The following is a 69166-nucleotide window of genomic DNA, read 5'->3' as shown; positions in this document are numbered from 1 at the left end:
TCGCCATGCCGCCGCTCTCCGGTTGTTGTGGAGGGCGATGAAATCGACGTGGGCGCGATAACTGGGGTTGAGGCTGGTGAGCGGAGTGGTGGCGGAGGAGGAATTCCCGGCGGCGTTTTGACCGGAGGAGAATGCTAGTTTCAGGAGATAATGGACTGATGGAAGAGTTACTAGGGGGAGATAAGGTGAAGATGATGAATATTAGTACGTCTGGGTGTCGAAGAAGCAGCATAGTTTCGCCGGAAATTGCAGATTTTGGCGAAGCACGACCTCTGTCTCTTTATGTCACTCAACGAATCCGACTTCGACTCTTGGGATACGAACTCGTGACGGCAAATTGGAGTGATAGGAGCGATAGTTGCGGTGAAAGAGAGCAATTGCAACGGTGGAAGAAAGTGGTGGCGGTGGTGGTGAAAGATAGAAGAGGGAAAGGAAAGAAAGAAGTATCGAGGGAGGAGAGAAAATGAAAAAGCGGCTGGACAATAAATATAATATTTCTAGGATTAAATAAATTAGAAACGGTAAAATTGAGTTATAATAAGCGGTTTTAAATATAAGTCCTTGTGACAAATATAAGTACTTGTGACAAAACTTATTAGAACTAAATGATTGTTTTATATCATTTATCAAAATTCATTCCAAAAATGCCCATCCACTCACAAATTCGAAAATTAAGTCAGATTATAAATATTCTATGATGTACTATAGTATTATTTAACATTTTTAATTTGCATATAACATTTTTGTTATTTTATTTTTTTTACGTAGAATACGTCTATCCATTTTTTTCATTAAAAATCTATTTTTTTTCTACATAATATTGAAAATTATGATTTTCTTTTTTAATTTTTTTTCGGCTGTAGTCATTTGCAGACACCCATAGAAACTGTAGTAATTCGTAGTCATCCACAGACATCTTGAAACTCTTAATCCTCTTTTGAAATAAATTCTCCTTTGAACCATAGCCGCTAGCCGTCAGACACTCATAGACAGCCATAGATATCTATAGACATCAAAATCGAAAAAACTTAGATTCGCCCCCACCAAACCCTAAATCCGCCCCACCAACCCTAGATCCGCCCCAACACCGACACCGCATAGCCCCTGCAAACCTCCGTCGCACAACCCTTGCAGTCGCCGCCTCCACCACAACCCCATCCACCGCCGCACAGCCCCTGCCATCGTGCCTCCACCACCGCTGCTGGTGGTTCCTCTCCTGCCACCGCCGACGACGACCTTCGATTCGTGCTTCTACCGGAGAAAAAGAGAGATCTAGAGAGATGGGAGAAAGGGAGATAAAGAGAAAAAAACGATAGAGAGAGAGAGATGGGGAGGGAAGAGAGAACGTGAGAGAGGAGATGGAGAGGGAAAGAGAACGTGAGAGAGAAAAAAATAAAAAGAAGAAAAATAAATCTGAATTAAAAAAAAACGTAAATATATAAGTTATATAACTTAGGGTATACGGGGAAACTATGAATAATTAAAAAAATTAGGGATGTGACTCATATATTATTTCAAACTGAAATTTAATTAAAAAATTTGATTTGAACTTATCATTTAATTCAAATTAAGTTCCGTTTCAAGTGGAAGTATATCAAACTCATAATATCATATGAGGGTGGTATGTAATAATGCAATAATTAACTGCGTGAATGTGTTTTGAGGGTTTCTTCCTAATTAATCCTTTAATATAAACTAAACATTGACCACTAGTACATATGATAATAGCATCTTTAGTTCAAACCCTCGTCAGAGAGAAAAGCATCTTTCTTCTCCGGAGCGATGCTAAAAGCACCGGCGTTACTTTCTTCTCGTTATTCCTTCACCACCTCATTTCTCTATTCACGCTCGTCGACGCGCCGCCACTTCCGCCGTCATTTTGAGCCGCCGCTCTCACCAGGTGTCGCTTTACCCAGAGCCTCCTCCTCCTTCACTCACAACTCAGATCAGGCAAGTTAATCTTCTCATCAAATCCAATCCTAGTAAATTATTTCGTAATTAGGTTAAGAGATTGGATAATTGTGATTTAATTTTGTTTTTAATTTACTTGAAAAAAAAAACTGAAGGCTGAAATGGAGTCGGAGAGTTATGCGTTTGGACCTTACAAAATCAACCCAAGTGAAGTGTTCTACTCTACTCAACTTTCCTATGCTTTGGTCAATTTGCGCCCTCTTCTTCCTGGTATGCATTTCCCACTTTTTCTATTTTTTATTTTTAATTCTTAATTTTTTTTTATCATGATCACGCTATCATAATCTATTTATGGGAGAATGCCAGCTCGATGTGATGTGTTTAACTATTTTGGAAGCCTAATTTTATGATTATTATGGAATTTAGTTGCTTGATATATTTTACGGGATTTCGGTGAATGGTTTAGTGATCCATGTTGCAAATGTTCGTAACGAAAAAAATATCTATGTTTGTTACATCCTGTGTGTTTTAAAATTAAGAATGATAAAATCGATTTATTCTCATGTAATCGTATACCTGCCAGAAACTGCGTGAACGGAAAGAAGAGTTCGTCTCTTTTTCACGACTCTGCAAAATTTACTATGCCAACTATCATGCTTCATAAAATTAAGATAGGCTCTAGATGGTGATAAATTGACAGCATTTCATCTATGAATAACGCATTTTATCGACATTTATGAGTAAAACAATTATGACCGTCCGCTAGGTTATTCAGTGTAATGTCTTGAGCAATATAGTTCTGCATTGTATATGGAACGATAATGCATATGGTTTCACCATAAATTCAACTGCACTAGAAACAAAGAAAAACACTTTTAAGACATAGTGATCGAACACTGCATCTCAGTTGCAGACATTGTAAAAATGGTCAGCTGAGAATTTTAAAGCATAATCACACTTTGTTCTGTTGCAAATAGAAGAGAGGTTGCACAAACAGAACGGACTTTGTTGCTGATTTTAATATTACGTGTACCTTCTTTATCGTCATTAGTGGTTTGCTAATATCATTCGGAAGATTCCTTATCAGGGAAAGAGACATAGTGTATCCAGTGGGTGTCGATGATTGCGGAAGTTCATTATGTTTCTGAAAACGATCCGTTTAGTTATAACGAGGAGGATGAAATAATCTGTCAAGAGCTTGATTTGACTGAGTCACAAGGTATATTCTAATTTATTCTTTACATTGTTATATCAAGCTCAAGAGTATCACAAACATGCAAACAATTTTATTTAATTTTTTTAAAATTATTATTACAGATGCAAAACATGACATTTTTCAAGTGGATGCTTGGAATAAAGCCGATTTCAACTACGTAAAGGAAATTCTAGAACTTTCCGGATTCAGCAGGGACGAGATTCTAGGGAAATGGTACTCCGCGGAGCACCCCGTGGACCCTATGGTGTACGACGAAGTGGAAGGTTACGAAGAAGGCGGTGGAATGAACTTCGATCATCTTCTACTGTTCGATTTAATCAACGAGGTGTTTTTGGATATTTACGAGGGGTCATTTTGCTATTGGCCGAGGCCGTTGACTAGTAGGTCCCGCATGCACCGGATGGCGAAGGGGTATCGTGTGCTGGAGGAGGTTTGGGGGGAGATACGGCGGTTGATGAGTTTGAGGGCAGAGATCGATCAGGCGATAGATGATGCGGTGAGTCGGGATTTAATGGATGGGCGTGACGGTTGGATGAATCTGCAGTTGGATGGTGAGTGTGTGGGGCTTGAGTTGGAGGATTTGATATTTGATGATCTTATTGAAGAGGTTATTTGGAGTTGAGTTCTTAATTATAACTTTGTATTAATTAGTAATTACTACAAGGACAATTGTTTTAGTTGCAGCATGATATATACTAGGAAAGTAGTGCGTTGGATTTTTGACAGTTTCTGATAAATCTTATCTATGTAGTGTACAGATTAAAGTATGTACTTAATCACAATTAGCCACTTGGTTAATCAGAGTGTGTAGTTGAAGTGGAGAGGCAAAAGCCTTGCAAGAATGAGTTGCAGTTGCAGATGTAGTACTTGCCTTTTAGTATGTAACAATGTTTTGTTCATCTAATATTTTGCCACATCTTAAAGAAGAAAGATAAAAATACCGGGGTTGAAAGCATAATTTCAGTTTGCAAACTAGAGGTCGAATAATAAACATGTATACAAATCTAGCTGATTATAATATTATGTTTCTTTATTATCATTAGTGGTTTTCTAATATTATTCCGTAATCTTCTGCTTGGTTTCGAAGATATTCATTTGCTTGAAACGTTTTGTGTATACTGTGGTGGATACTATGCATTGAGAAATCAGTGCCACATGGGGATTTCATCGAGTCCTTGAAGAAGCCTTCAAAATGGATATGACATGGTGAAGGCGAAGGTGAAGGCAACTGCACCCTGGCCTAAACTAGGTACTCGTTCCCCTTACTCAATATTGATATTCTATTCCACGCATAAAGATTTTGCTTCTGTCTATTCGAAATCTATCAGTACTCGTTTCGATATAAATTTAGCATTTGATTGTCTCAGATTTATCTTGTCAGGATTTAAGATTAGACTCGTCCTGCTAAACTTAATATAAAATTAAATTAAAAGTACTGACTCTAGTACTCTAGTGAATTCAGAAGCTTTTCTGCTATCTATTAATCGAGCCTGATTTCGATAGAGCATTATTTGACCAGCCTCTTTGTCATGTTCATTGTTTTTTAGCTTTCTAATCCAGCCTGCACAGGTTGCCTGGTCTTATACTCGAATTTTGTACACTTTCACTGTAATCAGTTTTAAGAGCGGGGTAAATAGAAAATATTTGAAGCTCAGAACTATCGTCACAAAACTGAGGAAAACATTCATATTTTGCAGATTTTATAGAAGAATTACTCATTAGGGTGAATGTCTAGCCATCTATCATTACGAATGAATAAAGATAATATCCCTTTTAATTAAATATTTGACCTATATAAGAAATTATTTAAATCATTGAATAGGATTTAGTGAAGTTTGCAATAGCATTAAGATAAAATCTTTATTTCCTTATGATTTTCAATGACATAACAAGGTAAGTAATTACTGAATTTTATCTACAGATTTTGCATATTAATTTTTCTAATATAAAATCATAAGGTAGATGATAAATTTAATTTGGTCAAATCTATATAAAATCCTTCACATTACAGGCAAGAAAAATGAGCCCAAAATCCGAACGTCAAGGCCCTTTTCAAACTTCAAGCCAGGTGTCTGCTCATTTTTGAATTTTTTTGAACTGGTTATTGCTGTAACCATTTAGGAAAATTCTCCATATATGTCATCATATTACAATGCATTAAATATGACCTCATCTTATTTTTAATTTCTTCCACATTCTTATCTGTCAAAATTCCATCCCATTAAATCAAAGCAGATTTTTTTTCTTTCGTCTTTGTTGTCTAGATTTTCTTTGCTACTTTCTTTTTGCCATTTTTTCAGTGACTTTTGACTAGGTTAAGAGAGCCAAGTTATAACCTAAAAGCAATCACTTCTTATTTTATTTTATCTTTCTAGAGGAGCAGTAGCCGAATCTTACCATCGCAGACTTGTCCTGGAAAGTTTTGGTAATTATTTAGGCCATAAAATCATTCCTGATAAATTTGATTTTTTTTTTTTATTTCTGATTCTTGTTTATTTTTATTTTTTGAATGTATTTCTGAAATGTTTTGTCTTTGTTTATCTTGGAAGGGTTTATGATGTGGTGATGGAATATTTGTTTCATGCATTTTTTTTGGTATACGAACAAATCTTTATGTCTAAATACTTCCACCATTTTTCAATTCACCTTTGGAGGTTTTTATGTACATTAAAACACGACCTCATCTTATTTCAAATCTTTTCTACATTCTTATCTGTCAATCCCCTCCATTAAATGAAAGGAGATTTTTATTATATAATCTTGGTTGTCTAGATTTTTCTTCTGACTTCCTTTTTGCCATTTATTCAGTGACTAGGTTCAGAGAGCAGTGGCCAGAATCTTCCCATCGCAGACCTGTCCTTCAAAGTTTTGGTAATTATTTAGGCCTTCAAATCTGTTTCTGATAATTTTGATTTTTTTGGGTCAGATTCTCATTCATTTTCAATTGAAAACCTTACCTTAAAATTGAGTCTATTTTTTCTTTCTTTTTGTTCCCTTGATTTTATATATATTAGACATGAAATCTTTGTTTGTTTTTTTTTTTTATTTTTTTTATTTTTTTTTTTTTATTTTGGAATGGATTTGTTAAAAGTTTGTATCTTTGTTTATGTGTAAAGGGTTTATGATGTTGTGACGGAGTGGTTGCTCCATGTATTTATTTGGTAAAACCAAAGATCTGAACTAGAGTTTTTTTTATTTGTATATATATGCATGAAGGTTTATGATGTTGTAAAGGATTTGAGAACACTGGATGTTTCTGACAGTAGCGAAAACTTTAATTTCTTTTCTTTTTATCATTTTCATACACATTAGATTCATACAGGTTGCTGGTTATTAGTTTAAGCCTTAAGGTTAACACATTAGATTAAACAGTGAATATCACCAGATGTTTGATATTGCTGCAAAATTTGATACGGCACATTAGCTCTGATTTCACGTGTGTGTACCGTATTAAACGGGGGTTTTATATTTAATAATTCACGATGATTTTGGATTAATCAGAACGGATCTTTCTGTAACAAGCTGGTGGCTTCAATTAAAGCCTTAATACTTTTGATAAGAATAGGATGGTTCACACTTATATCATTCTGCATCATTTCTTCTTAGAAATATATATATATATATATATATATATATATATATATATATATATATATATATATATATATATATATATATATATATATATATATATATATATATATATATATCAATGCTTTTTCTTGTATCATTTATTTGGTTGTATACGTTTACAGCTTGTATCCATGGCTGGTTCAAAGAGAGGTAAACAACCCAAGGGCAAAGGAAAACATAAATCACATAGTTCTGATACAATCGACACGAAGCCTGAATCAAGTATAAGTAATGCAGTGAGCACAAGTACATCCGGATATGACGAAAAAGAACTAGAGGGATTTCTTTATATCAAGCTTGAAACATTATATGCTAAAGCCAGAGGTTCGTTACTCAAAACCGGATATAGTCTGGCAGAAATAGAAAAGGCAATCTTGAGTGCTGGGTTTATCCATGGCGAAATGGATCCTCTCAGTAACATTGTGACAAACTCGATTGCTTTCATCGAAAAAAGGATTGAGTTGAAAAGACAAGCTTTCAAAGACATGGATGAATTATATAAATCAATGTTCGAAGCTCTGGTCGATTCTGTCGTACAGACTCGCCCAGACATACGAAGGTATGATGCCATGTGGCATCTTTTAGTAACGACGTGGGATCCTGTTCCACCTACCACCGAGATTTCTGATAGCATTCCGGCTCATGGGTCTTATGAAAAGGTGGGAATTATGAAAAGAATCAATTATACGCCTTTGCAAGAATCTTATTTGGCATTTAATGTCCTTAGCCTGAGAGATGATATGCAGAGGAAAGCTGGGGATCCAGTTATTACGCAAGATGCTATTACAAGTGATATTGTGTGTGCTGACTTTCTCGCACCCACAACAGGCTGTTATTATGAGACATATCTCGACCAATGTCTGGACAGCAATTCCGATGAACCGAAAAATGCTCTGATAGTAGATCTGGTAAAAAGTACCAGAGACTTGGAAGAAAAAACGAAGGAGCAGAAAGAATGGGCTCAGAGGAAAGTGGTAGATACAGCGAGAAGGTTAAGTAAAAATTTCATGGAACTGAATCTTTTGAGGGAGGCGTGTTCGGAAAAGGATAAGATGAAAGATGAAAAACTGCATGCTGAAAAAGAACACATGTTGAAGCTCACAGCGATGGAACAGTATTTCCGCAAAGTGAATTTTGAAGCAAACTTCGTCACTGATACTGTAAGAAGGCTGGAGACCCAAAATGCCCAGATAAGAGCGGACGCTGAAGCTGTTAAGTTGAATGGATCCGAAACCGAGAGGGAATTGAAAGAAAGCCTTAAGCGGGAAAAGAAATGGAAGAAAAAGCTTTCGGATGCTGGAAAGCAGATTAGCAATTTCCGATCGCAGCGCAACGAAGAAAAGCAGAAGGGGATGCAGATGAAACTGGAGTTGCTTCAAGCTAACGAAGAAGCCAAGGAAGCTGAGGTAAATTATTCATTCCATTGAATTATATCTACTAATTATCTATGTAAATTCTGATTGTCTGGTAATTCTTTTACATCTCTGAATTAACGTAGTGATAAACATTTTTATCTTGCTCTCTTTTGCGTTTCCATTCCTTCCCTAGTTTTGCATATTTTTTTCTGACAAAAAGATAATAGTCCTTGATGCTGTATGATATTTGTTTTTGTTCCTTTTTGACGTCATTATAACCGTATGGATAAAAAAATTGATTTGAGAATATTTTAAAATTCAAATTCCATTTGCCATAAGCCTTTGCATGACAATTGTTTTCAAATAAGCCTTTGTGTAGTGGTGGGTAGATATTTTAAAAGTTCAGATCATAAGATTTGTTCAAATTCTTTTTGGTTATTCATATTAAAGCGTATTATCGCTGGACGAAACACATATTTGTGTTAAGAATCACCCAGTGAGTGAATTATGTTCGAACACTGAAAACATAATCCTTTTCAATCGGCTTGGTTGTGATAATATATATATATATATATATATATATATATATATATATATATATATATATATATATATATATATATATATATATATATATATATATATATGTATGAAGATTACCCTCAACAAGAAAAATGTAATTCCATTTGATTTATCATCAATAAAAGCTTTGTCGTAGTCAAGTAAAGGAGTACGAACGTTACTTATGGATTCACATTTAACATATTTGGGAAATTTTGCTAATTAATCATTTGTAAAACATCTTTATTGGAAATTTATAATAATTTTATTATGAAAAAAGGAGGACTTGTCCCGTAGAGAGTAACTAAAAAGTAATTGAACTCCTTAACTAGAAAGACTTGATGCTGATATGTTTTATGCACTATTGGTCTTATCTTTATTTTAAATAGTTTTTCAAAACTTTTAAGCAGAGCAGGAGCATATAAAGTATGAAATTTTCGTGTGTTCGTACAAACTTGGCATGTATTAGACACTCAAATCTAAATTAGATTATTCTTGGCATATTTCTACACAATTCTTAAACTCGATAAAAAAAATCCAGCGCAGTTAGGAAACAACGTCGTACTAAGAGAAAAAGTACTGTTTATATGGTGCCTATTAGATTTTTTTTTTGTGCCAGTGCAGATACGAAACGACGTCGTTTTAAGAGTGAGTTCTACTGTTTATATTGTTTTGTCCTCTTTTCTTCGTTGGTATTATATATAGATATGACATTATTGCTCAATGAATGCATACTATGTTTGGGGGAAGTCGGAAATTCTTTTTTGATTTCTTCTTAATAATTAAACTTGTACTGAAAAGGTGTGCGTGTATGATTAATCTGATTCTGTAGAGAGTATATATATTACATGCAAGTGAAAATGCAGACAAACACCGGCTTCTTGATTTAAGTGGGCCCCACAGTTGCTGCTTCTTAGATATGTTTCTTGCCAGCACACTTAGGAAACGACTTCGTATTAATAGAAAGAGTACTCCTTATATCGTGCCTTTTTAGAATTTTTTTTTCTGCCAGTGCAGTTCCAAAACGACGTCGTATTAATAGAAAGAGTACTGCTTATATCGTGCCTTTTAGATTTTTTTTTTCTGCCAGTGCAGTTCCAAAACGACGTCGTATTAAAAGAAACGACGTCGTATTAAAAGAGAGTACTACTGCTTATATTGTTATGTCCTCCTTCCTTTTCTGGTGTTAGATGTAGATACGACATTAATGTTCAACACATTAAAGTGAACATGTGTTAAATTTTTTTGCATGTATGATAGAATTGATTATGTAGTTTTTGTACGATGGTGGAACTATTTATATATACAAAATCATATTTAGAGTAAGAGTAGTGCTTATCTTGTGCATCTTTGGTATCATTTTTTTTCTCTTTGCCAGAGCGATTATAAAAACAGTGTCGTATTACGAGAGAGTAATATATGACATTAATTCTCCATGGTTGGATTGAATTGATTAGGTAGTTAGTACTATGATGGAACTATTTACATAAATGACATTGTATTTACTATTAAGAGTAAGAGTAGTGCTTATATTGCGCAGTTATGAAAACAGTGTCGTGCTAAGAGAGTAAATATATAAATACGAAAAATGATCCATGAATTTATAGTATCTTTGGGAGAAGTCTGAATTTCCTTTTTGATTTCTACTTGCAGGTGAGACAGAGGCAAGAAATTAAGGCAATAGAGGACATGGTTGCCCTTGCCGCCGAAGAAGCTAGGACGTTCGAGATTGGAAAAGCCAATGCGAGAACGAAGTTGTTACGACTGCAACAAAAAGTAGAGATAGACAGTCAGATAGACATGGACAATTGTCGAAGACTTGAAGACGAGCTGTCGCGTCTCCGCTTATGTCAGCAAATGGCAGAAGTACAACTGACGGAGAATGCAAGTTCTTCAGAATCGAGCGCTCCAATGGAATATTTCTCTGCAAGAAGAATTGGGCGCAGGTTTTGCATGATGTGCTTGCAGAATGATGTGTCAGTGGTTTTATTACCGTGCGCACATCAAGTGCTCTGTTTTCCTTGCTTCGAAAGGAACTGCAGTGCAGTGGGAGCGAGCTGCCCGTATTGCAATGTTCGGATCGAACAGAGCATTAGACCGTTTGGTCCTAGCTGAAGGCGAACTTGTGTAGAATAATTCATGCTAACTTTTAGATTTTTATTTGGTTGGTTGGTTTGAAAATTGTAAAAGTTTTTACTTCAACTCTGAATTTTGAGTTATGTATTGATTGTGTTGATTAATCTGAAAATGAAAGCTTGATAATTGATTCTTGGGAAAGAGTGCAGTGTATTGTTTTTTCTTTTGGATTTTGTAGTGTGTGTGTGTGTGTGTTTTACAGGGCGTGTGCATGTATGATGTATGTGCTTTTTGTGTGTGGAATTTGAGTGCATGTGTTGGTTGATGTTTTAGATGTGCAATTTGTGCGCATGGTTTTTTGTGTGTGCATTATGTGTGCCGTGTGCCGTGTGCGTGTTTTCTTGTGCATAGTGCCACTGTGTTTTTTTAGGTGTGTATATTTCTTGTGTGTATTGTGTTTATCAAGATAGTATAAGCGAAATTTTCTATGTAATTAACTAGAAGAATAAAATCAAGGTGGGGTCGAGATATATTTTAAAAATTAGGTTAAATGATTTATATAAATAATTTTTGTTTGAAATAAAAATTAGGGACCTTTGATATAACCCCTCAATACTATTTTGCACCATTCGAGAAAAATCCACTTCAAATTTCAGTCAACCATTTTACCATTTACGTCCCTCCACCTTACACACTATCTCCATGACCCATCAGCCGTGTCTTTCTCTCTTTTTTTTATTTATTTATTATTATTTTATTATTATTATTAATTTATTATTATTACTTATTTTTTTATTTTTGTTAATTGTTTAAAAAAAGTTATTTTTTTTTATTTTGTTTTTTAACTTTTTTTCTTAATCAGGTATGTTAATCGACTATGAAACATATTAAATCGACTATGATGACCTATAGTCAATAATGGAACTGACTACTAAAAATAACAAATCCCAACTACAAAAATGCAAACTTAACTATATTTTAAAAAACAAACAATCCACAAACATTATAATTGATTTATACAATTGGAATCAATAAACAAAAAACCCCAAAAAAAAGTAAAAAATTAGAGTCAGTGAAACATATTAATCGACTATGATGTGAAGCATAGTCGATTAAGAATATGCTACAAAAAATAACAAATTACAACTGCGAAAAAATGCAAAATCAATTATATATTGCAAAAACATAAAATATACAAACATTATAAATGATTTATACAATTGGAATTAGAAAACAAAAAAATAAAAAAAAATAAAAAATTTGGAGTCGATCAACCTTAATCGACTGTCAGAGCGTAGTCGATTAGCTTAATCGACTATGAATATGTACATAGTCGATTAAGGTTTCAGCCTGCGCGAAATTCTCTACACGCGGCGTCCTCTGCCCGATCCTCCAAAAAACCCTAAATCTGCCTCTCCATCGCCATCACACCGCCGCCACAACACACTTTCACCACCTTACTTTGATATTATGACGGTTTTTTTATTACAAATAAATAAATAAAATCACAACTCGCACCACCAACCAAAGCAAAACCACCACTCATCAAAATCCGATTTCGGTGACAAATCGACAATTTTACCTCTTTTCGCTGCCGATGTAGCAATCCTATCATTCGAATTCAGAATCACTACCAAAATCATTTATAATGTTTGATGGGTGCTTCCTCTTCTTTAAGTCTCCATCTTCTGGCGGCATCGGTAGAGAAGATTGCCGGAAAAAACAGAGAAAATAAAAAGAAGAAAACAGAGAAGAGAGAAAATAGAGAAGAAGAGAAGAGTACGCAGAGAAAAAAAGGAACGAGAAAACGACGGAATAAGTTTAAAAATAATATTAGGGTTTTGAAAAAATATAATAGATAATTAAAGGTAATTTTAGAATTATGAAAATATCACATAGGTGTAATATTGACTAAGTGGATTTTCTTTAAGGGGTAATGACAAATAGACCCATGACAAGGACACTTAATTAAAAGAGGGACATCCAACTATTTTGTCTTTCAAATAAATCCAGCACATTCAAACTTATTTGTAAATAAGGAAAATCCTTCTATATATACCAAAATTACCCCCAATCCATTGAAACCCAATTTAACTCAAATTTCATGATTTACACCCCAATTTAGCCCAATTTCACCAGTTAACTAATTTTAACCATAATTTCAATTTTTACCCCAATTTTAAGCCTAATTCTCATTAATTCCACCCATTATGCTCTAACTTCCTGAATATTACACATTGTACTCGGATTTAAACAAATATATCACATTAACCCCCCAATTTTTTTTTTTCAGAAAATATTTTTTTTTCTGAAATTTTTTTTTCCAGCCAGATTCCGGCGTTGACTTTTTTTTTTTTTTTATAATTTTGTTTTTCTTAATTTTTTTTTATTAATATTACTGTCTTGGCTGCTAAATTACTGTCTCCGGCAGTTATTTAACTGCCGGAGACAGTAATTTAGCTGTTAATTGACTTTTTTTTTTCGTCAAAATATTTTAGTTAATATTACTGTATTCGTTGCTAAATTACTGTCTCCAGCAGTTATTTAACTGTTGGAGACAGTGATTTAACTGTTAATTGACTTTTTTTTCTTAAAAAAAATATTTTTAATTAATATTACTGTATTCGTTTGCTAAATTACTGTCTCCAGTAGTTATTTAACTGTCAGAGACAGTAATTTAACTGTTAATTGACTTTTTTTTCATTTTTTTTCTTAAAAAAAAATATTTTAATTAATAGTACTACCTTAGATGCTAAATTATTGTCTTCAACAGTAATTTAATTGTCTTAGACAATAATATTAATAATATTACTGTTCGGAAAAATAATATTCATAATATTACTGTTCGGAAAAATAATATTCATAATATTACTGTCCCAAACAGTAATATTACTGTCCGAGACAGTAATTTAGTAGCTAAAACAGTAATATTAATTAAAATATTTTTTTCTTGTAAGAAAAAAAATTCAAAAAAGAAAAAAAAAAGTCAACAATGGTTGACCGACCGGCTGAAAAAAATTTCAGGAAAAAAAAAGTTTTCTAAAAAAAAAAAAAAAGGTCAACGCCGGAATCTGGCCGGAAAAAAAGTATTTCAGAAAAAAAATTATTTTCTGAAAAAAAAAGTTTTGTGGGTTAATGTGATATATTTGTTTAAATACGGGGTCAATGTGTAATATTAAGGAAGTTAGAGCATAATGGGTGGAATTGATAAGAATTATATTATTGAGGGTATTTTGGACTAAAGACATGGAGATGGGCTTAATTGAAAGACTGTTTTTTTTGTGGACTAAAATGCATTTAAGTCCCATGTGATGAGCATTTTTGCCATTCGCCCATTCTTTAATTATTTGTGGGAGGGAATGTTTCCTTAACTATAGTTCCTAGATAGGGGTTCTCTAATTTTCCATATAAATTATGTGTCTCTCGATCCTAAAAATATAATAAAAATTTGGGATAATTAGCAAGACCCCCTCATCTAGGTAAATGAGTTAAGAAACCCCCTCCTCCCAAAAATAATTAGAGAAAATCCCCTTACCTAATTTTCTACCCAAATATTATTTAATAATTCCCAAACCATCCTTATTACCCCTAATATCCAACCGTTACAGACCCAGCCCCGACCTCCAGCCCCTGCCGCCGCGCCGCTGACGAAGCAGCCTCCCCCGCCGCCGCCGATCATAAACTCGCCGCCGCCGATGTCGTCCTCCGACGACGAGAGCCACGATACAAATTTCCACACTCCACAAGACTCGTCTCTGACCAACAGGTTTGCTACCGGCGACGATTTTGGGTGGAGGATTGCGATGGGTCTGCTACCGGCGGCGTATGTGTGCGTGGATGGTGATGGTAATGATGGTTGTGGAGGCGGTTTTGAGTGGAGGATTGCGATGAGTCTGTTGGTGGCGGCGGTTTTGGGTGGAGGATTGCGATGGGTCTGCTGGCGGTGGCGGTTTTGGGTGGAAGTTTGCGATGGGTCTGTTAGCGGTGGCGTATGTGTGTGTGGTAGTGATGGTTATGGCGGCGTTTTTTGGTGGATTGTGGAGGAAGACGGCGCAGAAAAAAAAATTCGCGCAGGCAGTGCCCTTAATCGACTACGTGGTTTAATCGACTATGTTCAATAGTCGATTAAGGCTTAATCGACCATGTTCAGTAGTCGATTAAGGTTAACCAACTCTAGTTGTTAATTTTTTTTTTTTTGATTTTTGTTTATTGATTTCAATGTATAAATCAATTACAATGTTTGTATATTTTTTAAATATAATTAATTTTGTATTTTTTTTTGTAATTGTGATTTGTTATTTTTAATAGTTAAATTTTTAATCAACTATTCATTAATAAATTTGATAGAGAAAAAAAATTAAAAAAAAAAAAAAATTAAAAACAAAATTAGAAAAAAAAAAGTTAAAAAATAAAGAATTTCCTTAATCGACTATGAAGCACAGTCGATTTAAGACTAATCGACTATGCTTCATAGTCGATTAAAAAAACGGAAAAAAAAACGCGGAGCGCGTGACCTAGTGATGAGGTGGTGGGCGGGGGTAAAACTGGAAAATATAATAGCTGAAATTGAATTTGGGCTTTTCTCAAATGGTCTAAAATATTTTGGGCCTATTCCCATTAAAAAAGTAATGGGGGTTATGTCAAAGAGCCCCTAAAAATTTATATATGTTTAGGATAAAAAAGAAAGATTTGATTTTAATTAATATGATTACTAGTCATTAATAATTTGTTTTTACTTTTAATATTTTTTTTATTTCCAAATATATATATATAAAAAATACTATATATAACTTTTTTATTGAATTGTTCAAATCTATTTATATTTTTGAGTAAGAGATGAATTCAAATACTCCCTCTTTTCCACAATATTCGTCTCTTTAAGAATATTTTTTGTTCCATATTATTTGTCGCATTACAATTCCAATGTTATATTAATTACATATTTTTAAATTATACCCTTATTAATTCTCCAACACTCTTTCTGCATTAATTAGTAAACAAGGGTAATTTGGTCTATCTATATCTATTTCCAAAAATCAAAACATATTTATTGCGATTCTTAAGACTCGTTCCAAGGTGAAAAAAACAATACATATTTAGGAATAGAGGGAGTACTATTTAATATAGGGTCTATTAGTGAGACCCTCTTCATTATTATTTTTAATAATACACCAATGTTGTTATTTCCATTTGAGAGACATCTTACCTTCTTATAATCCCATTTTATCCTTACATTATTCCATTTTTCTATTCCTCTTATCCACTACATATATATATCCTTCTATTTTTTAATTTTTTAATAAGTTTATTTTTTGATAAATTCATTTTTTTAATAAATTCGTCCTTTTCTTTTTAGCAGATTTATCACATCATAAACACCTACAAATTATAATAATCAACTACAAATTACAACAATCAACAAAAAATTCCAACACGACTACAAGCTACAATTTATCGAAAATAACTACAAAATCATCAAAAACAAACTACAGTACATTGAATCAACTACAATATTATCTAAACCTACTATGGAAAATATTGAAATAAACTACAAATCATTGGAACTAGATCGCTCATTTTCCGCCGCTGGAAACACCTAAATGGAATATACGTAAAATCAGCAAAAATCCCACGGCGTTTCAAATACAACGATGAGCCGCCGGAGTGGCTCCTCCACCGCGACTCCCCAATTCGACAACTTCCTCCTCCAATCACTAGTGTCATGCCTCGAACTCCGCCTCTGAAATCTCCTCCCCATGCCGCCGCTCTCCGGTTGGTGAACGGGGTGGCGGCGAAGGAGGAATTCACGACGGCATTTTAACAGGAGGAGAATGCTAGTTTCAGGAGATAAGGGACTGAGGGGAGGGTTAATAGCAAAATGCATGAAAATAATTGGACCCGATAAATGTGTTTTGACACGCTTCTATTCATTGCAACACGACTTTAGTTCAAACTTCAAAAATATACACCCAACTAACGACGACTTTAGTTCAAACCCTCGTGAGAGAGAGAGAGAGAGAAAAAGCATCTTTCTTCTCCGGCACTGATGCTAAAATCACCGGCGTTACTTTCTTCTCGTTATTCTTTCACCACCTCATTTCTCTATTCGACGCGCCGCCACTTCCGCCGTCATTTCGCGCCGCCGCTCTCACCACCCAGAGCCTCCTCCTCCTTCACTCACAACTCAGATCAGGCAAGTTAATCTTCTCATCAAATCCAATTCTAGTAAATTATTTCGTAATTAGGTTGAGAGATTGGATAATTGTGATTTAATTTTGTTTTTAATTACTTGAAAAAAATAAAAATTGAAGGCTGAAATGGAGTCGGAGAGTTATGCATTTGGACCTTACAAAATCAACCCCAGTGAAGTGTTCTACTCTACTCAACTTTCCTATGCTTTGGTCAATTTGCGCCCTCTTCTTCCTGGTATGCATTTCCCACTTTTTCTATTTTTAATTTTGAATTCTTAATTTTTTTTATCATGATCACGGTATCGTAATCTATTTGTTGGAGAATACCAGCTCGATGTGATGTTTTAACTATTTTGGAAGCCTAATTTTATGATTATTATGAAAAATTAGTTGCTTGATATATTTTACGGGATGTCGGTGAGTGGTTTAGCGATCCAAGTTGCAAATGTTCGTAACGAAAAAAATCTATGTTCGTTACATCCTGTATGTTTTAAAATTAAGAATGATAAAATCGATTTATTCTCGTGTAATAGTATACCTGCCGGAAACTGCCTGAACGAAAGGAAGAAGAGTTTGTCTCCTTTTTCACGACTCTGCAAAATTTACTATGCCAACTATCATGCTTCATAAAATTAAGATGGCTCTAGATGGTGATAAATTGACAGCATTTCATCTATGAATAACGCATTTTATCGACATTTATGAGTGAAACGATTATGATCGTCCACTTGGTTATTTTGTGTAATGTCTTGAGCAATATAATTCTGCATTGTATATCTGAGATGTCAGCTGAGCCTGTAACTTGTGATATAATGTACAAGGGTTTGACGAAAATGTGAAAAGAACGATACAAAGAGAGAACATCATTATTTGCTTTTATTTTTTCCGGAAAAAAAAGGGAAAGAATTGCAGTTTGTCATTTACATTTGTAATCCTTGCTGTTTTACTGATCGACTGATCGTAGTTTCTGTTTGCTTTTCATTACAGGTCATATCCTTTTATCTCGCAATATTTAAACAGCTTTTAGTGTCACAAGTGTGACATGATAGATTAAATTGATATTTGGTTGGTTGGGATTTTCAACATTCACATTTCTTTATTTGATTGACTTAACACTACACACATGTGCTTGTTTGTCCAAGACGTGATGTAAAGCGTTTCATTGATCTTACAACTGATGAGACTAGTGACCTATGGCTTACGGCTCAGAAAATCGGGCGCCAGCTGGAGACCTATCATAAGGCATCTTCACTCACATTTGCAATCCAAGTAAGAAGAAGAATGACATACGAAAGCAATCATTACGTTTTGATCTTGTTCTTTCTCTGCCGTCATAAGAGTAAATTTGAGAATGAATGTTGGTCGTTTTTCAATTTATATGGACAAATACAATTTTAGATGCCTCTTTTTTGTCTGGAGATACTCCTTTCTTGGAAGATTAAACATTGCTCATCACGTAAACTTTTAGAACAGAAGCAACTGGCTCTTTTCTTTGCTTTTGTCAAATTTTGTGAATAGGGTCTTCAAGAAATCTTGCTCGTCTTTTACAACTATTACTGTCAGCCATTTATACATAGAAATAACTAGCGAAATCGTAAGTTTGAATGTTATGACATAGAAATTACTGGAGATCACGATTTTGTAGCGTCTGATTGCATGAACATATCACATAGAACTTTGTTGATAACAAAGCTTCCGTTTTACTTCCAAAAGTTGCTCTCTTCTTGAACTATCATTGCAACTGCTGTATCTGCACGATCTAGCTGTAAGAAATCTGATGATGTTTATACTATTATACTTGAGAAACTTGATCAACTATTTTTTCATATAGTTTCAATGCATCATCCTGTAAGGATTCTATGACTACTATTGAAATGTGTTCCCTAAGAGTAAAGCTACTTGGCTGCATGTGTTATAAGAACTGGAAATGTTTTCAACTTCTCTTCGAAAATGAGTTGTACTCAGGATTTGTCCTTTTTCTTCCATCTTAGCTAATCAAAATCCACCTTATGTTCTAGCTTTGTGGAATTTTCTTTTCTTTTCTTTAATCCTCGCATGTAATGGACAAATTATCATTGTGCTCAGAGAAAAAAGAAAGGAAGAAAGCAGTTTTGATAGAACTAGCGAAAGGAAGAAACGTAACTAGATTATGCATTTGTTGAGTTGTTAGCAGGGTGTTTAATTAGTAATTGATGTTTGAAATCCTATTTGAACAATAACAGCATTTCTTCTTCCTCTAGTTGTTGAAGCTGTTAATTAACTATATTTCATTATTTTTTTTCTCAAGTCATAATGTCTGGAAATCTCGTTTTTTTTTTTTTCGCTTTAGGATGGTCCGCAGGCTGGACAGACTGTTCCGCATGTTCATATTCACATACTCCCACGCAAAGGTGGTGATTTTGAGAAAAATGACGAGATTTATGATGCTGTAAGACAATAAATTACAATAATATTGCTTATCGATTTTTTCGAATTTTTTTTCTTTTTTTGTTGCTAATTTTTTGCACAGATTGATGTGAAGGAGAAGGAATTGCAGCAGAAGCTTGACTTGGACAAAGAGAGAAACGACAGAAGCGGAGAAGAGATGGCTGAAGAGGCAGACCAATACAGAAAGCTTTTCGTGTAGAAAACTATTATCGAATTTGTGGTACTGCATTTTGCTTTTGAATTACTAAATCATGTTCTTGATTTGTTACTGAACCAAGATCCATTTTATGGATCAATGGCGCAATTCTTCGTTTTTCGTATTCAAAATAGAAATTACTCCTTGATATTAGATCGGAGAACGATGATGGAAGCTCACAATATTATGTTCGGATATTAGATGACCTTTGTGTGCAACAACAACAACATGTGTCTTTTCTTTCCTTTCAACCATAACCTTGAAATTGCAGCAGCAAATGTATAACCCCAAGTAATAATATAGAGTATAACTTCAGCCAAATATATAGATCTTCAATACAAAAAACTCCGTTAGAATCTTGACCAAAAATTATATCCGAATATACGTAAGAAACTCCATCGAAGAAAAACACAGGAGCTTTTTTTCTTGTTAATTTTTCAAAAATATATAAAAACGCCTCGGGAATTAATCCGACAACCATCAACGATCATGCAAAAGATCCTCCGGATCAAGCTGCACGCCAATCCTCCTCCTAATAGAGGCAACAGATTCGACAGGCGACTTAAACTTGTTCTGCAGGTCAAGAAACCTCTGAATATCGAAATTACGGCTCTTGATAATCTTCCTCTGCCTCGATAAGAACAGCCTCTTGAGCAGATCTTGATAACTCGGGTCCCGAGAAGTAATCAAGAAGTAAGCGTAGCCAATGACAATGCCAGCTGTGGTAGTGAAGAAAGCAATCGGCTCCATCACATCCCACGAGAATTCCCAGAACGTGAGTCGGAAGAATAGTCCTACCTGGACAACAGCTAGACCTAATCCCATCCACAGTATTCGACGCACTTGCGCGTGGGCCAACCGATCGATTTCTTCCTTCTTCTCCTTCAGCTTCTTGAACTCTTCCTTGCATGGATCGTCTTCTCGTAGTAGGGTTAGTGGAACCGCACTTCTCACCAAATCGACCACCTGAAAGAAAAATAGTCGATTTAATTCGAGGGTTGTTAATTGTTATTATTATATCTTCAATCTTGAAAAACTAGTTATTGTAATAGTGTGTTCTAATTATCGAGTATCGAAGATCGACTATTAGTAATAAATCACATTGACGAAGGGGAGAACAAATATAATATCGTATTCATCACAATTTGGCTAATGCATTTTCTCCACGATTGTCGATTCATCGGATCTGGCTATATAGTTATAACGGAGGATCGGATCGGATCGGAGATCTAAGTGTATATCGATTATCGAGGCCCGAACAAATTCGTTTATTTCACCGTAATTTATAAGTTTCTCAAGATCTAAGGGAGAGGGTTCTTCACAGTACAAACTAAAGTGATTGTGTAAAAGTACTTAATCCTAAAAAAAGCACTTTTGTATGTGTGAAAAAAGAAGAATCAGCATAAATCGGAGAAAAGGGGGAGAAAACCCATGTAAGAAGAACCTTATCAGGGTTGAGGTAGACTTTGTCTCGGAAGAGCAAAACGACGCCGGCTTCATCAAGAACCCTGGCGAACGCCGCCGCCTCGCCGTCGGACTTTGCAACGCCGATGGCCTCGCAGGCTTTCAGGAGCTCGCCGTACGGAATCACTTCCTTCCCATCCATTCCCAGCTTCTCCTTCAGCGCCTCCACGTTCACCAGCCTCATCAGCCTCTTCGCCTCCGCGTACGTCATCGCATTCTCATCTTCGCCGGCGGCGGCGGCGGAGCTGCAGTAGTGGTGGAACTGGAACTGGAACGGCGGGCCACGAAAAAACCCGGAGCCGTGGCCGCCGGACCGGGATATGGGTCCGGGTCCGGGTCGGGCGGCGGACTTGAACGCTTGTTTGAGCAGATTGACGGCCGGATTCCTCCACATATTATTCAGGCAACAATTTTTTCTTGAAAAAACAAAAGAATATAAAAATATATTATAATTCTCTTTCCTTTTTTGTTTCTGAGTTTCTAAAACTTTCTCTTCCAAAGAATTAAGCGTTGTGGTGTTGTAATAACGGTTGTGGAAATAATGTTTTTGAAAAAATTAAATAACGTTGAATTTCAGTAGTTGAAAAAGGAAAGAGGGTAGGTGTGGGCCCCACTCGCTACCAGTGGGGGTGGTGCACACGGTCTGCAAGCGGCTGTGCAGTACGCGCATCGTGTCACCACTCTCTACTCGCTAGGGTTTTGATTTTTTTTTTTTTTTTTATAAGTTGATATTTTCTATTTTAAATTAATAGAATCCAATTATTTATTATAAATATTAAATGTGAAATATTTATTTGTATATGGTAGTTTTGATTATTACATTTGCATCCTATTTTATATAATCTCTTTGTAAAATTTTCAACTACTTTATGGGCTATTTGGCAGGAAATTTGATGTTACACCTGATTATTTACACTGGGTGGATTTGAACCATAAATCTACACATACATGATACATCCATGTGTATGTGTACTTAGTATGTAGTTATTTATTCAATTCGACCGTTTAAATCTGCCCGGTATAAATAATCAGATGTATCATCTAACTGCCCGGTGTTGGCACATTGCAAAGGTTTTCGGATATTCATTATGATTTTTTTTATTTTGCTCATAATTAGTTACAACATTAGTTTTTTTCGCTTCTCTAAAAATAAGAAGTTGTAAGCCATAATTCGAGAAACACCCTTTAAACAAATATTCAATTTAAAAGCACTTATGTGACTAACTAAAAAATACATTTGACATTTTCACCCTTATTATTTATATCCGAATTCCAATTGATTGGCAAAATTTAGACATTTCACCAAACTAAGCTAAAAATCAAAATTTATTTGCCAACGCAATAACTAATAAATTAGATAATTAACATTGACTTTTTGTTGAAGAATATTCTAAGTAAGTTGCACAAACTAGATAAATCACGATCTAAATGCAATAACTCGCAAATTATACAGGAAGTATGAATCGCACATTTAAGGGTCGTTGAAAAGATAATTCATTAATTTTTCCATTATGCATTCTCGATTTTAAAAGTTCCATAGGGCTGTTGGTTAGGTAGTAAATAATAGGGTTTTAATTCATATTTTTAGACACTAAACTTTTAAATAAAATAGGATTTCTTTTTTTTTTTTTTTTTTAAGGGGCTCTTTGAGAAAACCCCCTCACTACTTTTTTTAATTGAGGGAGGCCCAAAATATTTTAGTCCGTTTGAGAAAAGTCCACACCCATTTCCAGCCATTATGTTTTCCAGCTTTACCCCCGCCCGCCACCTCATCCGCGATTTTTTTATTATTTTCCGTTTTTTTAATCGACTATGAAGCATAGTCGATTAGTCTTAAATCGACTATGCTTCATAGTCGATTAAGGAAAATCTTTAATTTTTTAATTTTTTTTTTGTTTCTAATTTTGTTTTTAATTTTTTTTTTGGTTTTTTTAATTTTTTTTCTCTATCAGGTTTATTAATGCATAGTCGATTAAAATTTTAGCTATTAAAAATAACAAATCACAATTACAAAAAAAATGCAAAATCAATTATATTTAAAAAAAAATACAAACATTGTAATTGATTTATACATTGGAATCAATAAACAAAAAATCAAAAAAAAAAAAAAAATTGAACAACTAGAGTCGGTTAACTTAATCGACTACTGAACATAGTCGATTAAGCCTTAATCGACTATTGAACATAGTCGATTAAACCACGTAGTCGATTAAGGGCCCTGCCTGCGCGAATTTGTTTTTTCTGCGCGAATTCAGCAAATCCATCGGAATCTTCCACCCAAAACCACCGCCGCCAGCAGACCCATCGCAATCCTCCACCCATATCATAAATGCGACAAACTTTAAACAGTAATTAAACCATAAATCAAACACCACTAATTCTACAAACACCAAATTAAACAAAAACGAAGGCCGTCGTCGGGCTTCAAACAAGTGAAAGCATGGTTGTTAAATTGCAAATCGAATCGTAAAAACACGAAAATCATTTTGCTATTTAAGAATTGCAAATCACCGAACCGTAAAAAAAAACTGTATAAAATCACGGTAGATCGAAAAGGCAGAAGACTCGAAACGAATGGCAACAACAAAATTTCAAACCAGAAGAAAAGGGAAAAAATACCTCAGCTTCTGCTGATTTTGTGTGTGTAATTTGTGTGTGTGTGTGTCTGTGTGTTTGTGTGTGCGAGAGAAAGAGGAGAGAGATAGAGAGAGAGAAGAGATAATATTTGTGTGTGTGTGTGCCTGTGTGTTTGTGTGTGCGAGAGAAAGAGGAGAGAGATAGAGAGAGAGAAGAGAAAGAGGAGAGTGAGAATGTGACGTGGGTTGGTTGGGGAAGAGGCCACAATGGTACAACTTAGTCAATAGCTATAATTTAGGGGTAATAAGGGTGGTTTGGGAATTATTAAATAATATTTGGGAAGAATATTAGGTAAGGGGGTTTTCTCTAATTAGTTTTGGGAGGGGGGGTTTTGTTAACTCATTTACCTAGATGAGGGGGGTATTGCTAATTATCCCTTTTTTTAAATGGGCTTTTTGACTATTTTGTTGAGATGGTTACGTGGCTTTTTTTCATATATAGCCAATTGCCACTTATATGTAATTTATTTAACCTTTACCAAGAAGCCACATTACTTTTAGTATGTATTATATTTAAATAATTAACTTTTGTCATTGAAAAAGAAAAGGGAAACTTCTCAACAAGTGGCTTCTTGAGAACTACTTTGTCATATACAAATAATTTCCTACATTATCTTATGACTTGTCTTGGAGTTGTGCCCCACCATTTTCAATTGAGTTACATAAAAATATCTTCATTTTTAATTTAGTTAAAACTTTGTCAATATTTTTTTAGCTATGTGTGAAACATTGTAGTCTTAGATTATATCAATGTAAATGTTATTGGCAATATAATATATGGGTGCAAGGACAAGATATACATACTACTTTTCCTTAAATATGAATTTGTGATTTAAATAAGTTAACATAGGGGTATAAATCAACTGACTCGTTGGCTAGCTAAAAAAGAACACGAACTTCTGCTGCTCATAAAAAAAAAAAAAAAGAATAAACTCGAACTTAAGATAACTAATTTAAGAGTGTAAATAAGTTGAGTCGACTCAGCAATAACTCAAGTTTCTGAGCTTGAGCTTTTTGACGAGCTGAAATATAGCTCGTTCTCAAATATTTATGAGTCAGCTCTCTAGTTATTTTATCTTAATATAAGTATATAATAAAAATATTGTTAATAATATTTGTAAACTTGTTTAAACATCAAAAGGTTAAGTTTATCTATAATTTGAATAGTCAATAATTGATATTTATTTTCATATATTATTTTTCAAGACATATCAATAATCTTGAAATATAATATAAAATGTATAAAAATTTATGCGTGTACGGTCATTTGAATTTTTTAATGTAGATACGTTTGATGAGTCATAATAAATTCTGAAGCTCAATTATTTTGGAATCAATTTCGTGTGAGGAGGTTTTAGCAGTTGTCACGTTGTATGGGCACTACACCCCGTTTGTTGACCGGTCAAAATTGGTCGGTCAAAGGTCAAAATTGTAAATTCAGAGGTCCCGATTTATCCTATATTTATTACCATACCCCGATTAAAGGCCACTATTCATTGAACCCATCCATCTTTTTGTCTGTTCTGCTACTGAGTTGGTCTTTTTTTTTTTATTCTTTTTCTTTTTTTAGCCAATAAGAATTTAATTATATTTTTTTCAAACTTAAGTATAATCTAAAATTTTAAAAACTGATAGATGATAGAAGACATTATACATTGATTATATTTATTTAACAAAACATATTGCATATTGCAGTCAACCATAATAAATAAATAAAACATACAACTGGACACCTAATAGACGATAGTTACAAGAGTTACAAGGACAAATTTAAAATGTTGAAGCAACATTCTTAATATATATATATATATATATATATATATATATATATATATATATATATATATATATATATATATATATATATATATATATATATATATATATAATTTAGCATTATCTCAAGTGATTTATCTTATTTCATTTGTATTAGATAAATCAAATAGTGTAAGAAATTGTTAAATTTTCGAAGCAAATTTATGTAAGCTAAACGGTTCCAAGTCGGATAACGGATCTTATAGGAATCGACCCGCAACATTCAAGGATCCTTTTCAAAATTCTAATATTCAATATCAAAATCAAAGAAATCATATGGATTATTATTCATATTCACAAGCTTAATCAATTTGGCATTAGAATTCGCATCTACTAATAACAAAAGCTCCCCAATATCGATTTATGTACAGAGAGATCTTCTCGACTCGGTTTGGCTGTTGCTTAGATTTCGTGCTAAACTAGTTTCGAGTCGAGCAAACAAATTTTCACAGCTGCTTTCGTTTAAATGCAATACGGTTTCAAAAACTTTGAAATAATATCATGTACATGCTACTAAGAAATCTCGACGACTCGAGAAAAAAACACACTATTGGCTGTGCTTAGCCTTTCTTAGTGTCTTCACCATACCTCTTGCGATTTTCCAGAACCAGAATATGTTCATCACCGATATAACCGGCGGTACCGAAATCAAGCTGTAAAACCCCAACGGGAATATTCCCTTCACCTGTAATAATAATAAAAAAAAATTAAAAAAAAAAAAAAAAAAAAAACGAGCACAAAATGCAGAATAAGAACACAAATATTAGGCATCACTTGTTCGATAGGGTTGATATATATTACTAATCAATGCCACAGAAGCCTAATACGGTATCAACTTAAATTATTATGCATCGATAAATTTGGAGAACAAAAAAAAATAATCACGATTTCTAATACATGCGCTATAAAACGCCAATATAGAATATAAATCACTCGTAATAATACAAATGATTAATATTATTCGGTGAACATGCACGCACGCACGCACCTGATCAAAATGGATAAACATGTGGTAGAAGAAGAACATAAACAAAACGATCCTCGCAACCTGAAAATCATTACTTAAATCATTAGTTTACGTAATACGACAATCGAAAGTTACATATGATGAACTTCTGTGTTATAGAAAAAAGAAAAAAATCGAGAATCAAAAAGGTTAGTAGACAATACCAGCCACCCGAAAAACAACGCGACGCCATTGTAAATGTAGATTCTTGAATTCTTCATGCCAGCAATGTCGAGACGCCTGAACGAGACCCAAAAACAATGAAATCGACTTCGAACTTAAAGACGGAATTAATCGGCATAATTTGCTACCCTTACGAACAAACATACCATCTCAGATTGACAAACGGGGTCGTGATTTCAGTAAAGAGAACCATTAGTATATAGAATTGTGCTTGACCGCTCAATAGAGCCATCGTGATAGAATACATAGAGAGTCCGTGATGTACGACCTGGCAAAATAGACGAGCTCGAATTAATAATCACCATTTCCAGAAAACAAAAGGGTACTCAAGATTTGATAAGGCCGTTCAATTATAAATTCATATCTCGACATATTAGATAAATGAACTAATATTCGAGCAACAGCCTAGAAACTTATATAACAAGAAACATACTCCAATTCCGGTGAATTCGGAAGTTTCGTATACTTACATACTCCATCCCTCCTAAAGCTGGATAGTAATAAAAAATCATTGCCAGGTCAGACAGAAAGTACCCAATCGAAACCTGCAATATATAATAACAATAGAAATCAAATATTAGAAACTATAGCCTCGAATTATATCGACAAGTTGATAAATGCGAGAGAAGATAGTTAGTTTCGATAAAAGTTGGGTCAAATCTGGACGATTTCATTTTTTCTTTTTTTTCTTGATCGAGCTTTTATAAATATCTAAACCATTCGCTGAAATAGAACTGTTCGACAAACCGAAGGCAACTAACAAGATTATATATATCCGAATGACATAAAGACATAATGGAAATGATCTCTCTCGAACGCAATAAAAACAGAGTTAACATACCCCCAAAAGTGTATCGGATAAAGTTGAGGTTTTGCTGACAAACAATCCATCTTGAGTATTAACGAAAAGATCCGAAACAGCCAATAGATACAGCGAACCAGCAGCTACGACAATGGCGTGGACGGTGGAGAAACCCCTGCAAATATTTTAACGGTCAAATAAAGAATATAATATATATATATATATATATATATATATATATATTGTTAAAATCGTAAAGAAGCATTATATTAACCTGTTGTTCCATTCGAGCTTCTGATTGCTGTTAAGCTTGTTATATCCGTTGAAGAATGAAGTGCTAATTACTCCTGTTAGGTCATAAACCTTTAACAGCAAAATCGGATATCTTTCAAAAAGGTGAGTTGACATAAACATAAGTTAACCTATGTGCTTTTTAATGGCAAAAATAACAATAGAGGTCATCTTTGCATTCGTGTCACCCGAACGATCAAATCTTACAAAGAATCGCAGCTTAACAAAATCAAGAATCGTGTATCGAATTCACACACACACACACACACACATTCAGGGTAAAAACAAGAATCGTGTATCAAATTCACACACACACACACACACACGCACACGCGCACACACACACACACACACACACACACACACACTCGTGGCAAAAACAAGAATCGTGTATCAAACTTCATACACACATACTCGTGGCAAAAACAAGAATCGTCTGTCAAACTTCACACACACACACACACACACACACACACACAGAAAAGAAGGCCACACCCACCATTAATGCAGTTTGACAAATGTCTTCCCTCATCCAAAATTCTTACAAGACTACTAAATTCAACTCTCATATAATTAAAAAATATGAAAAGTAACCCAAGTAAACAAAACGCAATACAAGCAAATCAATATTACAAAAAAAACAAAAAGGGCATCAAAATTAGAGGGAAAGAGAAAGAACTCACAATCTTGCACATAAAAATCCCAGCAAAAACAGAAGATAACCAGAGCAGTTCTTTGGGTGGAGTATCACGACCCGATAAAACATTCATCAACCCGATTCCTATACCCGTTTCCCACATCATTTTTCCTTCAAAATAAAATAAAATTATTAATTAAAAGTTCAAAAAACCGAAACAATCCATCGCATATTCGAAATCATACAATCCGTAATTAACACCTTTATTTTTCCGTTTACCAAGCAAGACGACGACGACGAATCAACATGTGACTGAATCAAATATATTTGAATGTATATATATTATACAAATATATATTGCAGACGAAAAGGCAGGGAGTAAAATATTAAAACAAGTGTTTGGAATATTCTGGAAATTGAGAAATTACCAGAGGACAGTGGATGAAGGGGATTTGTTTGGAGATGAATTGATGATGCCTTTTGGGGGAAGTTATTACTTATTAATCATTATAAAACGCCCTTATTAATGATTGATTTCCAGGTAAATCACTTATTATTATTATTATTATTCTATTTTATTTATCTTGACAAAATGTGGTTAGACTGTTTATACTTTGTTAGTTTGTTTATACTTTATTGGGTAAATTACATTTGCACCCCTTAGGTATGCTAAAATAACTTTAAAGTTCATGTAATATCGGCAATTACAATGACGTATCTGAAATATTGCTAGAAATCGTAACGAAATAATGCATTGGATAAGTTATTCCGCTAGGGTTGTAACGGACTATTAGGGAGTGACATGACTCTCCTAATATTTCTTAAATTCTTATTAGTTTATATTAAATTTATAAATTTTCGTCTATGTTAGAATTAACAGCCCCGCGGGAAACAAATATAGTGTATATCGGTCCCCAAGAAATGAAATTTTAGCTCCGATAATTGTTTCATGATGTGTGGTTGTAGTTACCAATACTGCAGATCTTTAAAGTTATTTTAATATATTTCAAAGATGTATGTGTAATTTACCCTATTTTATATGATGATACATCATCCGAAAAATTTCACTCGATAAGGTCATACACGTATATTGTAGCACTAGGGATATAAAAATGAATCGGATTTTAATTAACACTCTCAGAAAATTCCAATTTCTTTTGGAATTGGAAATCTAATTCCAATTCCATTCCAAAATAATTGAAAATTTGAACGAAAATGTTGTTTCAAAATAAAAATATTTTTTTTTTATTTAAATGCGCGGAATTCGGATTTTCCATTTGTCTACTCGTCTATAACATGAATACATAATAACATAAGTAAATTGCGGCCACTTCCTCAGATAAGGTCAAATTACAAAAAAAAAAAAAAAAAAATCTAATTAATTATAACAACTCCCCTCAATTATTAATTTTCTACACGTCCACCCTTATTGTGTCAAATTCAATGGAATCTTCTAAATTTTGTGGAATGTTCTGTGCAATAGGCAGTTTCAATTCAGATGTATCACAATCTGATATTTACAAGTCAAGAGACATATCATATAATCATCTTGTTTCAGATTGTGGAGGTGAAATTGATAAAATGGATACAAATTGGAGAATATTTCACATGATCTAGAAGATTCTACTAAATTTGACACTGCAACAGTGGATGTGTAAGAAGATTCATAGTTAAAGGGGGTGGTTGTAGTTACCCAACATTGAGGTATTTTTGTAAATTGACTTTATCTCAGGGATTGCCGTAATTTAATATTAATATTGCAAGTGTTATTATTTATTTATTTTTGTGTGTGGGGAGGTGGGGGGGTGAATATTTTTTTGAAAAATAGATTAAGTTCGTAAATCGAAATCTAATATGTATTTCAATGATGTTCCAAAAAAACTTGGAAAAAAAATAATCGGAACTCTTAGAATTCGAAAATAAAAAATGTTGTTCTAAAATCAGAAATTTTGTAATCGATATCGCCAAAAATGGAACAATTTATCCAATCTACTAGCCTATTTCTATGTGTGAAAGTTAATTAGGTTAGAGATAGATAAAAATAAAATTGTGGATATTTTTGGCAACATTACTCTTTGATAGCAGATAAAGGCTAATGGTCGGATGATGTCTTCATAGTACATGGTTAAGTAGAAGAATATTTATGCAATTTTATACGTACCTAAACATAGTAGATTACATAAATATAGTTTAAGAGAATATTTGTGCAATAATACACATCAAAGCATATAGTAGGTTACAACATTAAAGTATAGAGTAAAAAGCAGTTTGCCCCCTAAACTATGGGCCGATTTGCACTTTACCCCCTAAACAAAAAAAATTTGCACGTTTTTACCTGAACTCGTTAATTTGTTGCACGGTGCCCCCTAAACTCAATTTTCCGGTAATTTTGTCCGGAAAGTTAAAACATGTGCCTTGCACGTGACATTCGTAGGGATATATTCGTCCATTCACTTACATATTGTATATTAAATATAAAATAATCTTTAAAAAACTAAAAAATAAATAAAAACAAAACAAGAAAAACAAAAAATAAAAAAATATTGTCTTCCTTCTTCCCGTCCGCCACCCCCCTCTCTCTCTCTCTCTTTCCCCTCCCACACACACACACAGCTCATCAGAGTCCGATCCTGCTTCAGGACTTCATCAATGGAGAATTTCAGCACAATCGCCACCAACCCATATTTTAATCCATGTTTTTTTCAAGAGTAAAAAGCAGTTTGCCCCCTAAACTATGACCCATTTTGCGCTTTGCCCCCCAAACAATTTTTTTTTGCACGTTTTTACCTAAACTCGAGTTTTTGTTGCACGGTGCCCAAAAAGTGGTATATTCCGGCAAAATTCACCGGAAATCTGTGCACGCGCGCCACATGTGAAATTGATAGGGTTAAATTTGTATTCACTCGCATCTTGACTAAAAGTTTAATTTTTCCTTTTTCTTTTTTATCTCTTCTTTTCATTTTTCATTTTTTAATCTGCCAAATCTCTCTCTCTCTCTCTCTCTCTCTCTCTCTAATTCTCAACTTCTGTAAAAAAAAATTATTCTTGTTCCCATCTTGCTTAGCCCAAATTCCTCCTCTGCGCCGCCTCCAATTCCCACTCCTTCCGCCGTCGGAATTTCCCTAATCAATTCTACCAAAGCAACCCAGGACCCAACTCCGACAACGAGACCTATCGCCCAAACCCCAGCCCACAACCTCCCACCATCCCGTTGCGAAACGACTCCATTTCGGCGCCGGCAGACGAGGCTAATGGGGATATGAAGCCGGGGAAGGAGCCCGTCAAAACGGCGGCGGCGGAATCGAAGAAGGAATGAGTAAAATTTGGAGTCTAGATTATTTTGATTGACGAGATGTTCGAAGACACCCTCGGCGGAATCGAAGAAGGAATGAGTAAATTAGGAATGAGAATCAATTTCTGTAAAAAAATTTATTCTATGTAGAATTGATTGAAAATATTTTTATGGATGGAGATGAGGTTTAATTGCTCCGTTCGTTGCTCTCTGTTCTTTTGGCATGGAAATGGGTCTGGGAGGTTGTTGGGGAAGAAGATCACAATTTTCTTTTTCTTTTCTTTCTTTTTTTTTTTTGTTTTTTAATGATTAATTTATATTTAATATATAGAATGTTAGAATTTATTTCGTGCAGATATAAATTATTTGTGTCAGATTCAGTTTTTCGTTACTGTTGCGTGAAGAGTTGCAACAGTTCGTGAAACAGTTTGTAAAAACAGAAATAAACGAGACACAAATTTAATGTGGTTCGGATACAACTGTACCCTACATCCACGGGGACCTGCAAATAAAATTTACTAATTTTTAGTTTTACGAATACAATAATAGGACTTAATCAAAATACAAAGACTCCCTCTTTGTTGACGCCGTTCTTGTATACTACGCTGAATTATAAATCTTCAATTTGCAGCACGTCCCTTGCTCCGCACGGTTGAACTCCCTTCAACGCTGAATCCCTCAGTCGGCGGATCGATCTCCTCCCGAGATCTGTTTAAGCCCCTCTCCCGAAGAACCGATCTTCTTTTTGTATAGAAGAAGCAAACTTGTGATACTCCTTGAATCTGTGTCTTCACCACAAGCCTTGAAGCCGGTATATTTTCTATGAAAATCACGTATCACGATGGAGCAATAAAAACGAGAGAGAAAAAAATATTTCTCTGAAATCTTCTCTCGATTAACAAGACGCTCCGTGAGCAGCAAAAATAAGAGCGGAAAAATATAATTTTTCTTCTCCAACAAAAGGCGTGCTACAGCAACCAAGAAAAGAGAGATCGGCTTCTCTCCAAAACGACGCCAATAAAAACGAGAGTAAAGAAAATATTCTGCGTAAATTTTTCTCTCTAGGAAGACGTAAGATCTGAGGCGCCGTATTGCTGTATTTATACTTCTACATGTTATAAGAATCCTACAAGGAAAAAAGAGTCCATTAGGGTTAGGAAACTCTTAATTACGTAGGAAATAATATTTTCAAAACAAGGAAACTCTTTAGAAGAATAATTCCTATTATAAATCAATTAATGACAAATTAAAAGAATTAAAAGCTACAAGGACTCTTCCCTTCTTTAGCTCAGGGTATATGAAAACTTGTGGCACAAGTTTTATTAATTCTCGTACAATTAGAATCCATAGGATTCTAACAATCTCCCCCTTTGTCGTTTATTGATTATAATTATTTTGTCCCGCTGAGTAAAAAACCTGAAAATAAAACAATCAGATGATTAGACCGAAGCAAATAAAACGAAAGATCATCATCAACTCTTTTCAACAACAAGAGTGGCATCAACTGCTGCAACAGTAAGTGCCACAGTTTCAGCAACTGTTCCCACAGTAGTGGCTTTGGCAGGTGGTTCACAACGGAGTCAGCTCCCCCTGCATGTGTATCTCCCTCTGTGAATGATCCTTAGGCAGCTCCTCTTGTAAATGCATTCATTCTTCCCCTTTGCTTACTCGGCTTGATAGACATGGAAGGCGGTGGATGACAACGTGGTAAATTATCCACGTGATAAGAGACTCAGCAAATAACGTCGGCATTAGCTCCTCCTTTTATATTCTTGTGAAGCTCTGAAAATAAAACAAGGAAACCAATTAATGACAATTACCACAATAATAATAAAAAGATGGAATTCCTTCTATTTTGGATAGACACGTTCAGGTGATTAATATGGAGAGATAATTTATTTCTTCTCAAATTATCTAATGAGATAACTAAGGAAAATATGTTCCTCATATTAATACACATCTCCATAGAATTCCACTTGGTGTTGTGGACTTAGAATCCCACCGAGATTCTAACATTCTCCCCCTTTGGCATTGATTGGTCAGAACATTTACTCCCCCTAACTATATGATACATGCATGAACAAGGGTTAGCAAATTCAAAATAACATCTGCACATATAAACTGTTGCAACAGTTTATCAAACAGTTCACCAGATAGTGTAAACTGTAAATAAACCATAGTTCCAAAATAAAAGCAGATAATTCGTTCAGATAAGCACGAGATAAAAAGGATATGCAGTAGCAGAAACAACTTCTCTTCACAATGCTTATTATTTGTCCTATATTTCTGCCCAGCAACTGTCTCATGCACTGTTTCAACAGTTGTCTGAACCCCCCTGCATTCCTGCACTGTTCCAGCAACTGTCGCAACAGTTGTCGGAACTCCCCCTGTGTTCATGCCATCGTTACTGTTCTTTTCTCCTGTTCTTTTCTCCCCCTTTCTGGGCAATCACCATGCAGAGATAACTCAACATGGACTAATGATCTTGATGATTCAAGCAAGCTGTTCAAACACTTAACAAAAAGATCAAAACGAAGAGAGAATCTTGGAAGTAAGTGAGAAAAATCACTATACATAACGTGCACACAAAATCACAAAATCACAAACTCAAAACCACACGATAATTGCAATGCAAAAATTAAAGTATAGTGATATCAAATCCAACATTAAATAGCAAAGACTACAGACTTTGCCAAACTTCATAAGAAACGTGGAAATGTGAGGAGTAAGCCCAATCGATCCGGTTGCAACAAAAAAAATCAAATTTAACCGGCACATAAACAAAAATCCCGTCTTTTTTTTTTTTTTTTTTTTTTTTTTTTTTTTAATAATGCCTAATGCAAGACAAGAAGTAAACATGAGAAATAGACATGAGTGAAGAGACATATGTGAATAGGATACTGCATGGACAAACAAAACATATGGGATTTATCTTCACATTCACGATAAGCACAATCCCCAAAAATCCGACTGCCAATGCAACCAACAAACTTAATAATCCCAAGTCAAACACAAAGATGCTCTTATTAGGTAGCGTACACACACGTCTAATGGTAGCTTTTTCTCATGAAAAACAGAGCAATTAAAAGGAACGAGATTATGCTGGTCGTGCAATGTGTAGTCCCCTGGGCTTTCTAATTGAGCTTTTGTAGTAAGTGTTCGGTCAAGTGGTTTACTGGCTCGACTCAACTAGGCTTCGAACTATTCACTGACCATATATATTATAATTTATATTGGCCGTGCAATGTGTAGTCCCCTAGGCTTTCTAATTGAGCCTTGTAGCGAGTTTTCGGCCACGTGATTTACTGGCTCGACTCAAAAAGGCTTCGAACTATTCACTGACCAAATGGTTGTAGATATATATATTAGTAATAGTAGTTCAAGAGTAGCTTTCACTCATTAAAAGAGGCAGCTTTTCCCTATAAAAACATCCAACCATGACAAGACTATTCAGAGAAATAAATAAGTTGGAGCCTTTTAAGTAATCATTTTGGGAATTGGTGAAGTTCTACCCCACAAAATTTAGAAATACACGAAGTATCAAATTCACATTTGTCTCAATCATATGCAGTATGCTTAATGCAGGTCCTATATGAGATGCAAAAACATATGAAGTGTCCTACCTCTAAAAGTTGCAAGTCTGGACACACAGACTGTTGCAACAGTTCATGCAACTGCATCAGATTAAACAACATAAATTCCCAGCGATTTTCGCAAGGAATCAAATTTCTGTGCATCAAGGGTTTTTGCAAAAGCATCAGTTAATTCATTCTCCGTTGCAGCATAATCAATTGAGACAACCCCCTTTTCGACCAAGCCCCTTATGAAAAGATGACAAATATCAGTAAGCTTAGTTCTCGAATGCTGAATTGGATTCATAAACTTATTTTTCACATACAAATTATCACAATTCAGATTACCAAGTTTTTTATTCCCCAAACTAGCTTTGTCACCAGAACTGTTGGAACAGTTAGTACTATCATCACATGAGTTTAAAGAAGTAATGGCAGATAAACAATTAAGATCAGACTTCTTTACCCAGATTTTTTGTTGAGTTTTATTCACTAAATCAACCTTTATCTTGGGTTTTTGAGACGACACAAAAATGTGATCAATTTTAGCGGAAAGTGGTGAGCGGGCCATTATTCTTTTAACCATTTTCAAGTACTTAAAACACCTGGGTCGTATATGACCAGGAACATGACAAAAATGACAGGTAGGAACAAAAACTTTTCTTTGAAATGGCTGTGTCGGTGCAACTGTCGCAACAGTTTGTGAAACAGTGGATTGTTTAACAAAATTGATTTTTCTTTTTGGATCTTCTTTCTGTTTCAATGCATCATTAGATAGCTGATTACGTCCTATACCTGTACGACCGCAATTCGGCTGATTTTGGTTCAAAATTTCATTCAAAGTTACCCTACCAGTATTAAACTTAGAAATAGCATCTTGGGTTTGAGCAAATTTAGCCTTCAAGCTATCTGTTTCTCTACTAGCAGAAATAACATTTTGTTCAAGAGTAGAAATTCGTACCTTCAATACTTTGTTTTCCTCAATTAGGACAAGCTTCTCTTTTTCTAAGAATTTATTTGACTCACACACCTGAAGAAATTTTTCGTACATCTTTTCATAGCATTGCTTTATTTCTTCCAAGGATGACACGTCATCATCGCTGTTGTTTTCTGAATCCCAATCATCACCTGCAAGATTTAACGGAGTTAATCCTTTATCAGATATTGAATGCAACTTATCATACCTAGGTTCTGTCTGAACAGTCTGTCCAACTGTTGCAACAGTTTCAGCGACAGTCTGTTTGCACTTGTTTATCTGAGTAGTTCCTTCGTAGGCCTCTTGTAGAACATCCCATGCCTCCTTTGCTGATTTGCACATTGATATCAATTTGAATTGATCTTCATCGATACAACTCAAGATAGCATTGGTTGCCTTGGAATTATAATCTGCTATTCGTACTTCTTCATCAGTCCACTTCTCTTTTGGGGTTTGAATGATCTCGTGTGACTCATTCATTGAGGTAGGATGTGTCCAACCAATTAGAATCGCGCGCCAGGCCCATTCATCAATAGATTTAATGAACATCTTCATCCTTATTTTCCAATCAGAGTAGTTCAATTCACCCAAGACAGGTGGTAGGAATGCGCCTTCACGATGATTATTCATGTCTGCACAAAAAAAATAAAAAAGAATTAAATCCCAAAATCTCACTAAGTGTATCTAGTGACAGGCTCTTGATGCCAATTGTTAGAATTTATTTCGTGCAGATATAAATTATTTGTGTCAGATTCAGTTTTTCGTTACTGTTGCGTGAAGAGTTGCAACAGTTCGTGAAACAGTTTGTAAAAACAGAAATAAACGAGACACAAATTTAATGTGGTTCGGATACAACTGTACCCTACATCCACGGGGACCTGCAAATAAAATTTACTAATTTTTAGTTTTACGAATACAATAATAGGACTTAATCAAAATACAAAGACTCCCTCTTTGTTGACGCCGTTCTTGTATACTACGCTGAATTATAAATCTTCAATTTGCAGCACGTCCCTTGCTCCGCACGGTTGAACTCCCTTCAACGCTGAATCCCTCAGTCGGCGGATCGATCTCCTCCCGAGATCTGTTTAAGCCCCTCTCCCGAAGAACCGATCTTCTTTTTGTATAGAAGAAGCAAACTTGTGATACTCCTTGAATCTGTGTCTTCACCACAAGCCTTGAAGCCGGTATATTTTCTATGAAAATCACGTATCACGATGGAGCAATAAAAACGAGAGAGAAAAAAATATTTCTCTGAAATCTTCTCTCGATTAACAAGACGCTCCGTGAGCAGCAAAAATAAGAGCGGAAAAATATAATTTTTCTTCTCCAACAAAAGGCGTGCTACAGCAACCAAGAAAAGAGAGATCGGCTTCTCTCCAAAACGACGCCAATAAAAACGAGAGTAAAGAAAATATTCTGCGTAAATTTTTCTCTCTAGGAAGACGTAAGATCTGAGGCGCCGTATTGCTGTATTTATACTTCTACATGTTATAAGAATCCTACAAGGAAAAAAGAGTCCATTAGGGTTAGGAAACTCTTAATTACGTAGGAAATAATATTTTCAAAACAAGGAAACTCTTTAGAAGAATAATTCCTATTATAAATCAATTAATGACAAATTAAAAGAATTAAAAGCTACAAGGACTCTTCCCTTCTTTAGCTCAGGGTATATGAAAACTTGTGGCACAAGTTTTATTAATTCTCGTACAATTAGAATCCATAGGATTCTAACAATCTCCCCCTTTGTCGTTTATTGATTATAATTATTTTGTCCCGCTGAGTAAAAAACCTGAAAATAAAACAATCAGATGATTAGACCGAAGCAAATAAAACGAAAGATCATCATCAACTCTTTTCAACAACAAGAGTGGCATCAACTGCTGCAACAGTAAGTGCCACAGTTTCAGCAACTGTTCCCACAGTAGTGGCTTTGGCAGGTGGTTCACAACGGAGTCAGCTCCCCCTGCATGTGTATCTCCCTCTGTGAATGATCCTTAGGCAGCTCCTCTTGTAAATGCATTCATTCTTCCCCTTTGCTTACTCGGCTTGATAGACATGGAAGGCGGTGGATGACAACGTGGTAAATTATCCACGTGATAAGAGACTCAGCAAATAACGTCGGCATTAGCTCCTCCTTTTATATTCTTGTGAAGCTCTGAAAATAAAACAAGGAAACCAATTAATGACAATTACCACAATAATAATAAAAAGATGGAATTCCTTCTATTTTGGATAGACACGTTCAGGTGATTAATATGGAGAGATAATTTATTTCTTCTCAAATTATCTAATGAGATAACTAAGGAAAATATGTTCCTCATATTAATACACATCTCCATAGAATTCCACTTGGTGTTGTGGACTTAGAATCCCACCGAGATTCTAACATAGAATTTTAGTGAATAGACAAATTTACCCCCGCAAATCACACGTGCATCGCACATGATATAACATTCCGGTCAAAATTGCCGGAAAATTGAGTTTAGGGGGCACCGTGCAACAAATTAACGAGTTTAGGTAAAAACGTGCAAATTTTTTTTGTTTGGGGGGTAAAGTGCAAATCGGCCCATAGTTTAGGGGGCAAACTGCTTTTTACTCTTTTTTCAATTGGAACAACAGATAACAACCCAACACCAACTCTCTATTTTTCAACTACTTTAAATTCCCCATTTGATCACCAAAATTTCACACACTCAGAGAAATCAGGAAAAATAATAAAATAATAATAATTAAAAAAAACAGAAAAAAAGAAAATGGTGAATCTTGTGGCAGCACAAAAACCACTATTGAATGGGCTGATGAAGATGGCCGGAATTACACCACACACTGTCGAAATCTGTCCCGGCACCGTTATGAGCATCTGGGTCCCTTCCGAAACAATCAAGAAACTCAAAACCAGTTCAAAGAAAACCACCGCCGCCGCCGACGACGGCGGCTGCAAAACAGCAAAGCCCACGAAGCCGGTAGTCGTCCTCGTACACGGCTTCACCGCCGAGGGAATAGTGACGTGGCAGTTCCAGGTGGGTTCCAGGTGAGTTCGTTGCCGGACCTGCTCTTCTTCGGCGGGTCGATCACGGATAACCCGGACAGGTTGCCGGCGTTTCAGGCGGAGTGCCTGGCGAAGGGGCTGAGGAAGCTGGGAGTAGAGAGGTGCGCGGTGGTGGGGTTCAGCTACGGCGGAATGGTGGCGTTCAAGATGGCGGAGATGTACCCGGAGATGGTGGAGGCGATGGTGGTCTCCGGGTCGATACTGGCGATGACGGATTCAATAAGCGCCGCCACGCTGGAGGGGCTGGGGTTTTCTTCCTCGTCGGAGCTTCTGCTGCCGGACTCCGTCAAGGGTTGTAAGGCGCTGCTCAAAGTCGCCGCTCATAAGAAGTTGAAAAATACAAAATATTTTTTTATTTTTTGTTTTCTTTCTTTTGTTTTAATTTTTAATTTTTTTTTAAAGAATAATTTATATTTAATATAAAAGATGCAAGTGAATGGACGAATATAGCCTTGCAAATGTCACGTGCAAGGCACATGTTTTAACTTTCCGGTCAAAATTGCCGGAAAAATTAGTTCAGGGGGCACCGTGCAACGAATTAATGAGTTCAGGTAAAAACGTGCAAATTTTTTTTGTTTGGGGGGTAAAGTGCAAATCGGCCCATAGTTTAGGGGGCAAACTGTTTTTTACTCTAAAGTATAAGTAACAACTAAGGTTGACTATGATGACCTGGACAATTTCTTTTGTTTTTTTTTCTTTAAGAGAAGTGGTAGAATATGTTAAGTGTAAACTATATAAGACTCATTCAAGTTTGAAAATAATTTGTCTAGAAAGGAATGACCTAGCTGTTGGAACAAATGAGCATGTGTCAATTGACTCAGGTTTAAATTCTCTTGTCAACGGTCGTTAGGTGGAGCTTGTCATATATGATTAGCCTAGTGAGTTTATATAGTTTGCAAGTTATTATACGAGAATGTAGGTGGAGTATATGTTTACCCACACCCACATGATTTGCTTAAAATAACGAGAGTGTAGGTTTACCCACACCCACATGATTTGCTTAAATAATTTTAAGGTCTCTATGGTATCGATAATTACACTCACCCCCCGAAACGTGGTTAGAAACTCTAACGGATAATGCATTGCATACATTATTCCGATAAAGTTCTAAACTATTACTTTTAGCTAGTGGTGGAGATAACATAGAATTATGGAGTGACATGACTCCCCAATATTTCTAAATATTTTACCCTAAAATTTAACATCAGTTTTTCTATTTTATATGTTTAGTTACAATTCAACTAACTACAATATATTTGTTACAGAGTTCATAAGATCAAATGTGACCTAGTTGTCTCAGTTCAAACCTAGTCTTAACAACATCTAGTTAACAATTAATGATGTCAGCAAAAGGTATATATATATTCTAAATATCAGTTGTGGCGACCGAATCGGTAACGGTCGTAAACCTTTACGATACTGGTGAGACGGTTTGAAAAATCAATTTTTGGACTGTGAGGCAATTTGTGACGATGTATGGTGGTTTGAGGTAGGTCAAACCGATATATCGGATAAATAAATTGAAAAAAATATCTGTTTTTTTTTTTGTTTTCCCAAATTTCTACTTAATTTCTTGTAACCAAAAGCAAACCAAACCAAGTCACCACCACCAATAAGCAAGAAAGAACGTGACCAATACTTACTAGGGGTAGGGTTTTTTTTCACCGAATTGCCCTACCATCCTATTGCCCTACCGAATCATACCGATTCTTTACCAAAATATTTCTACCGAATTATTACTGTACCCTACCGAATGTTTTGGTAGGGCAACGAGACTCGATATTATTGAAATGGTATTACCCTACTGTACCGAAATATTATTAAGAAATAAAATTTTATTTTAATAATTCATTTATCATATATCAAAAGTGAACATAGTATCCTAAATTCCTAACTAACTAATATTAGTTAAAATTAATTATACTCTTTAGGCATATCAAAAATATTTTAAATTATTTTCATTAATGATGATATAAGTTAAAAGTTTTGATGTTATAATTTTAATTAAGAAATATTAGGTAAATTAAGACCATATATTTAGATGACTTATATTTTAAAAACTAGTTTTGTACATTTTAAATATGTATTTGAATTGCTTTGTAAAAATAATATTCAATTTAGACTTAAATAGTATATAACATAAATTGGTAATTACCATAACCGTACCCTACCGTACCGAACTTTTGGTATACGAATTTCGGTATACCAAAGTTTGTGGTAGGGCAATGGTAATGGATTTCATAACGAAATTTCGGTAATGGTAGTGATTCGAGGGGTTTGGTACGACTGCCCTACCAAACCCACCCCATACTTACTAATCCAAAACAAGCCACATTTGTCCGACGACTGCTAGAGAGGGCGCTCGGCGGCGGTAGAGATAAAATCATATTAAAATATTTTTTAATATATGTCTTGAGTATTTACAAATATATTTAGAAATATATTACACTAAATACTAAAAACCGATTTATTTCTGATTTATCTTCGATTAATCACAGCCTCACCCATTTACCGTGTGGCGGTCCCTAACTGCCTCAACCCAATAACCGCTTTTTAGAACTTCGATATATATATATATATACATACTATGTTCCTCTTTCAATCCATTTCCCTACTTCATACAAACTACTACCTTCTCTGTATACAGTTTATTTTTCTGCACAAATGCTGCACTATGCCATTTTTGTGGTGGTTGTGCAATTAAATCACAACTTCAGCCACTTGCGAGTTTCAAATCTCTACAACAGCAAGTCGAAGCCGTTCAACAACCGTACGCTGCTAAAAAGACGCTTTTACCCATTATCTCCTCATCGATTTCCTGGCTCTCTGTGAGAAATTCTTGATAGAGACACTATCAGCAAAAGTCAGAGGAAGTTCTTCATCGGCAATTTCTCTAGGATCGGACCATTTTATTGTTGAGCTATTCTCAACGTTTGAGCTGTCGTTTAATTGTTGGTCATTGCAAGAGATAGGTTCGTCTGGTATATCCCTATACAAGTGCTTCAGTATGAAAAGAGCTGTATCGGAATCTCTCCAGTAATTTCTGTGCAGAGGGATAAAATCGTCAAAAAAAAAATATTTCAGTTTGTTGTTATTACAGCATCCTAAGAAACGAGGTTCAAAATCATAAACTTACGTATGTGAACCGATAGCTGATAAGTACGGATGTCTAAAAGTTTTATCCTGCAATAGCAAAAACGCCGAGAGATAAATAAGGGTTTATTGCACTCAACATCCCTGTATTATGTGGAATTGCCAAAAAACTCCTTGTGTTGTAAATATTAGCAGAAACACCCCTACAATGCATTTTTTTAAGCAAACTATAAACCCTAAATACTCGCCATTTAGGGGGTTTTGGGCTAAAAAATGTTACCATATGGGGGTTTTCGTTAATATTAATAAGGCTACAACGGAAAGAATACGTACTTGTAGTACATGATCGATTCGACCATTTTCGGCGCCTGTTAATCTCTCTATCATAACTGAACCATATGATCTCTCGGTTCTTTCTTGGGTGTTTCCGGATTCTTCTGTAAAGAGATGAGAAGAATATTTTGGAAAAATTAAATATATAATATAAAAATAGCACCCAACATTGAATAGTTTTCGAATAAGTAAATAAAATGAAGAGACAATGTTTACCAGCTTGTTCTTCGTTGGATCTGGATTCGCAAATTGTGAGCACTTTAACCTATATTCAAAGGGCTCACAGTAAGACTCGTAAATTCATCAATTGACTGAATCCGCTAACAGATTAATTCTTTTAAAAATGCCGTAAATTAAAGTAACTAGTCAAAACATAACAAACTGTGAATTCTTCGAACAGAAGGTAACAAAAACCGTTATACCAACCTTTACTGAGCTCAAGTGATCGACAAAAGCTTGAGAACGCGAAGCAAATCCTTCTCTAAATTCCTGTACGACATTGTTGAGCACAAAGCGTAAGAAGACGAAGCACAACGTTAAAATTTTTAATATACTCAATTACCTGAAACCCAACGTAGAGTCGCTTCCCACCTCTGTGGTAAGGAATAATAACAGGACGCATGTGCATATATTCTTTACATACAAGGGGTTCTATTCTGTATACAAATATGTGTCGCCTTGTATTTGTCAGAGCGAACAAAAAAAAAGAAAAAGAAAAGAGAACTTAAAAAAGAATTATGATCAAAAGTATAAAAACCAACCTATATGCCACGGGATCAAAAGGATGAAATATGTTAAACATCTGTCGACACGCTGGCATCTCTTCATTTATATTTTCCTCTTCCCAATATTCTTTCCCTTTGCCTAACAAACCAGACAGCAGAAATATTTTAAGTGAAGAATCCATCCAAATTCAAAAGTTGAATCGAGCACGATATATCTGACATGACAGACAAGGCAAGGGTTTTATTTCATCAACAGCGAAAAGCAGAGGCGGCTATGATCATTTTGTAAGAACCGGATAAGAAGCATATAACATTAAAAAGAAACGTCTTGTCCGAGATGGGAAATCATATTCTGAAGGATACCCGACAAACTTCCGAAGAAGGCAAAATGAAAAGTAAAAAAAAAAAAAAGAATATATAAAAGCTCGAGCCATTACCAATTCCAAGACGAACATTGCGAAGGGAGAGAAATACTCCAAGCGGAGACCCCACAGCAAAGAATGTGTCGACCTGACATTAAAATCCAAGTACATAGTAATCAAAGACGACTCTTGTACAATTTTTTTTATAAAATAAACGACATCGGGATATTTAACGAGAGGGAAAGTACTGAAGCATACAGTTAATAAACATTAGTCCGTGGAGGAAATCATAAGAAAATTACCTTGAATTCTAATTTTGTATATCTTATTTGTGGGGTATAATTCTTCAATGAATCTCTCGTCCCAAGTTGAACGCTCTCGGGATCAGGTTGATTTACTACCAGTGAACTCTTCCTCGCATTGACTAATAATAGTAAGACATCAAATACAGGACGACACTCAACTCAATAGAACTTCAATATTTCAAAATTCAACGACTACGTAAGAACATCTTGAAATTCACACAATCGGTACCTCTGTCAGCGTATTCAACTTCAAATTCTTTGATTCTCTCTTTTAGCAGATCAATCTGAAAATAAAAGACTGGTGAGAATGAAATTAAGATACGAGAACACGGAACACAACAAAAAAAAATATATATTGTAGTAACAACCTCTTCAATCAATGATTTGATTGCTTCATCTTTGTCATTGTGAGGGATATTCTCCCGGCTTGTATTCTCATCACATGTTACAAACTCATTTCTCATGCTATTGGCGTCATTATTCATACAATTTTCATCGAATTGTACGCAATTCAAATTGCCGAAAGTTTCATTGGAATCCTCATCTGATGATACAGAAGGGCCCACTTCATTACAAGTTGCTTCTTCCACAGGTTCCAGATTATTCGCATGACTCTCGACTCCAGTGTTCTCAGAGATCTTATCCCCAACATTCACGATGGAACTGCCACTCGATAAATTATTACTTACGGAACAAGAAGGGTCTTTGCTTTTTTGTTCGGTGTACATCCATTCCATTGGAAAGGGTGAAAATAGAGTTTCTTGGTGGCAAAGGATATCATAAGATAGAACACTTCCCAAAGAGTGAGCGTATATGGAAACCTGAAAAGTAGATTCGTTGATGGAGAACTAAGTTTAAACAATCCGGCGAGATATTGAGCTTATAATTAGGTTAAATAAGAAGCTTTGTGTTTCTCCAATTCGGGATATACCTTGCCATCATAACCGGGGTTTCTTTTTAGAAACTTCAGATATAATTTGTTTAGTTGGTTGGATACCTGAACACGAATACAGCTCGAATTAACATTGGATGTCACCATACCATGTGGTAAGATAAACATACAAGAATAGTGGCTTGTGGTTAATGATTTTGCAAGTTTAAAAATACGAATCAACACTAACATCAATAAAATTTGCGCCGGAAGAAAATCAGATCAAGAATTAAACATACAGTTATTATTCGAAGAATCTTTAAATCAAATAGAATTTATTGTATCCATTAACACAAATATCACAATCAGTATGTTCATGACAACATTAATCATACCGGAGAAGTTTTTTTTTTTTTTGCAGGTTTGGGCCCTCTATACTAAACCTTCAAATCAAGTTAAAATTGTATGCATTATATCATGAAAAGGTTAAAACAATCAAGTTTCCTATCTGCAAGGTCTCGTTTTTTATTGATTACTTCTTTCTACCATCTGATCCATTCGTCCCTAAAAAAGAGTTCAATTTATTCCATTCTTAGTCAAGAATCATAAAGTAAACATTATATTTAGACATGTTTGTATTTAAAACCCCAAAGATAACCCTAAAAGGATAATGACATATTAGTAATTCCAACAAAAAAAACACTTCGAATGAACATTCTTCGGAACAAAAGATTATACAATATTTTTGAAAGAATTTTTTTGTTGTTTCCACAAAAAACCGATGGGATCCTGATATCTTCTTTATGTTTGGAATCAACTTCTTTACTTTCCGTGAACATCTTCATGTTATAAAATAGTTGCTCGGCGGCGACGGCAACCAAAGTTACATAAAGAGCTCTACATTGTTGGAATTTTCGTTTGTCCATTTTTAAGATTTTTCGGCCTTCATTTATCGAATATTCTAGATGTTCACGTACAAGTAAATCAACTCTCTAGGGTTGACTAGAAGACTTCGTAAATCATATGATTATGATACAAAATTAACATACTTAGCATTAATAAAAGCAAGAGACTAATGTACTTAGCATTAATAAAAGTAAAACTAAGTAATTTTACATTTTCTGTTATGATTTCTTTGAATGATTATGATACAAAATTAACATACTTAGCATTAATAAAAGCAAGAGACTAATGTACTTAGCATTAATAAAAGTAAAACTAAGTAATTTTACATTTTCTGTTATGATTTCTTTGAATATACGCTGCGGTACTTTTCAATGCGGTACTTTTCAATACTGGATGTTTCCCCTTGTGATGTTTCCCTTTGTGCTTCACAGTTGGGATTTTTACGGCGGGATAGCTAATTTGCAATTACAGTTCCTGGTATCGAACTATATTATCTTGTTCCAATCGAGAATTTTCTAATATTTGAGTTTCTCTTAATTGTAGACTATTCTTTGGATAAAATGACATGTACCCTTTCCAGAATTCATTTTTCCCTAGACAAACATCATATTATATTGTCCTAGCTCTGCCATACTATTTTTTCTAGAACAATCACACATTTTTTTAATTATTGATCAACTACCAGAAATTCAATGCGTAATTTTAGCACTCAATGTTGTTATAAATGTGGCTCTCGGCCACGGATTTGTAGTCGGCCTTAGAATGTACGGGCTCCTATTTATCCTACTCCACCCCCAAAATAATGGTGGGAGTTGATTTTATCCTACAGTTTTGAGCAAGTACAATGGAGTATTTCTAGGGGTTTTAGGAATTTCTACACATTAGTGACTATTTCTACATTTTTCTAGAAAGTTCCCTTCTACTAAATTAGGCTTTGAATTTATGGGTTATTTTTTTTGGCTGAGTTTCTCTTGGTCCAGTGTAAACCTTTTTAATTTTTTCCCAAATACTGTGAAACTTGATCTAGTATGGGACCGTGACACTTCGGTCTCTTCTTATTATATTAAATATATTTGTTTACAAACGTTCATTAAATCTATTAAAATAACACCACATTTAAAATACATCAAAGTATTGATGCAAAACGTTTTGCATATTGTAAGAAATATCGAAAATATGATACATTTATTTGATATATAACATGAAACACAAACTATTAAGACAAGTGAGCTCGACCCCTTAAAACTTAGTGAAAGATTTCAAGGCAATAGGTGATATCTATTGCATTCGTTACGTTATTTGATATCACTTTGCTAAAAAAAAAAACAAAGGTACACCATAACGATTCATTATATTCCTATTCATGTATAGTGTATACCAATGAAATCATAACTTCCTTTTCTTGATCAATGAGCTTCTAATATATTATGATTATAGTTATACACAAATCGAATGCACTTGAGTGCTTAAATTAATATTAGATTAATGACTATGAGGCATCCATAATTTATTTGAACGAAAAAAAAAAAAAAAAAAAAGCAATAAGATAGGGGTTTACCGAATCAATGATGTCCTGACAATGGATAGGGCTCATATAGTATAAGACATCGTGTACTGTTGCACTCAACATCGTACGCAGTCCTCGCACACCATCTAATGTGATTTTTTCCACTGCAGCTTCGCCGCTAAGTGTCAACCCCTTCCTCCACTGACAAAGGCAATGAAAGTAACCACGAGGGTATTAAATTCACATAAGAATTTACATAAAAGATAATCAATAAATAAATAAATTATACCTGGCAAGGAATGTAAAGGACTCTTTGGGTGCCAAGTTGGTGTGAAGTGAGGTGCCTTTCTGCAACGGTTGCGGTGACATGGCGAAAAGTTCCAACATCATCAACCAAATTAGACTTCTCCAACCTTTGACCAATACCATGAACCATGAATACTAAATGCCGAACCGGGACCTACACTTGTTTCAATTCAACAAGCCAAATAATTGCCCATGGAAAATTCAGTATAAATGAATAAAAAACGTAGTTGCTGGAAATCAATAAGCAAAACATCAATTTTAAGCCAACACGATGCCGAAATTAAGTTGAAAAAAAAAACCATTTTAAATTATTAATATAATGAATATCTTTATTATTCAGAAACAACCATGAGAAGAATTACGGTAACACCACCATAAATGAAAAGATAACGCTTTCGTTGTTTTGTATTTTAGACCAGACTAAAAATATTACTTAGCATACCTGCGAACAGTAATCATCCATCTCCTCCTCCTTCTGCTGTCGTTGTTCATCCTGAAAATGAATAAGAAGATAATGCATGGCCATATGAATTCGTAGAACTTTTTACGCATCGGCTGTGAAACAAACACCACTTCACTTATATATTATCTTGCTAGGAGAAATAGATATTCTTTTTCAAATTACTTTTTACGGTTTTTTAATTTCAGAAGCAAAATGCTAAAAATGTCAGCGATGACCCTTTAACACAAATACGGAGAAAATGGGTGTGCTACTTGTGGTAGTTAAACGGAAGTTATATGTGAAAAGGAAATACCTGTGTTGGTTTCTGCGACTGAGAAGGCGCGTAACCACGTCTTAATTTAATGCCATTCCTACGAAGGGATATAACACTATAAACCCCGGAAGCATCAACACTTAGCCAAGCTTCCCACGTATCGTCTTCTCCTGTGAAAAGGGCATGCAATCCCTGCAACTAGGAAAAAAAACAAATTAATAAAAAAATTATATATATATATATATATAAAATAAATAAATTAAAAATAAAAATAAACGGAGGCCATACTGAGGTTGAGCCTTGTAAATCAACTCGAGCGGCAAACAGACCCGACGGTTGAAAGGTCCGTCGATGCCAAACCTGAAAGCAAGAGATCCCCAAACCCGAATGAGAAAGAAAACTGTCGTAATAGTCGGCTAATAATTGATGAAAAGCCTATTAAATTGGCTTCTGAAAGAGGAAACATAAACGAAGACTCGCATAATGAAAATTAATTTAAGTTCTCTTTATTGCAAATGATGCTGAGAAAACATGGAGAAGTGTTCGATCGAGATACATTTTTTTTTCTACAAAACCAACTAAAACGACAAGTAAGAAATCAAAGAGAACCTGACTTCGGTAGGCATACTCCAACTGCTCAGAAACGTCCTCACGCAGTGGAAGCCAATCGAGACCACCTTTACGAGCAAACCAATGACCTCGTAACACACGTCGATTCTCTCCGTTCCAGTAAACGGGAAAGCAATGTCTGTTCACCAAATCTACCTACACGACGAAATATTTAGAAACAAGATAATGTCTGGCATCGACATTTAAAAACTTTTCATTATCGAACTTTCCATAATGAAAAAAAAAATCGGTATAAATATCAAGTCTGAGAAATAGACTTGGTTTTATTATTTTATATTATTGGACTAAATCAAGATTGTGCGCATTAGCCAACTATCTCTCAAATGTTGCTAAAATCAAATGTTCCTCGAGAAATTATCACTTAAAATGAAACCGTGTGTTTATAAGAGGACTAGAGTCGAAAAGACTACCTCATACAACCCACCCTTTACAGGTACACCAACTCTCTCTTCTTCAGTAGTGAATAGCGCGTAGGATTCGGGACCCACTGAAGAGAATTGCTCGCTCGACTTGGAAGTAATACTAGGCTGCCCTTTAGGACCGTCACTACACTCTGCGTACTCTTTCCACCAACTAGAGAGTAATTCATCCTCTCTCTGTGAATATATATAGCAGATATGCTTCAGCGTAATACTTTGTAGATAAAGAGTAATTCTCGATTTACTCAAAGTGAGACGATCAAACAAAACAGAAATTCAAGAAGATAAACAAATGAAAAAAAAGGGAAAATTCCACGACCTGCAAGAAAGATGCCTCTATTGCCAGAGAATCCCTCATACCGAATCGAAAATAATCACCTTTGCCAACTATTTCTGTCTTGGGTACCGATGCTGCTAGCTCTGCCAAAAACACAAAACGCAGCATATATTACTTAGAAAGACATATAAAGGGTAGTTGTAATAGAAATACATAACACAACAAATCTGTGTTGCAATAGAAAAGCCCGTTTACTTGTAATAGTCTCGTGGACTTTGCTCTAGAACTACTTACTTATAAAGAAAAAACTCATCCATATGATGAACAATGTGTTTGTTGAATACTCGAATTGAAAAACGCAGAAAATTGCCTTTACTTTTCACCTTGAGAATGGAGATAAAGACCATTTGGTACAGAGGACACCGAATCATATCATTCTCTTGCACCAATTCGATAGTATATGGATTTTTGAACTTAAGAGAGTTATCTTTTTTTGATTTCCCCTTCACTTTCGTTTTTCACGTTGTAGAGTTAATTGCACATTTGACCGTGATTCCGTTTTCTTTACTTGGCTGTTCATTTTCATTTGTTCCTCTATTCGATTAATAGTTCATCTTCCCTCAAATAATATATAATACATTTTTGCATGTACTCATGTTTCACTAGAGTAAAAGGAAAACCATACACATCTCTGAAATCAGAGTGCTTGTCGCTAAACAATGGAGTAGGATGACACAAAAGAACGAAGGATCACAATAAACGCATACACATAGTCAATTTAAATCAATTAACACGGTCAAGAATAATCGCGAAGCAGTTAAACTATTTCACATTTTATCATTCCCATTACAGAAGAAACCAACCAAAACAACAAATGCAGATTAATCGTTCTAGTTCTAGTTCCAACCGTATAATCGATAGCCACAAATCAGCACAATTCAACTTTCTCCAATCATATCATGCAACCTTATAAAGATTAAAAGCATAATTGAAATTATTCGGCACTGACCATTTACTGCCAAAGGAACCTTGCAGAAGTACCACCGAACATCGCCACCATCCGAGGGGCTCCTCGTTCGGGCAAGGTACTTCTGTCTGCCCTCAAACTGCTCGATCTCATCGGCCAATTTCCGTATATTCGACGGCGTGTTCTTCAACATCTCTGGTGAAATCCGCTCCGCCTCATCAGCACCACCACTAACCCCCATATCCAATGCCATTTATTGCCTTACTTTTCGAGCTCAAATAAACTTTATTTTCATGTGGAATTATGAAAAACTAACCAACTGATCAAAATCAGTGGAGTGGTTCAGGAAAATTACCAAACTACCACAATTCGATAATGAATTTTTTTGGAGGGTTTGGGCGAAAACGGAGATCAATTAAACAATAATTGTAATGGAGAAAAGATACTATCTTTACGTGAAATTTGAGCTGTTGTTCAGATAATTTACCTAATTGGGTTGAAAAACAAGTCGATGATGAGTTGCTATTAGCTACGCAATTTTAAAAATTAAATTTGGAGAAAATCGAAGGTGGGTGAGAAGTCAAATTAAGAGTTTTCAGAAGAAATGAATTGAAAAGCATCGCGAAGAAGAAGAAGAAGACGAGGTTTCAAGTGATCATCAAAATAAAATTGAAAAATAAAACCTCGGAGACAGGTGTTGATCGGGCGTTCCGACAAATTTCAGATGTTCAAAAGGGCCCCCCTTTCTTTCTAATTTAGGGCTTTATTTACAAATTAGGGCGGCGGTGTGGGGTTGATGGTTGATATTAGGAGTGGAAATTAGAATGAAATTTTTCGATTTCAGCAGATTTCAATCCGAAATTTGTGAGTTTTGGAACAATGTTATTCATTTGGAATTCCGAATTTTTTGGGTGGGAATCGAAAAATATATGAGATTTTGATTTTTAATTCGATTATAATTTTCGAAAATATTTTTGATAATCCGATTATTCTGAAAGTTACGCTTATAGTATGAATAGTATCTTTATTATTATGTATTTTATATTTTAGGTGCCAAATAAGTGAAACTTTCTGAAATCCGTCGACTGTAATCTAAAAGAAATCAATTTTGAACTATTTTTTTTATTTCAGTTTCAAAAATTTTGATTTCAATTTTTTCATTTTTTTTGGAACGCAAGTGGAATTAGTATTTCACTTTGATTATTTTTTCAAAAAATGCTAATTTTGTTTCGTGTGATTTGATTATTTTTTTCAAAAATGCTAATTTCGTTTCGATACATGTGATTTACATCCATAGTTGTTACCTATGACTTGTTAGTATGCAATAAGCTTGCAAATGCCTTCAACTTTTTTAAACGTTACAAATAATATTCATTCATAAATACCAATCTCACACTAAATTACTCGATACTTGATACTAGATCATTTTATTTAAAGTTCGAATACATATTTTCATTCAATTAATTGAAGTCCAATTTGAAAGAGAAAAAAAAAAAGTGATGTAATTAAATATGCATAAAATATCAAACTACTCAGAACTACATTCATGGTCGGCTCCACTAAAACCCGTTCGAGCTCGACTTAGTTACTTATCAAATCAAACTCAAACACAAATTTAGATAGATAGGTTTTTAAACAAATTTGAACAAATATACTTCCAACTCGATTCGATTCATTTAGACCCCTAGATGCAAGCGCCACTTACATCTTAGAATAATTGTTTATTTCATATATGTTTGCATGTACCCAAATTTGTTAAAACCACATCGGACTAATCCCATCATATAAATTGTTAAGCAAGAGAAAGAACCAGTAGCAGAAAAAACATATGAACAAGAACAATGAAAACAAAACCATTCATAAGTCCAACACTTGTAGTTGTAGAGAAAGAGCTCTGTTTGGAGTCGCAAATAAAGAGACGAGCAAAAGCAGTTTCTTGGTATTATTAAATCTTAACGGAATATAACATCTCAAAAGATGTTCTAGAAGTTTGCATAAAAACCAAAATATATACAAACCCCGAGGTGAAATCTCAGCCGTCCATTTTATCGTCATCATCTAGTAACCTCCTTGTATGAAGGCATTTAAGCGGTTCAATTCCTCACGGTGCTCGCTCACCACTGCACGAACCACATCTCCGATAGACACCATACCGATCATTCCACTATCGTTAATCACCGGAATATGCCTAATGCGATTATCTGACAATTAAGAGTTTCAATAATCGGTCAAAAGTTTGTTTTTAAGAAGTAATTTTTTTGAAGTTCACTTTGAGAACAGAAACTTTGCAATGTTGTTATTTGGAAAATTAGGAGGTACCTGTCATGAGTTGCATTGCCTTCAAAACTTTTGTATCCGGTGTTACTGTGATAAGTTTGTTCTGCAATAAGCCCATTACTGTACCAGTTCAGAACCCCATTTATTATGAACTATGTTTTAATTCAGCATTAATAGATTTAGACAAGGATGTTGAATTTATAACTCATGTTTTTTTTGAACTAATCAGACTCCACTAATCTTATGACAACTGGGATTTAACTAAGTCAAAAGAAAAAAATAAAGAAAAAAATCATATAGGCAATCAAATTATGTTGGTATGCTTATGAATCAGATTATTATTTTAATATTTTTAATGGAAAAAGAAAAGAAGAAAAAAAAGTTATTGCCCAGGCAATCCAAGAGCTTCTCCAATTTTTTTCCTTAACGTATATATGTGTCAAGGGAATCCAAAAGCTTCCCCATTTTTTTCCTTAACGTATATATGTGTCATTTTTTGAATGGGATCCGATTATCTCATTTTCGGAGTCAATCGGTTCAAATCAACTTGTTGCTTGTTATTATCGTATATTTAAATACATATTTTTGACCTTTTGAAATGCCATCCCATCCTGATACAATTAATCTTGTTACAAATGAATCCCAACTTTCTATTTATAGTGCTTTACTACCCATTTGTACTCTTTCATTCGACCGTAATCGTTTGATTCTACAACTGAAAATGACTATCTAGAAATATTTTACATTGTAAGTTCCATAATAAGTTCTAAACAACATCTACTACATTGCTAATTTCTAAACAATAAAATTTATTAGCACAAGTTCGGGATTTTGGATACTCTCTGTTTTCCTAAACGCGACTTCTAAGCCAACAGTTTTGAATAGACTCAGGGATTTGGATTTCTGATTAGTTAGAAGAACAATTTTGTTTCTTAGTCATCCTCATTTTTTCAAGATTTCAAATACCAATGCATAAAACTTAGCTAATTCCGGCAACCTTGCCTAAATCGAAACGAACGAACATATATATAGGTTTACCTCTTCGGTCATGATATCGCCAACCTTGGTCGACTTGGACGACCTTCCCTGGACAATGATTTTCCTGAGATAATCTACATCACCATTAACACCATTATTAGCACACAATTATATGAAGAAAAAAAAAATATTAAACGAAATCTATAATCGGAGAATCGAATTCCTTCAATTAAAATAAAAGAGCTTAGCGAATTCCGATTCTTGATTATCATCTACTGTATGCAACATGGCTTGAAAATAAAAAAATAAAAAGTATACCTCTTTCAGTGATAATTCCTGCGACGGACTTATGCTCCCCTGGTTTAACGACCACGAGAGCTCCGACATTGTGCTGAGTCATCTGCAAGTGAAAAATTCGGTTTCCTATTTGCTAATGGTGACAAAAATTGCATGGTAAAATTGAACATTAAAGATTGTGCATAATTTATATACCGATTTCACGGCATCGTAAACAGAGTCGTCGGTGGTGCACCAAAGCCACGAGCCGTCTTGTTTCTTGCCTTTGGCTGTGAGAACATCGGAAATAGTGGTGCTCTCGAAACCGTGCTCTTCGATCCTAGCTGCCGACGTGGACTCCCGGCGTGCGAACATTAGAGATCGAACGGCTGTGGGGCCCACACGGATGTGGCGAAGAACAGCATTCTTGAACACATTCCCATGTGAGAAGATTGCTTGAATCCCTCCTTGCATCTTTTCTTTTGTGCCTAAAAGTAAAACAAGAAGTGACAAATCAATAAAAACTAACAAGATTCAATCACTCAACCATATTTTCTAATTATCATCCAATTTTATGTAAATCCTTCTCCAAACTATCAAAGCATGATTTTCTTGAACACACACACACACACACACACACACACACAAGAATGAAGAATTCTACCAACAAAAAAAAAATAGCCATTCCCCTCTTCCACAAACAGACACACACACAAAAACACACACAAACACACACAAAAAAACACAAAAATACACACAAACACACATACAAGAGTTTGTTTAAAGAAGAGATCAAAGTTTTGGGGCTACCTGAAGTAAGAATTAGGTGGAAGCAAAAGTCACAAGAAAGTTGAACCCTTTTGGATACAATAACACCAGCTTCCGGTTTATACTACTTTATACATATATATATTTAGGTTCAATAAAAAAGATGAAAGCCACCATCTTTAGTTCTTGCAAAATGATCCTGACCCTACAACTGTCCGTCCATGTGTGTATACTTTTGTTTTTTTTGCAATATTCTTCTATTTTTAAGATTCTTTTTCTTATACAATCTGAACAATTAAAGGCAAATAAATATGGTGATATATGATTTCTTGATTTATCATAAAATTCAATAATATACTCTCGCTATATAATAGCATGTAAATTATATAAGAGACGTAAATTACACTAGACTAACAATATGCAACAAATTCAACTTAACGACTATTGACCAGATTGTCCAAACTTAGATCAATTGACATAAGTTAACTTGTTTCAACTGTTAGATCATCCTGCGGGGTCAGATATAATACATTTCAATGTATGGTAAACTATCACACAAGTTTCTGAATATAAAGAATCTTTTGATAAATGGTATGTCAATATTATTATGGTAATTACGAAATGTTATGTTAGAACTAATTAGATGTGAATCGGATCGAATTAGTACTTTCGGAATTATTTTTTTTAAGGAAGTAAAAAAAATAATTCCAATTTTGTTAGGAAAAAACCGTTCCAAATTCGAAATTAAAAGACTTGTGCTGAAATTGGAAGTTTTCAAATCGGATACGACCGCAACGGAAAATTCTTTTATTTATTCATCTATAATACAAAATAGATTGAGATGTTCAAATTATTTTTTATAATCAAAACTTTTTTTTCTTGTAACAAAGGAATATATATATATACATGTTGATTATCATATCACCTTAAATTGAAGTAATTAATATTACATCAATCATCCATAATGAAATAGATAAGGTTCATTTATAAGTGTAGTATTTTTTAAGGTGGAGGGAACAACTTCGGATAAGGGTACGAGATTTGAGGTTGTGGGGACCAATAAAATAAATAAATAAATAAATAAATATATATTTATTTTGTTTGTGCAATGAGTCATCATCCACTTGGAACATATCCATTCACTGAACTTAAAGTATGATTCCACACGATCCAAACACAGTACTAAACAATTTGTCAACTAGTGCTCAAGCATCCATCCTGTCTTCTTCCATTACAATTCAATTTTATTTTCTTTTATTTTAATTTCATTATTTTTTGTCACAGGTGTTAAAATAGCAAATTGTAATAAACTAATAATGTGAAAGCAGATATGGTTACCAATTCTTTACATATCGATGTATGTCAAATTTACAATTTACCTACGATTTTTTCATAAGAAAATACATAGTTAGAGAAATAGTCGTAATTATTTAAACATCAAGTGTTTTTTCGTAATTTAACTTTCATCAGAGTGTGAGTGTGGCCGTAATTTGTCCTAGAAATAATAAGCAAACATGTCAAAATTCCAACACTTACAAGGAAAATGAATGTACTTGACCTTGTTATTTCATAAGACAACTCCAACAAAGGTATAAATACTAGGGCTACTTTGGGTAATTTGCAAATAGGCAATAGTACAAAAGAAAAAAAAATATATTATTACATATTAGTACATGCAGCAAAATATTTTTTTTTTTTAAATTGTAAAATATTATTAATGCAAGCACACAATTAAGTGTATCACTATTTCACCAAGTGTGCATAACAATAAAAAGTATCTTTGGGGAATCAATAATAATAATATTATCTCCAACCTGCAAAATCAACTACAAGTGATTCTGTTGCAACCGAATAAATGATTATTCAACTCAGAGAAAAAGAACAAAATCGATGATTCTTTGATTCTTATCTGGAGAAAAATCTCCCCATCCATCCTCATACTTGCAACAAACATCTTAAATTGAAACAGAGTGAATATGCCTTTCGTGTTTCGTTTCTATTCTATTCTCCCACTGTCAATCCGAACCCGAACTTGTAGTCTTTCTTCTTATGATCTATCTGCAAGACCAAATAAATAATTAAAGTCGAGAGAAAAAAAAAGAAAAAGAAAAGGAGAACCTGCTATTAGAAAATACGAGGAATCCTCACCTCAGCAGAGAGAAGAAAGTTAAGACCCATATTAAACCGCTCTTCCAAGAAAGCAGCCACGACACCGTTAGAATCAATCTTGCCTCTTAAACGACACTGCCATCAGGACAAATAAGTACAATTAGATGCATAGATATTGGGAAATCACATTTCAAGAAAAGAAAATAAAAAAAATTAATCGATTCTTGAAATTTCGTACACCAATATAGTGGACCTTCAACTGTGTGAATTTCAAATTCATAATTCTATTGACAGAAAAGATGCCAAAACACAAATAGATAAGGGAAACAATTTCTAAAATTAATTGGACAGTCCAAATTTCGATTTTAACCTCTTACTGACATGGAGGCCAAATCAGCAATATGTGTAGTTAGGTACTGCTATCTTAAGGCAATAAAGCAGTTGAAATTCCGTTCTGAGCTATTATTGTACAGAACCTATTCTACGGAATGAACTTATGAAAGGTTTTACTTGTCCTCAGATGCTTAGACTACCCGGTTGAAATAGAGATTTCAGTTTCCAGCCTGTTAAACTTGATAATGTTTTGCGCATGTCGAGTTTATCTGTATAACTAACTACACACGCCGCATTGTTTTTTGGAGAACTGCTGATGTATTAGCTGTGGTTAAATCTTATAATGCCGTGTGATGACTATGTATCTTACTTCTCTGATAGGCTACTTCTCTTCAGTTGATATAATTTACATGTTAGATGCTTATTTTGTGTTAGGTAGTAAATAAAGTGTCGATTCAATCTTAAAGTGTAATCCAACTTACAATAGAGCCAAACTGGAAACTGAAATCTCTATTTCAACCGGGTAGTCTAAGCATCTGAGGACAAGTAAAACCTTTCATTCCGTAGAATAGATTCTGTATAATAATAGCTCAGAACAGAATTTCAACTGCTTTATTGCCTTCTATAGAGTAAATCTAACTTCTGAACAACTATAATTCTAACTAGACCATCACAAAACATGGTACCAAACTCGAGCAACCAAGCAGTAGTAACAGAAATTTACCTGCCGAAGGATGTAATCATATCCGAAGCTGGCAGTAACGTCCCGAGACATATAGTTGTACATGAAGTCTGATGCTAGAGAAACCTAAATGGTAAGAACAAGTTAGTTCCAACAGAACGAGCAATAAAGAAACATAAAAAATTTGAATGTACAAATTAAAGCCCTTGTCATGTACTAGAAACTAGTTCACCTTTTCAGATACTTTCTGAACATAGCTTAGAGCAACCATACCAGTACTAGCAACTTGTCCGGTTGTGACCTGTATGAGGAGCAGCAACCAGAAATTATTTATTTGGAATTGACTCAATGAATGCTTGTAACTTCAATTATTAAATGTGCATGATAAATATGGAGAAAAACAACTTCACTCTACTACAAAGTATCAACAATAGAGAAAGAAAGAGAAGAAAACAGTTGTTAACTGGTTTGTATTGCCCTTTCAAAAACGTATAAATAACCTCAAGATTTTTAGTGCATATTATAATCTTGGTCTGTTTGATCCTTATCTACTTGTTTTAAATCACCTAACTGAGGCATGCATATCGTTATCACTTGTAGAACAATACATGGTTAGAAAAATTATCCAGAGTCCAAAAGGAACACGAAGAAACATGCCTAGCCAGGGTCAGTTAATACACTCAAATATAGTCACGTCCCTACACAGCACAACAGAGGGAAGCATATTGCTTGGTTATATACAGATTACTTCTCAAATTGATGAGCTCAGCCACACAGGCACACTAATGAACTCAAGTTATAAATATGCAAACCGCGATATTAATGTCCTGAATTCACTATTTTATTTTATCTGCGTATATGTACACAGAATCTTAATGTACTGGATAGATTCACCATCACTTAATTCAATGAAAATCCTCAAGCCATATATGGCTTTTAAATGTGCAACTGAAAGGAAAAGGAAAGTTTGCAATTAAATAGAAATTAACATCGCCCTGTTATGATCAACTCAAAGACACAATTAATTAAATTGCAGTTCGGTTTGAAATATTAAATTTAAATCATGAATTGGAACACAGAATCAGAAGTAATAATACCATCTTGTCAGTGTTGTAACGTGCAGCATAACCAATACCAGATTTCCTGTGTTGACCAGCCCAGAATACTTCACCACCCAAGGATAAATGAGGACTCACACTCTGCAAAGATAAACATGAAAATCATCAGTATAACTATATAACTGCAAAGTGCAACCCATCCTTGGCATTGCTCTAGCTCAAATTATCACCATCACACCTAACTACCAAAAACAGAGATATTTGTTGTTGGGAAGCATGCATATTACTTCATTTGTATCGTGAATGACAGATTTGACCTTGAAAGACTAATCAGCAAACAGTCAAATACGGAATCTCTACACCTGTTGGCCTTTCAAGAAGTTATTTTGTATAATTGGACTAAAAGGAGAAACATGCCAACATGATGATTTATGTTTTAAAAACTGAAAAATAAAGATGAAATTGCCCCAGATCAATTTTTTATCCGACTTTTCAGAGTGAACCAAAACAACCTTGATGAAAGTAGTATTAACCAGAAGAATTTCAGATTTGTCTACACAACAAAATTAAAAGGGAAAAAACTTGCCAAATAGTTAAGACCAACAACAACTGGGAATCAAAATAAACATAACACGTGAAAATAATTCTAGCATCTAGCAGATTTTGCCTCTTAATAATTTTTAAAGGAAAATAAAATGCCATACGAACTATCCTCCACTTATGATGTTCCAATTTCTATTGTTTACAAGAATATATGTTTTCATCTTCGATGCTCTTAGACTGAATGGCAAGAGAGGCAACTAGTATGGTAGATGTCCCCAACATGATATTCTCCTTCAATTCACTCATTCAAGAAGATTGAACTACTATGACTTGGTACTATCTAAAGCAAAATATTTCTTCTCTCGCCTTGCATAATCAATTGATTCTGCACTCCTTTTTAATTTGATTATTATAAAATAAGGTTTCTTCTAGGTAATGACTTTAACATGGTTCACAGTTCCAAAAATAAAAAGGAAACCAGCATATAGTTACAGGTACACCATGAAGAAAAATGCTTCACACAAGAATGACATCTAAAAATATTGCTGAATTGTTCAAGCATCCAGACACTGAAAGACTTTGTCCTTATATTTGTTCCATGACTAAAGGATTGGTGAAACATTCTCATTTTTTTCTAGTACTATGCCTCTTGAGATATAGAAAAATTCAATCTTAACTTATGGAAGCATTACTTATTCCTAGATTTTTTGCTGTTTTTACAGGGTAGCATTGATAGTACGAAACATAAAAAAAATAATGAACTGTATAGCTCCAAGGGGAAAAAACGAGCTGAATCAGTAATCCTTCCAAGTTTATCGCTACAGAGAATAGCATTTGCAGCAGAGAACCCTTCGTGAAATACATGTATATTCTAAATCCAATGTCATTGTTTAAAGGTAAAAAGGCAATGGATTGGAGTTCAATCGTACACTCTCTTCATCTATTTATAAGTTAATAGAGAACAATGGCTATCTCCGCAAACTAACATTAGAGTAAACAGAAGCAAAATAAACCAGGGCACTGCTACTTCTTCCCAAAATTCTACATTTAGATTCTATAATTACTTACACAATAAAGCTATCCAAGTAAACCACCAGAAGTAGAAAAAAAGGCAATAATTGTAGAACCATGATTCACCAAATCGTCAAGAGTAATGTATCATTAGAATTGCATACCGTTGCCGACAAGCGACAAAATGTTTCTCCTAGATGTCCAAAGTTCGCAACCGTATCATACAAATGATTTCCAGTGTATACAGGAACACCAATTCGTTAAAAAAAAATAGTTTTCAAATCAAAGATCGAGTAGTTCACCTGGATGTAACTTGCACCAAATAAGGCTCCATTCCCCAGTTGAAACTGAGTCCTATAGTCTGATCCCTGTAAATATTTGTAAGCACATGCTATTAACCTGAGTTTGCATTAATCCAGCATAAAATTGCCATCTCTTTTTATGTAGACATTTGATATAGGCAGATCAATATTTGAATTCACTAGTTCAAAACATGTATTTAGAAAACCAACATACATTATACACACATACACTTTAAAGTTACCTTCAATACAGTTATATAAAATTACCTTATAATCAAAATTGAACATGCCATGCGACATATGTGGCTCATTCGTAAGCTACAAGGAAGAAAGAAACTATATTAATTTACTCAAAAGGATGAACAGAGAAATATGATAACAGCTCTTGGATAGTTGCCAGTTCTAAAACTTCTACGGCAGGTGGATAGACAGAGTATACATACTTGAGCATTGCCCTTGAGAGTAAGATTCTCAGTCAAATCACACTTCAGTCTTGCATTTAATCTCCCATCTGTCATTACCCTCCCGAAAAGCATCAACTGCCAAAGAAAGTAAAGCTCCAATGTTTAAATCAAGTAATCGTGCTTCAATCACAAATTGATAGGTAAATGGCAGCACACCTTTGGGTCTATAAAGTTAGCGCCAAATTCATAGTTAGCGGTGGGAATTTTAATCGTTTCAGTTGACTGAGAAGGAACTTCAGTAGGGCCCATCATAACACTGATGAAAATTAGAACATAAATCAAATTTAGTGGTCAAACATCTCAATCTGGATTAAAAGAAACACGGGATAAAAAGATGGAAAATGAAAATACAAGATTAAAGTAATCTACTAAAAGGAATTATAAAGGCACCTATGGCTCAGAGAAAACTTTTGATTGAGCCCTTTCGTAAAATCAAAGCGCAATCCCTCAAAGAGCTCTGGCTTCAAGGACACTGCCAACAATAACCATTAAAATTAGTAGTGTAATTAGAGTAAGTTACAACTGAAATATCTCATAAACTTTGAGCAATAACAAACTAGAAAAAAATAATCCTACAAAAACTTTCTGGAACGGCAACTAATTTCCTTTTATAACCATAACTAAAATTCAAATAGCTAGTGAATCGGGTGAAAAGCATCCTTTGCATAAATGAAATAATTAGCAACTGAATTCGGTGCTATCTCCCAGATAATGCAAGTGCACCTAAACTTTTTTATATGCTACTCACAAAAACATCCAAAAAAACTCTACATTTTACTTAAACATCACTCAAACAATCAATTTTGATTTCCATCGGAAATGAAATCACTAGGGGATACCTAACAACGCAGCAAATAACGAAAACAAATACGATTTACAGCATTCAATCTCATGTTCCCGCAAATGCAGACTTGTGATCTCCGATTACGGGGTCCAATAAAACCGAAATGCACCAACTGAATATCTCATTTTTTTAAGCAGGATTTATCACAGAACATTAGAGAGAACAAAAATGAAGTGTTCGCATCACAATGCAGAAGCAGCCACAATACAAAACAACAACCACCACCGCCAAATAGAAAAAGGAAGAGTACTAACTAAGAGCTTCGCGGTGAATTTCTTCATAAGGAATGGGGCAAGGGAGATTTAAGTAATCCACTTTCGGCTGCTCGGTGGCGGTCGGATTTGTTGGACCGGCAGCTGGATGAGCCGTCGCCGTGGCGGGTGAGGGAGGAATAAGGGTTGCCATAGCCGACTATTTTCTCTTCGTTATCTGAATCACACTGAATTTTGTTTTTCTGAACCTAAATTAAATAAAAATTAAGAAGCAGAAGAAGAAGAGTGAACAATTAGATTCTTCTTCTAGAGAGAGAAAGAAAGAAAAAGAGAGAGAGACGGGGAGCGGCTATTATATATGGAAACTCTACCCAGAAAAACCCTTTCCCCTAAATTACAAAAACCCCTAACCGACCCGGCCGCACACCCTCGGTTTGACCCGACCCGTCTTAAAAATGAGCAGACTGAAAATGGCTCGGGTTTGACGAGTTTTAAATTTTAATAATGTAGAACCTCGATAAATTAATAATATCGCTAAAATAATAGTTTCTTCTGATTTTGATTCGGTAAAAACGTACTAAATTATTAGTTCGATAATTTAATATTTCTCTAAATTAATAGAATTTCGCTAGTCCCGACTGTATTAATTTATAGAGGTTTAACTGTATGTAATATATCATTTGAGGGAAAAATATTGTTTTCATTCTTCAAGTTTGCATTAATTTCACATTTGGCCCTAAGCTTCACAAACAAAACATCTAGTTCCTTATGTTTCAAAAATTCAACATGTTTAGTCCATTCCGCCAATTTTCCGTAAAAACTAATGGAATCAAGCGTGTGCCATCATTTCCTTAACTAACGAACTAATGGTAAATTGACGAAAATGGTTAAAAGTGTTAAATTATTGGAACATTAGGGACCAAATGTATTTTTTGTGAGCATGGGGACCAAACGTGAAATCAGTGCAAAGTTTAGGGATGAAAATTGTAATTTCGCCTATCATATGATCTATTAGTTTCCGATTGATTGTCCATTTTGAAAACTTGTACTGTAACACTTTAAAATTCTAATGATACATTGATTAGTAACATTCTGTATTTTCTTAAAATATTTCATATTTATTCGTTTTCTTAATATTTAAGAACTAATACAAAACGACACTTGTTTTGAAATTGAACACGCTGTTGTTGCAGTAATGCAGCTTTTTTGTGATCCAAACACCGACGATTTTAAGGTTGTTGTTGTTGCGGATTGGTGCTACTACTCGGTTTTATTCTTGTAAGAACAAATCCTGGGTAACGACGAAAAAAGAAAACGAAATTGAACACATTGGTTTAGGTCTACGAACAGAAATCGGAAGGGAGTCTGTGTTGACGGGGCAAGCTATTGGACATTTGTTTTGGCATTACGAGGGCGTTACGTAAATAATGTATTATGATCCGAGAGATAGACAAGTTCAAGATTCTGCAGAAGCCAGAAAACGCAAAGGATTATAGCGATTGTGCATGTATTCCGATTTATATGGCTCGTACGAGAACACGGTTCAGATTTCGGACAAAGGGAAACGGCATAGACAATAATTCCTGGAAGAAGTTGATAACCGTTTAAGATAAGATGTCTATTTGGTCGTCGTTGCAGCCTCTATGTTACGTGGAAAATACACTTTCGGAAAAATTCGATGTTACACCTGATTATTTACACCAGGTGGTTGTTAACAGTAGATCTACACATAATCACGCACACCCATGTGTGTATGTGTGATTGGTGGGTGGTTATTTAACGTTTATAATCAAGATTCAAGACTATTATAAACATAATAATAACACACATCCTTTTCTCTGGTCATACATTAATTAGCACATGCTTCAGCTCAGTTCAGTTCAAGAAAATCCGAAGCATATTTGCTCGACTCAATGAGCTTTCATTCATTCGACTAATTTAGCTAAATTCACTTCCTATAAATAAAATGGTCAAAAAGAAACTCTTAGGAACCATTGGCTGGTTGAACCTCGGACTGTGGCTTAGTTTCCCTACGTGCAATGCCGGCCATTTGAATTCCCAAAGACGAACCCCCGGTGGACCCCCCTTGGGTGGACCCCCCTTGGGTAGACCCCCCTTGTGTGGACCCCGCCTGGGCGGACACACCAAGAGCAGCTTTCAAGCCTTGCTTCTTCTTCACCTTCTGTGCCCAACCAACTAACCCAACTTGAACGTGCTCCTCAAATATCGACTTCTTGAAATGGGTTCCCATCTTTATAATTATAAGTTTTAACCAACAAAAATACGAAAAAAAAAAGGGTTTCGTCAATAATTTGTTACTATTTTAATCGTATTGAAGAAAATGGTTAACAAGGTTTTACCTGTGTGACGAGAGCGTATAGCGGTAAAGTACTGTAGCTGCAGAGTACCTGAATAAATACACTGAAATCGACAACGGAAAAAACAGAATTAGCAAACCACACTTCAAAAAACGGACGAAGAAAGGTGCAAGTAAAAATTAGTATTCACCCTATGATTAGTCTCGGGACGATGTATCGGACTTTTCCCATTATGCACGAGTTGAAGCCATATTGAACCTACGAGGAATGACAATATAATATTACATATGGTTCGGTTTTAAAAACATTTTTTTTAAGGCTAAAAAGAGGTGAAAATTACCAACTTACCCATATCCAAAAGAAGAAGGCGATTTCGAAGGCATTTTGGAAGAGAATAAAATGAATCAAGATAAGGACAATGCGGGGCCTACGGAACCAAAAGTGGTCGTCCGAAGGCTGTACCACCAATTCACCTTCAATTGCTATGTGCTTCTCAGCTACCTCATGCGCCAGCTGGCTTATTATATGCTCCAGCTTTGCCCCGACAGCAAGCAGAAGCTGCAAAAAAAAAAATTGAATCATCGTAACACAATAAATAAATACTTATGATTATAAAAATATGCAAAATAATAGTGATATACTCACAACGAAAGGGAAAAATGCGATCCAGAAGTACGTATGCCAGCCTGCAAAAATCGGAAAAAAAAAATTGTATTTCATTAACTGATAAAATCGTACCTCGAGAAAAAATATTGTTTGATTCAATAGAAAATGAAAGCTCGTTAAAATGTAACGATAAAAATTGCATATAGTGCAACATGAAGAGGTAATTCGACTGACGTACCATTAATGTTCAACAACAAGAAGAGGACGACAAAAACCCACAAATACCAACTGCAATAAATAAAAAACATTTATATATGTCAAATCAAAATTAATGGCCGAAAAGTTTGTCGTTAAAACTAATATTATTATTTAATTATTCAAGAATTAAATTACCTTATGCCGACAACTTTCTTGAAGTCAGCTTCAAGAGCACGTATCATGTACTTGTGGAAATTAAACTTTGGGTTTCCTCTGCAGTGTGTCTGTGTGAAACAACAAACTTCATTTTATACATATATCACAAAATAAATATATATATATAAATAAAAAATAGCAAAACAAGTTGTAGTTAAAGGAAAAACGAGAGAAAAAACGTGCGGCGCGTACCATAATAAAGCCTAGTCGAAGAGCGGCGTAATCCGATTTGGTAACAGATCCATAGAATTGCTTAGAAAATGAATGCTGAAAATGATACATATAAAAAAAATAAGTTAATATTCAACAGTCGTACGAAAAAATTGAGATTTCTCGAGGCTAAAACTTCAACTTACCAGCCAACCCATTATAGCAGATTGTTTACCCAAGCCCAAAAATCGAGTCTTGATGAAATCGTGATTATGAACATGTGTGACCTTGGTTTTCAGAGCTGCGCATTTTGATAATGATTATTAATAATTTAATAATGATTAACTAAGAAATATCTTGTTCCTTAGATTTAGTTCATCCCATTCGTTAAATAGTAATATATAGATAGATTTATTTAATTCATTCCTCGATTTTGGAAACGAGGTGAATATATTACCTTGTTCTGCATCGTAAGTTTCGTTTGCAATGGCGTCTTCCCAATTCTTCCATTGACGTATCTATGCATAAATTTTCGAAATTAAATAAAGCTTTACAGAAAGGATTAATTTGCATATATAGATAAAGAAAAAAAAATAGTACGCACCTTTGCCCCTCCGAATACAACGGTGAGAACAGAAAACGTCACATGCACAATTGCTAGAACAAAGATAAAGATGTGTAGATGATGCAGTGCTTCGAGCGATAGCATCGGGACTTTATGCTGCACCAAAAACGTTGAAACGAAATTAGACGAATACATAAACATGTGAAAAATAACAGTAGTAAAGATAAGAGTATCATTCAAGTAAGTTGACTATTTGCAATTTCCATTTCTTATTCAGACGTTCTTCAACATATTGTGCTTCACTGTTATCGATACATACACCATCAAGATTTACTAGAATTTTTTATTTGTAAAAACAGTTAACGAACTATTCATTCCAAATAAAGCACTAATCGAAAGGCTTGAATTCCAACCACTGCACAAACAATCCAAGATTCCTGAGTCTCCATCAAACAGTCTCGTACCACAATAAAAAAATACGTAAATCCGATTTACATATACAATTAAACACAAACAGAATTTCAAAATCCAGAAACGAAAACAAACTATGACCATATATATATGTATACATGCTTCCAACAGTAATAAACAGTTCAATAAATTCCGATTTCAAACCGAAACGAAAGGAAAAAAAAAAAGAATAACCTTTGCAGCACAGTAACCTCCGGCGACTTCTTCAGCTAGCAAGCGGCGGTGGCCGCTCCCTTCAGGTGCGGCGTGAGATTCTTTGCCACCGGAAGATTCTGCAGATAACGAGCATGGAAGAAGGTGCTCCATAGTACTAGCAGGCACACAAATCTTGACTATACGGCCTTGAAATACAGTCAGCATAAGTGATATAAACCCCAACAGCATCAACTCTGTGTCAAACCCCATAATTTTCCATCAGATCAAACATAAAAAATTTCTCTTCTTGTACAAGTCCATACATACATACAAAGATAAATATATATATATATATATATATATATATATATATATATATATATATATATATATATATATATATATAGGAGAGAAAGATGAAGGGTACCTTCTTTAACTTTCTGTAAAGCTTCAAAGAGTGGCTTTTGGTTCTTCTTCTTCAAATACTGCACATTTTTTCGGCAAACAGTGGTTGTAGTTTTTTTTAGCATGAACCCAGATTTCAAAAACCAATAAAAAAAAAGGGACAATTTTTTTTATTTTTTTATTTGGAAAAATTAAGGTTCTAGAAAAATTCAAAATCAAGATACTAGGTTTTTTTTCTTTTCCAGTTTCTTATGTCATTAACTCAACGTAACAAAAACCACATTCCATACATATGTGTGTGTGTGTGTGAAATGAGAGAGAGAGAGAGAGAGAGAGAGAGAGAGAGAGAGAGAGAGAGAGAGAGAGAGAGAGAGAGAGAGAGAGAGAGAGAGAGAGAGAGAGACCTTTCCGGTGAAATGAATGCCTCGTTCGGCAGCGAGAGAGATGGCGACGATGACGCAACAGACGGCGGCGACAACCCACGTCGGAGTGAATTCCAACGACGTCCCCTCCCCTTCCCCACCCCCACTCATTTTCCTTCAATTCCCCAACAAAATTTCAAAACCCCACTTCAGATTATTCCTCTACGAAAAGGCAGATAAAAAGTGAAGAAGAATAAAAAGAAACGATTTTTTTTTTTTTTAAAAACGCGTAATTCTGATAATTAGTAGCCAGAAACAGCAATGGCGATGGTAGATGATACAGGGGGCAAAAAGCAAAAGCGGGGAATTGAGTTTTAAATGATAAAATCCCAAAAATCTATGAGGGAGTGTGAGTGAATAATTGCGAGATTGGAGCGTCGAATTAATGGAGCTTTTGTTCGGATGTTCTTATAAATGCAGCAGTTTGGATATTTTTCTACATACAGATAGATACAGCCATTAATTTAAGGGTGTGTTTGGCACAAGAAAATTAGAAAGGCAAATGAAAGGTTTTATTTATTTATACTAGTTTAGTTTCTTTGTTTTATTCTATTCTATTTTTTTAGTATTTGGAAAATTTAAATTATTTACTCCCTCCGTGCCAATTTAAATATCGTTTTGGGTTGTTTTGCACATATTAAGAAAATCAATAAATGTGCATAGATTATAGTAAAAAAAAAACAGATAAAATTACTAAAATATCCTCGACATTTAATTGATTCTCAACTAATTAATTAGGAGTGATTAAGGGTAAAATTGAAAATCTAAAATGACAAATAATGTGGGACAAAAAAAACTCTCTAAAAAGACATATAATATGAAACAGAGGGAGTACTTTTTATTAGTGGGGATTTAATTTGTTTAAGTCCAATAAAATAACACCTAATTAGCTTTAAATTGCTTATTGAGGGTGTGTTTGGCATAAGAAATTGGAAAGGCAAATGAAAGGTTATATTTAGGTTTTATCTATCCTACACCCGGTGAAGGTTACACCGGGTGATTTTTCACCGTTGATCTACACACACCAATGTGGGTGTGTGTGTGTTTGTGTGTATATTAATGGTAAAGATCTACCCGGTGTATTTCACCCGGTGTAGGATCTCAAAAGCCATTT

The 69166-nt window shown here is 34.6% G+C and overlaps 9 protein-coding genes, 2 long non-coding RNA genes and 1 pseudogene across 17 annotated transcripts; 5 read left to right on the top strand and 7 right to left on the bottom strand.

Annotated features, from left to right (window-relative positions):
* Positions 1-1714: 1714 nt before the first annotated feature.
* Positions 1715-4085, top strand: LOC148764946 (protein TRM32-like). The gene is made up of 4 exons (XM_088813272.1): positions 1715-1950; positions 2067-2181; positions 2999-3130; positions 3229-4085. The coding sequence occupies exons 3-4, from the start codon at positions 3031-3033 to the stop codon at positions 3747-3749; spliced, it is 621 nt and encodes a 206-aa protein (XP_088669398.1). The 5' UTR covers positions 1715-1950; positions 2067-2181; positions 2999-3030; the 3' UTR covers positions 3750-4085.
* Positions 4086-4214: 129 nt separating this feature from the next.
* LOC105958623 (MND1-interacting protein 1) lies at positions 4215-10953 on the top strand. Of its 5 annotated transcripts, XM_088813271.1 has the most exons (6): positions 4276-4376; positions 5139-5195; positions 5936-5998; positions 6883-7419; positions 7507-8166; positions 10330-10953. In XM_088813271.1, exons 4-6 carry the CDS (start codon positions 6892-6894, stop codon positions 10789-10791), a joined length of 1650 nt encoding a protein of 549 aa, XP_088669397.1. In that variant the 5' UTR covers positions 4276-4376; positions 5139-5195; positions 5936-5998; positions 6883-6891; the 3' UTR covers positions 10792-10953. The 5 variants fall into 5 exon arrangements, with proteins under 5 accessions (XP_088669393.1, XP_088669394.1, XP_088669397.1 ...); XM_088813267.1 differs by having other exon boundaries at positions 4215-4376; positions 6883-8166; XM_088813270.1 differs by lacking the exon at positions 4276-4376 and adding an exon at positions 5511-5552 and having other exon boundaries at positions 5157-5195; positions 6883-8166.
* Positions 10954-16771: 5818 nt separating this feature from the next.
* Positions 16772-19719, top strand: FHIT (FRAGILE HISTIDINE TRIAD). The gene is made up of 5 exons (XM_012982630.2): positions 16772-16945; positions 17064-17180; positions 18066-18212; positions 19273-19371; positions 19453-19719. Exons 1-5 carry the CDS (start codon positions 16799-16801, stop codon positions 19567-19569), a joined length of 627 nt encoding a protein of 208 aa, XP_012838084.2. The 5' UTR covers positions 16772-16798; the 3' UTR covers positions 19570-19719.
* A 119-nt stretch (positions 19720-19838) lies between these two features.
* LOC105958625 (calcium uniporter protein 1, mitochondrial) lies at positions 19839-21598 on the bottom strand. Its single transcript, XM_012982628.2, has 2 exons — positions 21011-21598; positions 19839-20532 (listed from the first exon to the last, which is right to left on the bottom strand). The coding sequence occupies exons 1-2, from the start codon at positions 21422-21424 to the stop codon at positions 20047-20049; spliced, it is 900 nt and encodes a 299-aa protein (XP_012838082.2). The 5' UTR covers positions 21425-21598; the 3' UTR covers positions 19839-20046.
* Positions 21599-23037: 1439 nt separating this feature from the next.
* Positions 23038-23897, bottom strand: LOC148764945 (uncharacterized). The gene is made up of 2 exons (XR_016029581.1): positions 23650-23897; positions 23038-23369 (listed from the first exon to the last, which is right to left on the bottom strand). It is a non-coding gene; the product is annotated as an uncharacterized LOC148764945 (long non-coding RNA).
* Positions 23898-25791: 1894 nt separating this feature from the next.
* On the bottom strand, positions 25792-67940 carry LOC105958599 (uncharacterized). Its single transcript, XM_088813266.1, has 10 exons — positions 67923-67940; positions 28662-28733; positions 28447-28571; positions 27747-27835; positions 27512-27647; positions 27141-27215; positions 26817-26938; positions 26652-26727; positions 26470-26529; positions 25792-26166 (listed from the first exon to the last, which is right to left on the bottom strand). Exons 3-10 carry the CDS (start codon positions 28564-28566, stop codon positions 26029-26031), a joined length of 816 nt encoding a protein of 271 aa, XP_088669392.1. The 5' UTR covers positions 28567-28571; positions 28662-28733; positions 67923-67940; the 3' UTR covers positions 25792-26028.
* LOC105957424 (uncharacterized) lies at positions 38875-39715 on the top strand (annotated as a pseudogene).
* Positions 41926-51566, bottom strand: LOC105958598 (phospholipase SGR2). Of its 2 annotated transcripts, none has more exons than XM_088813265.1 (21): positions 50752-51566; positions 49785-49885; positions 49457-49642; positions 49026-49181; positions 48705-48776; positions 48456-48608; positions 48143-48193; positions 47684-47854; positions 47446-47595; positions 45042-45107; positions 44479-44931; positions 44340-44394; positions 44108-44229; positions 43881-43953; positions 43480-43582; positions 43281-43374; positions 43145-43207; positions 42935-42983; positions 42719-42822; positions 42429-42475; positions 41926-42335 (listed from the first exon to the last, which is right to left on the bottom strand). In XM_088813265.1, the coding sequence occupies exons 1-21, from the start codon at positions 50960-50962 to the stop codon at positions 42092-42094; spliced, it is 2724 nt and encodes a 907-aa protein (XP_088669391.1). In that variant the 5' UTR covers positions 50963-51566; the 3' UTR covers positions 41926-42091. The 2 variants fall into 2 exon arrangements, with proteins under 2 accessions (XP_088669391.1, XP_088669390.1); XM_088813264.1 differs by having other exon boundaries at positions 48456-48614; positions 50752-51480.
* Positions 52529-54850, top strand: LOC148764944 (uncharacterized). Its single transcript, XR_016029507.1, has 2 exons — positions 52529-53177; positions 53260-54850. It is a non-coding gene; the product is annotated as an uncharacterized LOC148764944 (long non-coding RNA).
* LOC105958622 (CBS domain-containing protein CBSX3, mitochondrial) lies at positions 52621-55359 on the bottom strand. 2 transcript variants are annotated; one of them, XM_012982620.2, is made up of 6 exons: positions 55051-55359; positions 54457-54728; positions 54283-54364; positions 54025-54098; positions 53029-53089; positions 52621-52910 (listed from the first exon to the last, which is right to left on the bottom strand). In XM_012982620.2, the coding sequence occupies exons 2-6, from the start codon at positions 54712-54714 to the stop codon at positions 52768-52770; spliced, it is 618 nt and encodes a 205-aa protein (XP_012838074.2). In that variant the 5' UTR covers positions 54715-54728; positions 55051-55359; the 3' UTR covers positions 52621-52767. The 2 variants fall into 2 exon arrangements, with proteins under 2 accessions (XP_012838074.2, XP_088669083.1); XM_088812957.1 differs by having other exon boundaries at positions 54457-54734; positions 55057-55144.
* Positions 56788-62940, bottom strand: LOC105958621 (mitochondrial import receptor subunit TOM40-1). The gene is made up of 11 exons (XM_012982619.2): positions 62609-62940; positions 61901-61982; positions 61667-61766; positions 61490-61585; positions 61314-61364; positions 61047-61112; positions 59230-59331; positions 58365-58433; positions 58175-58258; positions 57157-57252; positions 56788-57066 (listed from the first exon to the last, which is right to left on the bottom strand). The coding sequence occupies exons 1-11, from the start codon at positions 62757-62759 to the stop codon at positions 57010-57012; spliced, it is 954 nt and encodes a 317-aa protein (XP_012838073.2). The 5' UTR covers positions 62760-62940; the 3' UTR covers positions 56788-57009.
* LOC105958620 (MLO-like protein 1) lies at positions 64349-68642 on the bottom strand. The gene is made up of 14 exons (XM_012982618.2): positions 68035-68642; positions 67653-67710; positions 67265-67479; positions 66659-66775; positions 66512-66572; positions 66261-66355; positions 66097-66171; positions 65884-65972; positions 65729-65778; positions 65530-65570; positions 65233-65442; positions 65075-65142; positions 64927-64987; positions 64349-64817 (listed from the first exon to the last, which is right to left on the bottom strand). The coding sequence occupies exons 1-14, from the start codon at positions 68161-68163 to the stop codon at positions 64551-64553; spliced, it is 1536 nt and encodes a 511-aa protein (XP_012838072.2). The 5' UTR covers positions 68164-68642; the 3' UTR covers positions 64349-64550.
* Positions 68643-69166: the final 524 nt, after the last annotated feature.

Source organism: Erythranthe guttata, chromosome 14 (genome assembly GCF_056151865.1).
Source record: "Erythranthe guttata isolate IM_541 chromosome 14, IM_541, whole genome shotgun sequence".
Classification (NCBI taxonomy): domain Eukaryota; kingdom Viridiplantae; phylum Streptophyta; class Magnoliopsida; order Lamiales; family Phrymaceae; genus Erythranthe; species Erythranthe guttata.
Note: the sequence above shows the minus strand (reverse complement) of the source record. Positions and strands in the feature narration are given on the sequence as shown.

Coding starts and splice junctions, on each gene's coding strand:
- LOC148764946 (XM_088813272.1), top strand. CDS start 3,031: ATGATTGCGGAAGTTCATTATGTTTCTGAAAACGATCCGTTTAGTTAT. Junction 3,131..3,228: donor TGATTTGACTGAGTCACAAG/GTATATTCTAAT, acceptor TTATTATTACAG/ATGCAAAACATGACATTTTT.
- LOC105958623 (XM_088813268.1), top strand. CDS start 6,892: ATGGCTGGTTCAAAGAGAGGTAAACAACCCAAGGGCAAAGGAAAACAT. Junction 8,167..10,329: donor AAGAAGCCAAGGAAGCTGAG/GTAAATTATTCA, acceptor TTCTACTTGCAG/GTGAGACAGAGGCAAGAAAT.
- FHIT (XM_012982630.2), top strand. CDS start 16,799: ATGCTAAAATCACCGGCGTTACTTTCTTCTCGTTATTCTTTCACCACC. Junction 16,946..17,063: donor TCACTCACAACTCAGATCAG/GCAAGTTAATCT, acceptor TAAAAATTGAAG/GCTGAAATGGAGTCGGAGAG. Junction 18,213..19,272: donor CACTCACATTTGCAATCCAA/GTAAGAAGAAGA, acceptor TTTTCGCTTTAG/GATGGTCCGCAGGCTGGACA.
- LOC105958625 (XM_012982628.2), bottom strand. CDS start 21,424: ATGTGGAGGAATCCGGCCGTCAATCTGCTCAAACAAGCGTTCAAGTCC. Junction 20,533..21,010: donor TCTACCTCAACCCTGATAAG/GTTCTTCTTACA, acceptor TTTTTCTTTCAG/GTGGTCGATTTGGTGAGAAG.
- LOC105958599 (XM_088813266.1), bottom strand. CDS start 28,566: ATGATGTGGGAAACGGGTATAGGAATCGGGTTGATGAATGTTTTATCG. Junction 27,216..27,511: donor TATCCGATACACTTTTGGGG/GTATGTTAACTC, acceptor TATATATTGCAG/GTTTCGATTGGGTACTTTCT. Junction 26,728..26,816: donor CCGTTTGTCAATCTGAGATG/GTATGTTTGTTC, acceptor GGTCTCGTTCAG/GCGTCTCGACATTGCTGGCA.
- LOC105958598 (XM_088813264.1), bottom strand. CDS start 50,962: ATGGCATTGGATATGGGGGTTAGTGGTGGTGCTGATGAGGCGGAGCGG. Junction 49,182..49,456: donor TAAAGGGTGGGTTGTATGAG/GTAGTCTTTTCG, acceptor TTCGTCGTGTAG/GTAGATTTGGTGAACAGACA. Junction 43,954..44,107: donor ATACAAAATTAGAATTCAAG/GTAATTTTCTTA, acceptor TTTTAATGTCAG/GTCGACACATTCTTTGCTGT.
- LOC105958622 (XM_012982620.2), bottom strand. CDS start 54,714: ATGCAAGGAGGGATTCAAGCAATCTTCTCACATGGGAATGTGTTCAAG. Junction 54,365..54,456: donor TTTACGATGCCGTGAAATCG/GTATATAAATTA, acceptor TTTCACTTGCAG/ATGACTCAGCACAATGTCGG. Junction 53,090..54,024: donor GCGATATCATGACCGAAGAG/GTAAACCTATAT, acceptor GGCTTATTGCAG/AACAAACTTATCACAGTAAC.
- LOC105958621 (XM_012982619.2), bottom strand. CDS start 62,759: ATGGCAACCCTTATTCCTCCCTCACCCGCCACGGCGACGGCTCATCCA. Junction 61,365..61,489: donor CTCTCAAGGGCAATGCTCAA/GTATGTATACTC, acceptor TCTTCCTTGTAG/CTTACGAATGAGCCACATAT. Junction 57,253..58,174: donor ATGATTACATCCTTCGGCAG/GTAAATTTCTGT, acceptor TCCTGATGGCAG/TGTCGTTTAAGAGGCAAGAT.
- LOC105958620 (XM_012982618.2), bottom strand. CDS start 68,163: ATGAGTGGGGGTGGGGAAGGGGAGGGGACGTCGTTGGAATTCACTCCG. Junction 66,356..66,511: donor AACTTACGATGCAGAACAAG/GTAATATATTCA, acceptor CAAAATGCGCAG/CTCTGAAAACCAAGGTCACA. Junction 65,571..65,728: donor CTTGTTGTTGAACATTAATG/GTACGTCAGTCG, acceptor CGATTTTTGCAG/GCTGGCATACGTACTTCTGG.